Here is a 67,659-nt window from a genome sequence, read left to right as displayed (position 1 = left end):
TAGCCAAGTTAGGGGCCTCCCTAGTGGTACAAGGGTTTAAGTCTCAGCGCTATGAAGCTATCTGCAGCCACTGCAGCACAAGTTCGATCCCCAGCCAGGGAGCTGACACACAGGGCACAACAGACCTCTCCTGTCTCCCCGCTGCTCCCCTCAACAGTGTATTTCAGTATACCTGCCTTGTGCTGCAATGGCTGTGGATAGCTTTATAGTGCTGAGATTTTAACCCTGAGCCACCAGGGAGGTGCTATGTCCTTTTTTGACCTACATCACTTAGCATCATGTCCTCAAGGTTCATCTATGTTGTGACCTCTGTCACAATTTCCTTCCTTCTCAAGACTGAATAATACTCCATGGCTGGACACTTGGGCTGTTTTCCAATTTTTGGCTGTTGTGAATAATGATATTCCTTTGTGTAAACTATAGGGGGGTTGGAGAGCACCATGGTGCTTGAGAATGGACAGATAAGGTCAAAAGTGAGCAGTCTACCTCAAGGGTTTCCTATAGTGCTCAGGGGAGAAATCATGCTATTTTGTCTAACAAAAAGTCAATATTTTATAGCAAACTTGCATTCTCGATAAGTAAGGTAAAAACTACAATTCTATTTCACAGAAAGTCAAAGGAGTCCAACATTTTTTTTCTTTTAAATGTTTGCTAAAAGGGCTTCCCTGCTGGTCGAAGGGTCAAGTCTCAGTGTTATCACCACTATGGCTTGAGTACAATCCTCCGCCAGGGAGCAACCCACATGGCACAGCAGACCTCTCCTGTCTCACCCACTGCTCCCCTCAGCAGTGTTTTTCAGTGTATCCACCTGTTTTGCTCCCCACTCTGTCTTTGGTGAATCCTTTCACCTGCCGCCCCGCGCCCCCCCCCCCACATCTGGCCTATATGGGAGTTCTTGTGTGCATAAATAAACAAACCTTTAAAAAAATAAAAAAGAAATGAAATTGTGGGTAATACTTCAGGGAATCAGTCTGTAGGGTAAATGGTTTTCAGGCTTTTCTGTCCTGCCATTAGGATTGCCCTGCCTGATGGGGCACCTGCATTTTGTTACTGTGTTATGCTTTGTTGTTTACTTCTGTGGGCCATGGCTCAGCATTGAGATCTTCCCTGAGCCACACAGAGGCAGGAGAGAGGTAGGACAGAGAAGGGGATAGAGAACACCAGAAAAGCCCAGAGTAAAGACTTGCTGGGGGCTTGGGGGCCTGCTGGCCTCCTGGCCTCCACGGCATCCCTGCTTGCCATGTACCTGGTTGCTGCAGTACATGTAAAAGCTCAATAAAAGCCTGAGAAAGCCACTGAGGGCTCCAGGACTCTCCTTTACCCATCTGCATATGATCATGCAGAACCTGCTCTGTGTGCATCCTGCCTCTACACAGTCCTTAGCCACCTCATGTCTGATGTTCTTTCCACAACCTGGCAGAAGTATCCCAGACACCACCAAATATATAACAGCATTTTGCAGACAGCCCAGGAAATGTGTGGATGCCCCCTAAAATGCATCTAAGAATGCCGGCTAGGGTTCCCTTGAGATTCTTTCTTCCAGCCCATCTAAAGAGGGAGGCTTTGGGCTGGGAGTGGGAGGAGATATAGGAACAACTTAGTTCTCTGTGACTTAAGATGGAGAAGTTCTGTGCCTCCCTGGTGGCGCAAGGGGTTAAGTCTATGAAGCTATCTGCAGCCACTGAGGCCTGAGTTGGATCCCCAGCCAGGGAGCTGACCCACATGGTACAGCAGACCTCTCCTGTCTCACCTGCTGCTCCCCTCAGCAGTGTATTTCAGTCAGTCTGCCTGTTTTGCTCCCCACTCTGTCTCTGGTGAATCCTCTCACCTCATGTACCCCAGCACTGTATGCATAAACAAAATAAGTCTTAAAAAAATGGAGAAGTTCTATAAAAATGCTGCTGGCACATTTCACTTTTATTTCTGCTTTCTTGCATGCTCAGGGCTCATATTAGTTTATTTTTTGTTGTTTTAAAGAATTATTTATTTATGCATACAAGAACTGGGGTACAGGCCAGGGCTGCAAAGGGTAAGAGGATTCACCAGAGAGAGTGGGGAACAGAACAGGAAGATCAACTGAAATACACTGCTGAGGGGAGCAGCAGGCGAGACAGGAGAGATCTTCTGTGCCATGTGGGTAGCTCTCTGACAGGCTGGGGATCTAACCCCTTGCACCACCAGGGAGGCCCTCATATTAGTTTTACTTCCCAAGACTTTATCTGTTCTGAATCATGCTTCTCTGCAAGAATATATCAATTACACAGGTTTTCAGCTGGGGTTGGGGGCAGGAAGGCACCCTGCAGACAGTGGGCACTACCTAGAGGCATTCTGCTTGTCCCGCGTGAGAGGGCTCTACCTCTTCCAATGAGTCGAGACCAGGGATGTTGTTAAACAGCCTGCAATGCGGGGAAAGTCCCCATGACAAAGGACCATCTGGTCTCACATGACAGCAGGGTGGCTTGAGAACCCTAGTGGATGCTAGACAATGACACCAAAGACTCCTTTCGTCCAGGAACCCTCAGTCTCACATCTCATGATAAAGTGTTGCGTCGGCAACACCACACTGATAGAGAAATTGGAGTCGTGGAGCAGGTGGCATGATGCAGGGTGCTGCTGAAAAGCCAGATCCTGGCCTTTTTATTGATAGAATAATCATACAGCCTCAGTTGTGAGGGGAAGCAGTTAAAAAGGAAAAGGGGAAGAAGGCATTCCCCTCATACCTCGTGATGCCTAAGTCAGGAGTACAGTTTCATGCATCCGTCATCATTCCCCCGGGCGTTCAGGTCACACCACGTGGTGCATAGTCTTCCCAGCGTGATCCAGCTTTGTGCTCTTGATTGATTTGAAAGGCACCTTGCAGGGTTGGGCTCCTGTACCTAAATGACCTGGCTGTTCTGACCTGCTTAGGAATTAGAACTGTAGGTAACGAAATGGTGGCCAGACTGGCCGCTTACAATTAGCAGACCCAAAATAAAGATGCAATCTGAAGAAGCATTGTTAGGTGATATTTTTTTTTTTTTTTAAATGTTATTTTAAGAGTTTTAAGTTTTTTTTTTTTTTTTTTAATAGAGGCATGTTTTATTTATTTATTTATTTGTTTGTTCATTTGTTTTGTTTATACATGCACTGGGTACAGTCAGAAGCGCGGGAGGGTGAGAGAATTCACCAGAGCCAGAGCGGGGAGCAGAACAGGCAGAAGGACCGAAGTACACTGCTGAGGGGAGCAGCGGGTGGCAGGAGAGGTCTGCGCACCATGTGGGACCCTCCTCCGGTGGCCGGGGAGCAGCCGGGAATCGAACCAGCGCCGCAGAGGCTGTGGGCAGCTTCGCAACCCAGCGCTCTACCGCTGTGCCACCGGGGAGGCCCTGTTAGGTGATATTATTGATGGAGGACAAGAGTAAAAAAATACTGGAAAGGAGGTGCCACAAGACCAGAACCTGACTCACACAAGGAGGTGGGGGTAGAGGAGAAATAACCTGGCCATTAACCCAGAACCCTTCGGTACCAGTGTCTTGTCACAAGGCAGGAGACCCAAGCAGGATCAGATGCTCTGGGGAGTGGAGCAGAGGCCTGAGGGAAAGATATGGAGACTGGGCCCACCCAGGAATCTCTGGTCTCTTTCTGGTTTTGCCTGTTACCCAACATCAGCAACAAGCAGGCCACTCCACGGAGGAGTGACCCTCCCAAAGAGAAAAGGACTGTATCAGTGCAGTCTCTGCACAGGCTCGGGGCAGCACTCCCTCTGCCCACCTGTGACTATGCAGGTGCCTCTTTTCACCAACTCTCTCCCTCTGCAGGGCAGCAGCCTCCTGCCTGCCCATGACCTGCACCAGGCTGGGACTTCTCTTCACTGACCTCCCTCAGCCGAGGCCGCTCTCCTCAAGGCCGCCCGCCTGCAACCACGCAGGCCTCTCTCAGCAAACCTGTTCCTTTCGCGGCAGCTCTTCCTGCCCGCTTGTGTCTATCCAAAGGTCCTGTACTCTTCTGTCCTGTCTCTAATAAATCTGCCCTGTAAATATAACTAACGTCTCTGTCTCGTGGAGAAACTCGCCTGGGAAACTCGCTGTGTGCTGTTGAAACAGGAGCTCTGGTGACACCTTTCCCAGAGCCAATCCAAGGACCCCTCACTCCAAACCCACTGACCCCAAAACCCCATCATTACCATCCTGCAAGTGTCTTAGACTGTGAGTGCCCAAACCACACACCTGGGCTGCAGGTAGGGACCTCCTTAGACCAGAACGTCTCTATGCAGCGCTTGACTGTAATTTTCAGTATAGTTGCTGGGAAGGTTGGAGGGTAATGTTCAATGCTGAGGGGGTTTCTGGTTATGGCCTCAGTGTGTAAAGACAGGTGGAGAAGTTCACAGGGTTCCAGTTCCTTCTCCATGGTCTACCTCATTTGCTTTAGAGTTTAGACCCATGTAAACTCACCATACATAGGAATTTGGTTTTTTTCTCCTACTGATCTATCTAATGTTCATTTGTTTGCTGGACCTGCCAGAGAGCCCGGCGGGGTAGCAGGGTGGGGCATTCCCACACCCCAAGGCTCACATCCCCTAAAGAGGCCCTCTGTGCGCTTTCGGGCTCTCTCATCAGGTGGAAACCACCCGAGAGGCGAGATTGCTCCTTCCCCTTGGTGCCAAGAAGTACTTGCAAATGACTGGTTTCTCAGATGGGAATTAACAAGTTGTTGTTCCCCCTTCTCTTGCAACTTCCCCTTTATTTGACAAGCTGCCTTCTTTATGACTGGTCTCCCAGATAAGCATTATCAGGTTTGTCTTTCCCATATTTCCTGCAATTCCCCCTTGTTTGACAGGCTTGATTTCTTGCATTCCAAGGAAAAGGGAGTTAGAAAAAGAAGCTGGCGCCCACCGGTCTCCATGCCAACCCCGCCCCACTCCCCTTTGCAGACCCTCGCCCATCTCCTCCTTTTTTCCCCTTTGCATAAATACCCCTGCACTCTGCCCAAGAGCAGGTCAGTGGTCTTTCAGACACGACTCTTCTGCCCTGCTCATTTGTCGCTTATTAAACCGCTTTCCTTTCCGCAAACTCTGTTTCCTTTTATTGGCTGAAGGAAACCGAGGCCGCCTTCGGTAACACCAGCACCCCGCACAGTGCCAGGCCTGTCCCTGATGTTCACAGCTGTTTTGTAAAATGAGTTCCTGAGTCTTAAAATGCAGCATCACCTCTGCCAGCATTTATGGCAGAATATGTTAAAGTGGAAAAATAGTTTTCAAATAGGGTTGAACTTAGTACTTGTTCTTTTATATATATATAAAATTTTTTGGGCCTCCCTGGTGGCGCAAGGGGTTAATACTGTAGCACCGGTTTGATCCCCAGCCAGGAGAAACCCACATGGAGCAACAGACCTCTCCTGACTCGCCCACTGCTCCCCTCAGCAGTGTATTTCAGTCAGTCTGCCTGTTCTGCTCCCCACTCTGTCTCTGGTGAATTCTCTCATCTCCCCCATGTTTGGCCTGTATCCCAGTTCTTGTATAAATAAATAAATAAATAGTTTAAAAATTGTTTTGCGTAGAAGACTGGGGTGTAGGCCAGAGGGGTGTGTGTGTGTGTGTGTGTGTGTGTGTATGTGGTGAGTTTACATGGTTCTAAACTCTTGTATGCATAAATAAATAAATCTTTAGAAAAAAAGAAACAGTGATAGCACTGAGACCTAACCCCTAGGCCATGAGGGAGGCCCCAGCATTCGGTCTTTGTGGGCTTCTGGAGAATCCTATCAGGGTCCCCTCAGGCAGGGCCAAGGAGCTACTTTTTGCCGACAACCATCCCCACAGGCATCTTTAGAAAGGAAGAGATGAAAACCTGCACGGCCTTCCTTCAGCATCCACATGTCTTTAGGTCCCGACAACTGAGACCTAACAGCCCCTCCGGTCCAGAATAATTATACTTTTTTTTTTTAATTCCACAATTATTTTTTTTTAATTTAAATTTTATTTTTATATTCCCCATACAATTGCAACCCCCTTAGTTTGACCCCAAGCCCTCCTTTCCCCGCCCCCCCACTCCCCATAGAGTATCTCTGGTTCATAGTTGTTTGTTGATTTTGATATTTTCTTTCTTATAGTTATTCATTTTCCTGATCCCTTATTTAAGTTTTCTAGATTCCTGCTATGAGTGAGACCATCCAGTATTTTTCTTTTTCTTTCTGGCTTATTTCGCTGAGCATGATCCCTTCCAGCACCATCCATGTTGCTGCAAATTGCATGTGTTTATCTTTTTTGAATGCTGAGTAATAGAATAATTATACTTTTAATGTAAACAACTCACTGCTCCCACCGGTGTAAACTAAATGCAAATTTGAGATTACTGGAATAGCTCTCACCATAAAATTTGTTGGACGCCTGCCGGGTTCAAATCTTTACTTTGATTATCTGATAAACTCTGTGCGACTCTCATTGGGACTTTATTTTCAGTTAACACTTGTGTCTGGAGGACAGAGAAAACGATCTGGGAGAGTTTGGGAGAATCTTGGTGTGTTTATAAGTGGAAAAAAGTTCTGTTCATTGTCTTGTACCAGAACTCACTTCCTAGTTATGTGAGAACTGGGGTGTGTGTAATCACTGTGTGTACATAATGTGGTCTGGATTTTAAGATTTGACTCTTTTTCCAGGTGGCAAAAGCATGTCTTGTAATGAACATATAAAGCTTACGGGTAAACACATAGACTGAAAGTGAAACTAAAAATATTAAAGTGGGGGCCTTCCTGGTGGTGTAACAGGGTGGTCCCCAGGAAAAGGGGAAGTTCCAGGTTCCCTGCCCCACCCAAGGGAGGGTGGAGCTGAGCAGGGAGAGAAGAGGAAGTTGCAGAAGAGCCTAAGGAAGGAAGCAGGATGGAGCCAGAAGGAGACCTGGAGGAGGCGCATGGAGCCTAGAGACACGTGAAGAAACTGCGTTTGTCTTTTGGTCGTGGACTGGGTGACACAGATGTGGGTGAGACCCGTGGGGAGGTGACCATGGCAGCTTTTGTCTTGGTGTTGATTTTGCTCTTTTCCTTCCGGGCTTGTCTGGTTGTTTCTGACCCTTTTCTGTGGGTCCCCACTGGAAGATGCTTTAGACTTGTGGCAGGCTTTGGGGCCTTGCTCTGGGCCAATCCCATTTGGATGGACTTTTACCCACGAGGGGATGGGTAACTGTGGGTGCTTCACTTAGAAACTAGACTCTTTGCCTTTCCTGTATTGTTTCCTAGTTGTATTAAAGTTCCTTCCCATTAAAGTCTCATATGTTTTGTGTTGATGTGGCGGATGGCAGAACCCATGTAGAATAGGCAGGTTTGCGGGGTTTGGGCTGCCCCTCTCCCTGTCCTATAACAGTGGCACAAGGGATTAAGCAACCTATGATGCTGACCACAGCCACTGCAGCATAAGTTCAATCCCTGGACAGGGAGCTACCCACATGGCGCAGCAGACCTCTCCTGTCTCACCTGCTGCTCCCCTCAGCAGTGTGTTTCAGTCAGTCTGCCTGTTCTGTTCCCCACTCTGTCTCTGGTAAGTCCTCTCACCCCCCACACCTCTAGCCTGTACCCCAGTTCTTGTGTGTATAAATAAATAAATCTTTAAAAAAAAGTTTAAAAAAAAATATTAAGATGCTTGCAAGGCACCATGAACGAAAGTGGCTGCAACCACATCCTGAGTGTTAAAGACTGATAAAAACAGATGGTTCCCAGTCCAAGCCTGATAAGGATGTATTAAAGGATCTGATACCTGAAGCAAACTCAGAGCAGTTCCAAAATGGCTCTGAGTGAGGGACGTGCGGAAGGCTGCTCTTCAGGAATCTAGCTCTTGCCTCTTTAAACTCAGACTGCTCTCCAGCCAGAACCTCCCCTCTCTTCTTGGTTCAGCGCACCGCAAACCGAGCCTCACTCCCTGGTTCCGCCTCTTCCTCTCTCTCCGACAGCGGCACACACTGCCTCTCAGCTCAACACCCTGCGTGACCATCTGGACTGTGGGCCCTCGAGCCTAGAGCCTTCCATGGCCGGAGGACCCCCACCCTGGGGACGGCCCCACCAAGACACATCGTGGCTACTGTCCACAGTCAAAGGTATTTTGGGGGCCTCCCGGTGGCGCAGCGGTTGAGCGCTGGGTTGCGAAGCTGCCCGCGGCCTCTGCGGCGCCGGTTCGATCCCCGGCTGCTCCCCGGCCACCGGAGGAGGGTCCCACATGGCGCGCAGACCTCTCCTGCCGCCCGCTGCTCCCCTCAGCAGTGTACTTCTGCTCCCCGCTCTGGCTCTGGTGAATTCTCTCACCCTCCCGTGCTTCTGACTGTACCCAGTGCATGTATAAACAAACAAACAAACAAACAAATAAATAATACATGCCTCTTAAAAAAACAAAACCAAAACCAAAAACCAAAAACAAAGGTATTTTGGGAACTTGGGGTTGGCCTGCCTGTATGAATGTCAGTGTGTGTGTGACAAATATAGGAATAAAATTTTCTTTGAGACCCAACTTCCCACCAAAGCCCATCAATCACGCTGGCAACACCTCGGGTAAGACTCGTAGTCAGGCCAAAAGCAGAAAAGCAGATTCATTATACTTCAACCTTGTCTTCCTGGAAGAAAAGAAACTTTGGAAGAGAGTTACGATGTAGAGTCTTTTCTCTGAGTTTTAGAAATAACTTGTGTGTTTGAGGAAGCCATGTCTGACTTTTCTGGAATATTGATGAAAAAGTGCCAACATTTTGTTTGGATTAGTTTTAGATGGCATATCTATTTACTTTAAAATATTTAGAGCCGGGCCTCCCCTGGTGGCGCAGCGGTTGAGCGCTGGGCTGTGAAGCTGCCCGCATCCTCTGCAGCGCCGGGTGGCGAGGGTCCCACATGGCGCACAGACCTCATTTGCCGCGCCCGCTGTTCCCCTCAGCAGTGTATTTTATCAGTCTGTCTGTTCTGTTCCCCGCTCTGGCTCTGGTGAATTCTCTCACCCTCCCGAGCTTCTGACTGTACCCAGTGCTTGTATAAATAAATAAATAAATCTTAAAAAAAAAATAATTTAGTCTCCTTGGTGGCACTATGAAGCTATCCACAGCCACTGCAGCACGAGTTCCATCCCCGGCCAGTGAGCTACCCACATGGCACAGCAGACATCTCCTGTCTGCTGCTCCCCTCAGCAGTGTATTTCAGTGATATGCCTGTTCTGCTCCCCACTCTGCCTCTGGTGAATCCTCTCACCTCTGTACCTCTGCACCTCTGGCCTATATGCCAGTTCTTACATGCATAGATAAATAAATCTTTAAAAATAAATAAATAAAGTCTTTAGCTTATATTTATATATACATTTCATTTTTTATTTTATTTTATTTATATAATTTTTACATCATTTTCCCTTTTTGCACAATGCATTCATTTTCATCTTGGTTATATTCCCCATACAATTCCTACCCCCCTTATTTTGACCCTAATTCCTCCTCCACTCCCCACCCCCCCATTGAGTGTCTCTGGTTTATAGTAGCTTGTTGATTTTGATTTTTACTTTATTATAATTAGTCTTTTTCCTGGTCCCTTATTTAGGTTTTCTAGATTCCTGCTATGAGTGAGACCATCCAGTATTTCTTTCTGGCTTATTTTGGTGAGCATGATCGCTTCCAGCTCCATCCATGTTGCTACAAATTGCATGAGTTTATCTTTTTTATTTACTGAGTAATATTCCATTGTGTATATGTACCACATCTTCTTGATCCAGTCATCTATTTTTGGGCATTTGGGTTGTTTCCATAGCTTAGCTATTGTAAACAGTGCTGCTATAAACATAGGGGTGTAGGTGCCCTTTTATTTTATTTATTTATTTATTTTTTTAAAACCTTTTTTTTTAATATACTTTTTTTTTTAAATAGAGGCATGTTTTATTTATTTATTTGTTTGTTTGCTTGTTTTGTTTATACATGCACTGGGTACAGTCAGAAGCGCGGGAGGGTGAGAGAATTCACCAGAGCCAGAGCGGGGAGCAGAGCAGGCCGAAGGACCGAAGTACACTGCTGAGGGGAGCAGCGGTCGGCAGGAGAGGTCTGCGCGCCACGTGGGACCCTCCTCCGGTGGCTGGGGAGCAGCCGGGGATCGAACTGGTGCCGCAGAGGCTGTGGGCAGCTTCGCAACCCAGTGCTCAACCGCTGCGCCACCGGGGAGGCCCTATGTAGGTGCCCTTTTAAATTAATGTTTCTGTGTCTCTTGGGTAAATACCTAGGAGTGGAATTGCTGCATCATAGGGAAGCTCCATCTTTAGCAGGTTGAGGAATCTCCACACAGCTTTCCATACTGGTTGGACCAGTTTGCACTCCCACCAGCAGTGCAGGAGAATTCCTTTTTCTCCACATCCTCGCCATCGTTTGTTGTTGCTAGCTTTTTTAATATGTGCCATTCTCACTGGTGTAAGATGGTATCTCATGGTAGTTTTGATTTGCATTTCCCTGATTACAAGTGATGTTGAACACTTTCATATGCCTGTTGGCCATTAGCATTTCCTCTTTGGAGAAGTTCCTATTTAGCCCTTCTGCCCATTTTTTGATTGGATTATTTACTTTGTTTTTGTTGAGCCTCATCAGCTCTTTGTAGATTTTTGTGATCAGTTCTTTATCATTAATATTGTGTGCAGAAATGTTCTCCCAGTTGGTGGGGTTTCTCTTTGTTTTGGTTATTGTCTCTTTTGCTGTGCAGAAGCTCTTTAATTTGATGTAGTCCCAGCTGTTTATCTTTGCCTTCACTATCACTGCTTTGGGTGATGAGTCTTTAAAGATGTTGCTGAGGTGTATGTCATGTAGTGTTTGGCCTATATTTCCTTCTATGTGCTTTATGGTTTCAGGTCTTATGTCTAGTTCTTTAATCCATTTTCATTTGGTTTTTGTGCATGGTGTGAGGTAGTAGTGAAACTCCATTCTTTCACATGTAGCAACCCAGTTTTCCCAGCACCATTTATTGAACAAACTTTCTTTGCTCCATTGCATAGTCTTTGCTCCTTTGTCAAAGATTAGTTGTCCGTAAATCTGTGGTTTTATTTGTGGATTTTCTATTCATTTGCATTGGTCTGTGTGTCTGTTCTGGTTCCAATACCATGCCATTTGGATTATTATGGCTTTGTAGCATAGTTTGAAATCTGGGTGTGTGATGCCTCCATTCCCTTCTTTTTTTTTTCAGGAGATCTTTGGCTAATTGGGGTTTTTGGTGGCTCCATATGAATTTCATCAATATTTGTTCTATTTCTTTGAATAATGTCATTGAAATTTTTATTGGAATAGCAATGAATCTGTAAATTGCTTTTGCTGTGATGGCCATTTTGATTATGTTGTTTCTTCCAATCCATGAGCAGGGGATGTCTTTCCATTTCTTTGTGTCTTCTTCTATTGCTTTTAACAGTGTTTTATAGTTTTCTTTGTACAGGTCCTTTACCTCTTTCTTTAGGCTTATTCCCAAGTATTGATTTTTTTTCTTTCAATAATAAAAGGGATGGTTTTCTTGATTTCTTCTTCTTCAGATTGATTGTTTATGTATAGGAAGACAACTGATTTTTGTGTGTTGATTTTGTATCCTGCTACTTTACTAAGCTGATTGATTAGTTTGATTAGTTTCTCTGTGGAGTTTTTGGGGTTCTCTGTGTATATTATCATATCATCTGCAAGTAGTGATAGTTTGACTTCTTCCTTGCCTATTTGGATTCCTTGTATGTCTTTCTCTTGTCTTATTTCTCTGGCTAGGACTTCCAGTATTGTATTGAAAAGCACTGGTGAGAGTGGACATCCTTGTCTTGTTCCAGAACTTAATGGAAATGCTTTCAGCTTTTCACCATTGAGAATGATATTGGCTACGGGCTTGTCATACATGGCCTTTATGATTTTGAGGTATGTTCCTTGTATCCTGAGAATTTCAAGGGCCTTTATCATAAATGGGTGTTGTACTTTGTCGAAAGCTTCCTCAGCATCTATTAATATTATCATATGGATTTTATATTTCTTTTTGGTGATGTGTTGGATGACATTGATTGATATTTGGATGTTGAAACATCCTGTGTCCCTGGAATAAAACCTACTTGGTTGTGGTGAATTATATTATGGACTTATGGATACATTGTTGGATTCTGATAGCTAAACTTTTATTGAGGATTTTTGCATCAGTGCTCATTAGAGAGAGAGGCCTGTAGTTTTCTTTTTTTGTGTTGTCTTTGTTCGGTTTTAGTATTAGTGTAATGTTGGCTTCATAGAACGTGTTTGGTATTATCCCTTCCTTCTCAATTTTTTGAAAGAGTTTATGAAGGATAGGCAGTAATTCGTTTCTGAATGTTTGGTAGAATTCATATGTAAATCCTTCTGGTCCTGGGCTTTTGTTTTTGGGGTGTGTTTTGATTACCATTTCAATTTCACTGCTTGTAATTGGTCTGTTTAGGTGTTTTATTTCTTCTTTATCTAGTTGTGGTTGATAGTAGAGTTGTAGGAATTTGTCCATCTCTTCTAGATTGCAGAGCTTGTTTGCATATAACTGTTCATAGTAGTTTCTGATTATTCTTTTGATTTCTGCTGTGTCTGTTGTGATTTCTCCTCTTTCATTTGTGATCCTATTTATTTGTGCTTTCTCCTTGGAGTATCATCCCCTTGATCATAATGTAGTGATTCTCTGGGTCTCCTTTTACCTTTTTGAGTTTGAAATCTGTTTTATCTGATACAAGTATAGCTGTTCCTGCCTTCTTTTTTGGTCCATTTGTTTGTAGGATTGTTTTTACCTTTTACTTTCAGTCTATTTTTATCTTTTGCATTTAAATGTGTTTCCTGGAGACAGCAAAAGGTTGGGTTTTGTTTCTTAATCCAGTCTGTGACTCTGTCTTTTTATTGAAGAGTTTAGTCCATTTACATTTAGTGTTAATATTGATATGTTAGCGTCTGTATTTGCCATTTTGTCTTTCCTCTGATTTTATTTATTTATTCTTTTAAATAACTGTTTTTTCCCCTTGTTTAATTGTTATTCATCCCTCTGTTGGTTCTGGCTTTAGGACTTCTTGTAGTATTTTTTGGAGTGGGGGTTTAGTCGTAATGAAATTCTGGAGTGTCTGTTTGTCTGGGAAGGTCCTTATTCTTTCTTCATAGATGAAGGAAAGCTTGTGGGATAGAGTATTCTTGGTTGGCATTTGTTAACTTGGAGTTTGTTGACTATGTCCCGCCACTCTCTCCTTGCTTGTAGTGTTTCTTCAGAGAAGTCTGATGTCAGCCTGATTGGTTTTCCTTTGAATGTTATCTGTTTCTTCCCTCCTGTCAGCTTCATTATTTTTTCCTTGTCTTGGATTCTTGGGAGCTTTACTATTATGTGTCTTGCTGTATTTTTCCTTTCATCATGGAAGTTTGGTGTTCTTTTTGCTTCTTGTATGTCTATTTTCAGCTCCTTCTTCACATTTGGGGAGTTCTCTTCAATTATTTCCTTGAATATTTTCTCTGTTCCTAGGTCTCTCTCCTCTCCTTCTGGGATTCCTATAACTCTTATTTTCATTTCCTCCTGGAGTCAGATAGTTCCTGAAGTCTTTCTTCATTCTTTTTCCTTCGTACTTCTCTTTCCTTTTCTGTTTTGGTTCCTTATTTCTGTGTGTTCAAGAGTACTTATTCGTTCCTCCATTTCATCTATTCTGCTTTCTCTGCTTTTCCTGGAGTTCTTTAGCTCTTCCATTAATCCTTTGCTCTCCCACATTCCTTTCACTTCCCTCTTTAGGGACTCAATTTCATTCTTCTGATCATTGATTATTTTTCCCTTATCATTGTTTTCCTTTATGACTTCTCTCAGTTTTTAAATCATGGCAATTTTAAATTCCCTATCTGGAAGGCTCAGAAGTTCTTCCAAGTCACTATTGCTGCAATCTGGTGGGTAATTTTCGTTTTGCTGTGTGTCTTTCCCCTGAGGACTTGCTTGGTTCATTGTAGCTTTTCTTCTCCCTGCTGCTAGTTTTCTAATTTGTCCTATGTGTTGGGACACTGTGTCACTGGTATTGGCTGGCATCTTTTTGGTGTGCTCTTTCTGGGATGTTGGAAACTGATGGTCCAATTGAGTCAAAACTGTTATACCAGAAGTCCAGTCGGGTAGTGGTACTATGAATATGTTAATGGTTGCTGTCATAGAAAATCTCCTTCTTCTGTATTTGTTTAATTCCAGAGGTGGGTTTTGCGGTCCCACAGTCTGCCCTGGTGCTGGCTGGATCGCCTGCTGGACTCCAAATCGCTGGATTCCCCCTCTGGGCTCTGACTGGCGGCCAGATGGGGCCTTGCTTGTGGGGGCTTTTCAGCTCAGCTCTGGCTCTGGGTCAGCCCTTTCCCAGCTCGACACAGTCTAGGTTGGTTCTGCATGCGAAGATCATTGGTCTAAAATGGACTATATTTATATTTTTATAGTAAAAGGATATTTATCATATACAGTATATGGCTGAGTCTTGCTTTTTTAATTCAATCTTACAATCTCTTCTTTCTAACTGGGTTATTTAGACCTTTACATTAGTATAACTGTCAGGGTACAATTTAGTAAGTTTAAAATCAAAGCCCCCTAGGAATCCTCCCAAAGGACACAAAAACATTAATTCAAAAGGACATCTGCATCCCTATGTTTAGGGTAGCACTGTTTACATAGGTAAGATATGAAAACAATAGAAATGCCCAAAAATAGATGACTGAATAAAGAATATGTGGTATATGTACACAATGGACACTACTCAGCAATCAAAAAGATAAACTCATGCCATTCACAGCAATATGGATGGAGCTAGAAGGGATAATGCTCAGTGAACTAAGTCAAAAGGAAAAAGAAAAATATCGGAGGATTTCACTTATAGGAGGAATATAGAGGAACCAAATAAGAGATCATGGGGGAAAAATAATAACAAAAATATTGGCAGGCAACTATAAATCAGAGACATTTTGCAGGGAAGAGGGACAGTGAGGGATCAGAAAAGGGGAGGGAAGAGCATAAGGGACTATGGCGATGGTATTGGGTGAATTGGTGGTGGGAATTCTATGGGGACTACATCTGAGAGGAGAAAGCAAACACTGTACAAAAATGAACAATGATGTAAATATATATAGATTAATTATATTTAACAAAAAAATTCGAAGCCCCCACTCCTGGCCTAGCAGGCATGTTTGGAAGGCTGGAATAGATAAGGGTCTGGATAAGGTTGCCCTGGGAATAAGTGATAAAACTGACCACTATTAACTTGAAAAACCAGCCCAGTTCTGGGAATGTAGAAGCAAATGCCAGAACATGTTTCTGTGTCAAAGGCCAGTACCTGAGACCAGACATCCCAGCAGATATTGGTGCAAATTGCACCCCAAGTTAGAAAGCTTGTGAAAACAGTACAAAAGAGAGCCTTAAATCCTCCTTAGGGCACAGACCTCTCCTGCCTCACCTGCTGCTTCTCTTAACAGTATATTAAAAAAAAATATTTATGCATACCAGAGCTGGGGTGCAGGCCAGAGGTGTGGGGGTGAGAGAGGTTCACCAGGGACAGAGTGGGGGATCAGAACAGCCAGATGTACTAAAATACACTGCTGAGCAGAGCAGTGGGCAAGACAGGAGAGGTCTGCTGTGCCATGTGAGTATCTCCCTGGCCGGGGATTGAACTCCAACTTGTGCTGCAGTGGCTGCGGATAGCTTCATAGTGCTGAGATTTAACCCCTGCACCACAAGGGAGGTCCCCCCTTAACAGTATATTTCAATAAATCCACCTGTTCTGTTCTCTAGTCTGGTGAAGTCTTCAATCTCTGAATCTCTGGCCTCACCCTGATCTCCCCACGACAATAACTATAAGTATGATTATGTTTAAGTCTATCATCCTACAGTTTGTTTTCTATTTTTTTATGTTAAATATCTCTATTCTCCCCTCGTTTGAAGTGAGTACTTTTTGTTGTTTCTTTTTATCTACATTGTAGCATTATCTCTATTTTGTTATAACAGTGGTTGGGTATATAGTATACATTTTTATCTTGTCATATACTTTCAAATGATACTTTACCACTTTACTTATAAGAACTTTAAAACAATATACTTCCATTTATTCTCTGCCAGTCAGTCTTGATGTTTTTGTTTTCATATGCACTTGAACTCTATACTACATTTTTTTAAAAAGATTTATTTATTTATTTATACAAGCACTGGGTACAGTCAGAAGTGCAGGAGGGTGAGAGAATTCACCAGAGCCAGAGTGGGGAGCAGAACAGACAGAGGGACCAAAGCACACTGCTGAAGGGAGCAGTGGGCGCGGCAGGAGAGGTCTGCACGCCATGTGGGACCCTCACCCAGAGGCTGGGGATTGAACTGGCGCTGCAGAGCCTGTGGGCAGCTTCGTGCCCAGCGCTCAACCGCTATGCTACCAGGGGAGGCCCTATACTACATTTTTATATTTTGTTACAATAGCCAGTTATTTTTTAAAGACATTATAGGCCCTCCCTGGTGGCACAAGGGGTTAAGACACAACCTATGAAGCTATCTGCAGCCACTGCAGCATGACTAAAATCCCTGGGCAGGGAGTTACCTAATGGCACAGCAGACCTCTCCTGTTTCCCTGCTGCTCCTCTTAGCAGTGTATTTCAGTCAGTCTGCCTGTTCTGTTTCCCACTCTGCCTCTGGTGAATCCTCTCACCTCCCACACCTCTGGCCTGTACCCCAGTTCTTGTATGCATAAATAAGTAAATCTTTAAAAAAAAAAAGTGACCAAGGTCAAGGTCAGTCCTGCAAAATAAACCAATGAAGCTTTATCTCTATGACCACACTGGTTTTGATCTTAACATAATCTATTGTATTATTCTGACTAAAATGCTTGCAATAAGCAACCGGAGAGAGACAGAAAATGGCTTCATAGCTGCCAAAGGCTGGTGGGAGGAGGGAATGGAGAATATTCGATAATGGGTATGATGTATCTTTCCCACATGATGATAGTGCTGTGATAAGAGTAGAAAAATTGGAAAGGGGGCAACACAGAAGCCTGGCTCACGCAAAGCCAGGAGGTGGCAGTAGAAGTGATTAACATAGTCCTTAAACCAGCAATAGAAAGTAAAATCTTTATGTGCTGAGGCACAGACAGGTGTCAAACTGCTGTCAAGGGATGCAGACCTGAAGTGAGGATGAGGAGATTGAGAGCCATTGCAGAATCTCTGGTCCTTTTCACATTTGACATAGTTATTCAAAACCAACAAAACTGAATCACTCCACAAAGGAGTGATCCCCTCCCAAAGAGCAGACTGTATCAGTGTAATCTCTGTCCTGGCTTGGGGCTGCAGTCCTCTATTGATCTGTGACTATGCAGGACTCCTTGCTGCCAACCCTGTCCCTCTGCAGGGCAGCAGCCTCCTGCCTGCCCATGACCTGCACCCTGCTGGGACTTCTCTTCACTGACCTCCCTCAGCAGGGGGAGCTCTCCTCAAGGCCACCTGCCTGCAACCATGCAGGCCTCTCTCAGCAAACCTGTTCCTTTCGGGGCAGCTCCTTCTGCCCCCTTGTGTCTATGCAAGGGTCCTTTATTCTTCTCTCTCTTTTATAATAAACCTGTCCTTTTGGATCCAACTAATGTCTCTTTCTTGTGGAGAAACTCACTGGGAAACTCACCAGTGCCACTGAAAGGGCAACTCTGTGAAATTTTTCCCAGAGTGATAGCTCTGCCCACCTGTGACTACGCTGAAGCATGGTGACCTGGGATAAGCAGCCTGAGGACCTTAGTAACAACCTTTTGCTCAATTCCTGGTATGCAACTCAGTCCCTGATACGAATCTTAGATCATGTGCTGCCATGAGGCAAGATGGACCTGGGAGGTCCCATGACTGCTGACCCTTGGTATGCAACTATACAACTTACCTCTCAATATGTAGCCATGTCATAATTGACCATGTACAGCTGCCAATGCAAACCCACCTGGAACTTTGTAGAAACTGAAGGGGGATCAGGTAGGACTCATTTAAAACTTTGTCTGTCTCCCACTATTCTCCCAGAGCTGTACATTTCCTCATTTCCCCTTCCCTTGTAAAAAACTTTTATTAACCTTTTGCGTGTGCCTGCAGTAGAGCATTGATAAGTCCTTTTTTTTTTTTTTTTTAGAGGCATGTTTTATTTCTTTCTTTCTTTATTTGTTTGTTTGTTTTCTTTATACAAGCACTGGGTACAGTCAGAAGCGCGGGAGGGTGAGAGAATTCACCAGAGCCAGAGCGGGGAGCAGAGCAGGCAGAAGAACCGAAGTACACTGCTGAGGGGAGCAGCGGGCGGCAGGAGAGGTCTGCGCGCCATGTGGGACCCTCCTCCGGTGGCCGGGGAGCAGCCGGGGATCGAACCGGCGCGGCAGAGGCCGCGGGCAGCTTCGCAACCCAGCGCCCAACCGCTGCGCCACCGGGGAGGCCCCTGATAAGTCCTTTTAAGCGCGCGGGTGAGGACCCACAGTCAGGCACCCCGTTTTGTATCGGGGCTGCTCTATAACACAAGGACCCGGCACTAACTCCAGAAAACTCAGCACTAAGAGGAGGAAAGGGCCCCGCCCCGCCCCGCCCCCGCCGCGGCTCCAGCTGGAAGCAGCTGGAAGAAGATTTGGCCCCCAGGCTGACAGCGCGGAGGAGCGCGGCGGCGACAGAGCCAGGTGGGCGCGCGGCTGGGCAGGGCGCGGGGCGGGAGTTGGGGCGCGGGAGGGGCGTTCCCCAAGCCCCAGACTGTCTCCTTGGAGACCCGGAGCTGAGACCCCGGCGCGGGAGCGCCTCGGTGCACGCGCGCCCCGAGAGGCGGGGCCACCTCCATGTTTACACAAATGCCGGCTCCGGCCATGGCCGCTGGTCAGTGGCGCAGAAGGAAAGGGACGCGGGCCCTGGGGCGGGCGGCGCCCAGCGCGCCTCGCCCTGGCGGGGATCCTCGCCCCCAGGGCCTTTGTCCTCCTGGCTCGCTGCGGGCGGAGAAGGGATGGGGGTGGGGGGTGTCTGCGCACCTCTGGTGTCCTGGTAAAATCGCCACGCTCAGGTTGCAAATCCAAGCTACCAACTCCTTCAGTAACTCAACTCAAATCTACAGAATTGTTTTCTGAGCGTCTTCCCGGCTGGTAGAACCGGTGCCCGGCAGTCCTGGGCCCCAGCTTCGCACAGAGAAGAACTTACCATGGGGCGGGGCAGCGGTCCTGGTGGGAAGGAGACCAGTGGGGAGATGGGAGGAGGGAAAACTGATTTTCAAAGGCTCTGGGCCCCCAAGGGGTCAGGATGGCTTCAGGCTGAGGCTGGAGCGGAAGGGGCAGGTGGAGGGTGAGCCATTTAGGTCAAAAGGGCTTTGCGCTCATCCTAAAGGCTCCGGACATTTGAGGGGGGAGAAAGACCCAGCTGTGCTCCCTCCCTCCAGCACGCGGAGATGTGGGCCATGGAGACGGGTTCTTGAAAGGTTCCGAGCGGTAAGAAAAGGAGAGTCAGGCTAAATTTCTCAAAGGAAGGGAAAATTTATTGCGGTCCCGGGCGGACCCAAGGTGGGGGTCCGTGAAGCTGCGCCCTTTGTGGGGAGACATGTCCCTTTTATAGGGTGAGGAGAGGTTAGGCAGGAAAACTGGGTGGGCAGCAGACAAGCAGGTTTAGGTGGAACAAAGTTGTTTTTTCGTGGAGCCGAGTTTTCTCCTGCTTATGGCTTTGTTAGGGGGAAAAGGCTGTCCTAAAGCTAATTCCATACAGGCTTTGTGGACTCCACCCCCACCCCAGGCCAAAGTCAAAGACACTGGTGAAAGTTTCGGCGTGGTAAAGAAAAGGAGAGCCAGGCCACATTTCTCAAAGGGAGGGAAAGTTTATTGCGCCCCGGGCGGACCTCACGCACCCAAGGTGGGGGACAGTGAAGCCGCGCACGTTGTTAGGGAGAAGCAGGGTTTTATAGGGTAAGGAGGGGTCAGGTGGGAAGTTGGGCTCCTATGGCGGAAAAAAGTTTGTTGGTGGGGGGAGTTTCGTGGGGCAGGTAGAGGTTCTTTGTCTGAGAAGAGACTCTAGGGAGAGGGGGGAGGCTCATTGTCTGAGTCCTCCAGGCAGGTATCCACATTCCTGCCCCCCAGGTGGGCTTCCTGGTTGGCTCCTGCATTCTGGCCTCCTGCATGGACCTTTCATACCAGCCTTTTGTTGATAGGAAAAGGGGTGATGGTTCTTTCTTTGGCTACTTCCTGCTGAAAAGGGGCGAAGATCAAGGGGGTGGCTCAGGCCTGGTTATGAGGGTTTTCTGCAGGGATGCGAGAATATGGGTGGAGAAGGAGTTGGTTAAAGGTGGTAGGAGACATTTCCCCAATGCGAGCCTGTGTGAATTTTAGGAGGCAAGGAGGAAAAAAGAAAAAAATAAGGTTATTATTAATATTGGCCCTAAGAGTGGGAGGAGCCATGACACTATAGGATTTTTAAACCTTGTCAGCGGAGAATTGGAGTCCCCGGTTTTACTAGTAATAACATTCTTCCCTGAGAAACAGGCAGGTACCCCCTTTATTAGCTGTTAACAAGTCCAGAGCCCACCGGTTTTGGAGAGTGACCTGTGCCAGGGAGGTGAGCTGTCTTTGTAATGATGCTAAAGACACATAGGTTTTTCTAAGGAGGTATTCTTTCATAAAATTCCTGGGCAGAAATCAGGCTGTATTCCAGGGCCCCACCTGCCATACTTGCAGCTGCTATCGATGATGCCAGGCTGATTCCAACCATGATTGGAAGAAAGACTGCCCGCTTAGTCTGATGTGGTGAGAATAACCAACCTAGCTCAGACCATCTGTACAGAGCTAACTGTGGGACCAAGTACAGAAATGAAAGCTGACAAGGGCATCAGTTTGATAGCAAGGAGGTATTAGTCCTGAGAGAGTCATTTAGGAAGGCTATAGCATTTTGGATTATGTGAATCCAGGTTGAGGGTGTCTCGGTCTTTCCTGATGATGTTAGCTAATTTTATAGGATTTGTTCTGAATGGAGGATGTCCTGGGAGACTAGGACTGTGGCATTTTGTGTCGGGACATATTCCCTTGAGATGGACAGTGTTGCCACTGGGTAGGAATGCCAGCCAGTGCACACTGCGGCTTGGACTCCCTGTACCCAACGGTGGTCCCAAGGATCTGAAATAGCATAGCTAACTTGATTCATATTGAAACCCGTATTATGACGGACCAGAGAGAACATTTGCCCTTGGTCTGGAAGATGCACTGTGCATGACTGGTAAGGGCACCCCCCATATTCTCTATAGGTATTTTTGCAGTGATCTAAGGTTTGATGGTAAAGAAACAAAACAAGGTGTTCATAGGGTTATTAATCGATGAAAGAGTTAGGGTGAGAGTGATGGGTGCTGTGCATCCGGCCTGTGGGCACTCCGCAGTACCCACCTAGTGGATGGTCTCAGTGGATCCTGAGACAAAGGTCTCCCTAACTTTGAATTTCCATACACATGACACTGAGCTAGGGGAGATTTTGACAAGAAATGCACATCCTAGAGGACCCAGGTTAAAACATACATACTGTTTGTCTTCAGGGGCACATTTGACCCGTGATAGATGGTGCCAGGAGGGGTGTCCCAGAAGTGTTACCGCTGTAGGCATGGTGAGAATGATCGTGTGTGGGCCGGTCCACCGAGGCTGCAGTAGCTTTGGCTGAAGCGATTTGAGCAGGCCTTGGTCTCCTGGATGCAGTGGTGGGGAAGGTTGGTTGAGGAGGTCGAGATCCGAGGCAGGACTGGGTAAGTACTGGTCTGCGTGTTCCTGGAGCAGTTACCTGAGTAGGGAGAGGTCAGTCCTGTCTGGGTAGGTGTCCAAGCAGTTGGTGAGCTGCAAAAGAAGAAGGTGGGCGAACTCCCCCTTGAGGTGACACGTGAGCACATGTTTGAGGACGGGAACATATTTGTCAGACTTTTGCACTCAAGGAGGGGTGGAAGAAGAGCAGACTCAGGAATTGGCATTCATTAGGCTCCTAAGTCGGAGTGATGGAGGGGACTGATAGAGAATAGGGGAAAGGTCTGCAGCAGAGTCAGTTGTGAGATTGAAAACCCTTGCATCCGCCTTGTTATTTTCTGTGGTAACGTAAGAATTGTCAGTTGGTGTCCTTTCAGTGGATAATGGCGACTTCAGTTGGAAGCTGCAAGGCTATTAAAAGCTTAAGGATAAGTTTAGCGCTCATGATGGGGGGCCCCTTGGTGGAAAGGAACCCCCTTTCCTGCCAAATTGCAGCATGACTGTGAGCAATAAGGAAGGCATATTTTGAATTTATATAGATGTTGACTTTTTTTATGTTTGCTGAGGGTAAGGGCCCTGGTAAAGTGCTATGAGTTTTGTCTTTTGGGAGGTGGTTCTTCCGGGCAGTTTTTCTGTGTTGATGAGCTGATCGATGGTAACAGTGGCCTAGGCAGCCCTCCGCTGACCGCACGCACCTTCGCAAGAGCTGTCAGTCTACAAACACAGGAGGCATCTGACAAAGGAGAGTCAGTCTGGAGGTTTGCATTTCTTCCAGGATTTAAGACACGAATGAATGGCAGAAGGTGGCCAGAGACAGGCAGGAGAGTGGCTGGGTTGAGAGAATTAGACTGAGTGAGACTCACCAGAGGGTTTTCAATAAAGAGCATGTAGAAATACTGTAAACGGGAAGGAGTAAGAGTGGAGAGCAAGCGGGGAGACAGGATGTCCTGAAGGCAGTGCGAGGAATGTACTTGGACAGGTCTTCCCAGAGTAAGTTTGAGGGGTTTCCGGGTGAGTTGGGCTGCCGCTGCCAGGGCTCTAAGGCAGGGTTGCCAGCCCCTGACAGTGGAATCCATCTGCTTGAAGAGATAAGCGACAGGACGCAGAGCTGGGCCCAGAGGCTGGGAAAGGACACCTGCCACCATACCCAGACGTTCGGCTGTGAACAGGAGCAAAGGCTTTTCTGGATCAGGAAGGGTAAGGACAGGTGCCTTCAGAAGGATATGTGTGAGTAAAAGGAAGGCCCTGCGGACTCCCCGGGGGATTGGAGACGTCCTTCAGGGAGACTCTTGCTGCATTTTATAGTGGCTTGGCTAAGGAAGCAAAATTAGGGATTCAGTGTCGGAAGAATCCAACCAAACCTAGGAAAGAAAGGATTTGTTTTGCTGATTTAGGGGAGGGAAGGTCCCGGATGGCCTGTGTGCGGTCCACCGTCAGCTGTTTGGAGGAAGGAGTTAGTCAAAGACCCAGATAGACGGCTGTGGGAACTGAAAGTTGAGCTTTGGATGGGGAGACAGTATCCTTTGGAGCACAGGAAGGTGAGGAGTTGTGCCATGTGTTGCCGAGACAGTGGCAGAGAAGGACGGCAGAGGAGGAGGTCAGCAACACACTGGAGGAGAGTGCTGGGTGGAGTATGACATGCCGAGAGATTACTGGCTAATGTCTGACCAAACAGATGAGGGCTGTCCTGGGAACCCTAAGGCAGGACTGTCCAGGCCAGTTGCTGGGAGGTGTGTGTCCGGATTTTCCCAAGGACAAGCGAATAGTAAGTAACATTGAGGATTTAGAGTGATGGTAAAAAAAATACCTTTGAGGTGAAGTACAGAGAAGTGTGTGGTAGAAGACGGTATATGAGACAGAAGGGTGTAGGGGTTTGGCACTATGGGATGGATAGGCACCACCACTTCGTTATTGAGGCGAAGGTCTTGAACTAGGGGATAAGAACCATCAGGGTTTTTAATGGAGAGAATGGGAGTATTACAGGGCGAGTTGATAGGAGCAAGGAGTCCCTTTCCCAGGAGTCGTTGGCTGATGGGTTTGAGACCCTGACGGTGAGTGAGGGAAATTGGAAACTAGGGGTGAGAGGGAAAAGAAGAGGGATCCTTGAGGAGAATGAGGACTGGGGTACGATGGGTGGCAACAATCAGGATAGAGATATTCCAGAACATGGGGTTGACAGTGGAGGGAGACAGCAGGGAGTCCTGAGAAGGATTAGGAGATGTTTGGAGTCGTGGGAGGATGAGAGCAGCGCTAGGGTGTTGGAACCATGAGAGAGTAGCCCTGAGTTTGGTCAGGAGGTCGCGACCCAGGAGTGGTGTAGGGCAAGAAGGCATGACTAGGAAAGAGCGGACCAGTGGTCCTGGGCTGAGAGGGAAGGCTGTCAGCACCCGTAACCAAGACCTGAGAGGGATAAACTTGGCCGGAATAAGAGGGGAGGACAGAGAAGGTAGCCCCTGTGTCAACCAGAAAGGAGATGGACTTACCTGCTACCTTGACTGTTACCCTGGGCTCCTTGAAGTTTATTGGAGTCGATGAGTCGGGCCTCTTCAGTCCTCAGCCGCCAAACCCAAGACCGCCAGTGGCAAGAGTTGCAGGGACTGGAAGGACTGGCCCACCACAGCCAGGTGTGGAGGGACAGTCACTTTTCCAGTGACCCTGGATGTTTCAGATGAGGCACGGTCCCTGGAGGGTGGGGGTTGGGGCATTGTCTGGACCAGTGGCCTTCTTGGCCACATTTGAAGCAGGCTTCAGCGATGGTCGGTTGGTTGCGGCCCATGGGGCCCATTGTCGTCCTCTGTCGGGCAGCAGGCGCTGCGGTCGTTGGAGGAGCAGGGCCTGGTGGTCTCACGGCAGCTACTGGGGCCTGAGCTTGAAGCTCAGCCTTCTGGCGACTGCGGAGTTCCCTCTCTGCCCTGTCCCATTTTTTTCGGTTGTTAAATACTGTAAAGGCCATGTTCAGCAGATCCCGGATAGGAGTTTGAGGACTGTCCTCAGCCTTTGGAAGTCAGGAGGGTTTTTTGAGGAAGACTGGGTAATTTTTCTGAGCTTATGAAAGTTTATAGGTTTAGGCGCTGCCGGTTGGAGACCAGCTAGGGGACAGGTCAGAGGTCAGGGTGGAAGAGAAGATAACATGTAATTATGACATGTATGGTCATAGGCTTGGATAAGATAATGAAATTTAGGTGTAGGTAGTGGGATAGTTTGTGAAAGAGCCAAGATGCTTTTCAAGTTGGGAGAGATCAGACAGAGAGGAACATGGACTCTAACTCCTCCTTCAGTCCCACCCACTTCCCTGCGGGGAGGGAGAAGAGGATCAGCAGGGAGAGGGTGTGGCCGCTAGGAGGTGAAAAGAAAGGGGAGGGAGGGGCTGGATTGGGGAGCTGGAGGAGGTGAAGACTGAGAATTTAGAGGATTAGAGAATGCAGAAGAGGGGTCCAGAGAGGGCGAAGAGTGAAAAGAGTCTCGAGTCTCGAGACTTAGAAAGTACGGCAGGTTTTCAGGAGGGAGGGAAGGGGCGGGGCGCAAGAGAAAGACAGCCTGGCCCTAAGGATCTCTGACCATGTTCCATTGCGGTGACAGAATTGTTTAGGTCTGTAAGGACGGAGAAGTCAAAAGTGCCATGTTTGGGAGCCATTGTCCAATTGATACTGAGGCCATCCAGTGTTGCAGTGAAAGACCAGACGGTTAGGGCGTTATGTGGCCTTAGTCCCAACGGACCGAGGTTTGAGAGAAGGCATCCCAGTGGAGTGGCCGGAATTTGGCTTGGAATTTGCAGACCCCATTACTAAGTCGGCACCTTTTCCCAACGGACAGGGGGCACAGAGTCAGAAACGCAGCGTCCCACGAGCCTGACCTGGCCTACAGGGGGCACAGCCCCGGATCGCGGCGTCCCCCGGTCCGGTTCTGGCCAACAGGCAGGGGCAAACAAGCGAGGGGGACGTCTCCACAGCTCGGTTGTTGCCTAGACAGGGCACCTAGTCTGGACAGGCATCCCCAAATCCAGGCCTAGGTGTAACAGGGGGTCGGCTGACGTGGGCCCATGGTTTACAGGACAGCCGACCAAAACAGGAGGTTAGGAAAGGAGCCGAATAGCCAGAGGCGAGGGCCTCCCAGGAAGGAGGGTCAGGCAGGTGACTCACCCCAAGGATCAAGGCCGGTGGTGGGTGTGAGGTGTCTGCAATGGAGAGGAGAGGTCCCAGGGACGAGAAGGCGGCCAGGGGACACGGCCTTCCCGGGTTGCGGCACCAAGATGAAAGGTTGGGCGCGGTAAAGAAAAGGAGAGCCAGGCTACATTTCTCAAAGGGAGGGAAAGTTTATTGCGCCCTGGGCGGACCTCACGCGCCCAAGGCGGGGGTCAGTGGAGTCGCGCACGTTGTCAGGGGGAAGCAGGGTTTTATAGGGTGAGGAGAGGTCAGGTGGGAAGTTGGGCTCGTAAGGCGGGAAAAGTTTGTAGGGCGCAAAAAGGTTCATATGGCAGGTAGAGGTTCTTTGTCTGAGAAGAGACTCCTAGGGGGAGGGGGGAGGCTCACTGCCTGAATCCTCCAGGCAGGTATCCGAATTCCTGCCCCCCAGGTGGGCTTCCGGGTAGGCTTTTGCATTCCGGCCTGCTGCATGGACCTTTCAGTTGTTTTTTCGTGGAGCCAAGTTTTCTCCTGCTTATGGCTTTGTTAGGGGGAAAAGGATGTCCTGAAGCTAATTCCATACAGGCTTTGTGGACTCCACCCCCACCCCAGGCCAAAGCCAAAGACACTGGGAACTCCAAATCCCATCACCACCAAAGGGAAGGTGGCTGGGACCTGAGGGTGGGGTTAAGCAGCCAGGTGTGATATAAAGGCAGACACGTGGGCTTTGGGGGATCCCCATTTTGGCTCTCCACCAGCTCGCAGCGTCCAGACAGCTCTGAGAGTGCCTTTGGGTTTCCAGTTCGTCGGATCGGGTAGGACGCATTAAAGACTTTATTTCCCTATTTTCTTCCTGAGTTGTACATTTTCCTTATTTCCTTTTCCCTTGTAAATAAACCTTTTATTAACCTTGTGTGTGTGTCTGCAGTGGAGTATTCATAAGTCCCTTGTAAGCGCGTGGGTGAGGACCCACAGCCAGCAACCGTTCAATATCGGGGCTGCCCTATAACAGCTTCAGTTTGGGTTCAGTGTGGTTTTGATGGAATCATTGGTACTGATGTCAGGGCCATCTTGTCTTTTTCTATGTGGGCTTCCATATTCCTGGCCCCTGCATCCACCTTTCATGCTAGCCTTTTGTTGATAAAAAGGGCGATGGTTCTTTCTTTGGCTACTTCCTGCTGGAAGGGGGCAAAGACCCGGGTGGGGGCTCAGGCCTGGTTATGAAGGTCTTCTGCAGGGACGTGAGGATATGGGTGGAGAAGGAGTTGGTTAGAGGTGGTACGGGACATTTCTTGGATCCTGTGTTGGATGGAACAGAGTAAGCGTAGGGCAAAAAGAAAAAAATAAGGAGATTAGGATCAGAGGCCCTACAAGTAGTCATGTTATAGGGCAGCCCCAATATTCAGTCGTACTGTTAGGGGGGAAAGGATGTCCTAAGCTAATTCCATACAGGCTTTGTGGACTCCACCCCGACTCCAGACCAAAGCCATCAGGACATTGGGAAAGACAAATCCCGTTACCACCAAAGGGAAGGTGGCTGGGACCTGAGGGTGGGGTTAAGCAGCCAGGTTTGGTATAAAATCAGACACATGGGGCTTTGGGGGGGGGTGTGTTCCCTTTTTGGCTCTCTGCCAGCTCACAGCGCTTGGCCAGCACTCAGGGTGCCTTTGGGTTTCCAGGTCTGTGCATCGGGTAGGATGCATTAAAGACTTTATTTCCCTCTTTTCTCCCTGAGTTGTACATTTCCTCATTTCCCCTTCCCTTGTAAATAAACCTTTTATTAACCTTTCGTGTGTGCCTACAGTAAAGTATTAATAAGTCCCTTTTAAGCGCGCGGGTGAGGACCCACAACCAGGCAACCCGTTTTATATCGGGGCTGCTCTGTAACAATACTTTGCCGGAGGCTGTGCTGATCTGGAATTTCCAGGCATAGACAGAGAATGGGAAGTGGCTTTAAGAGATGGGATTAGGAACAGAGGAGGGAGAGTCAGAGGGCCTCTGCTCTGTAGGCTGAGTAGAACCTGGACCAGGGGTGCAGTGCTCGCATACATACTGCTTGTCCACAGGGACCTTGTTGCTCATCTGTCAATAACAGGAATGGCTTTCCTGGTTCTGGGAGAGCGAAGGCTCATCTCAGAGATTTTTGCCAGGATAAAGCGGAGAAAACAGGGTGTAGAAACAAAGAAAAGCATCATCATTATCACTGGGCCTATTAGGGGTAGGATCCATGGCAGTAAGGGACAGCTGGCCCAAGTCTAGTAATCGTGGCCCCCAGCTTTGGCTGATGAAGAGTCGGTCAGAGGGGGCTTTGCTGGTCAGATGAGCAAGTCCATGAATGTGTTGTAGGAGGTGGAGACACCTGAGTACACATGATTTCTCACCAAAATCTCTCAGACCTTCAACACTTTCTTTTGCTTTCTTCCTTTATCTTAAGGCCCTTCAGAATATCCATCTTCAATACATTTCTTTTTTCAAACACATACCTCACCTTACTTGCATTTGCCAGACTTAGCAAAACCTTAGTTTTATAAGGGAATTTAACACCATCTAAACAATGATGAAAAAAAAACACAAATTTAAGATAGATACCCATTGTAGCTTTTCGTTCCTGTCCCCAGTGATTTAATTGGGAGAGAACGGTGTCCAAAGCCTGCATCCGTTAGGCGATATTCATGTTTCCAATTTGGCTAGGGTCACCCTGTAGGGTTTGCGTTAGGGGAGGAGGTGGGGTGGGTGGCCGTCTGGAGAGGATTTTTAAAAGGGGAAATTCCAGCTGGGCTGACACTGTGTAAGAATCCCAAGCTGCAAAAGTTTCTAGGTGACGCTGGACACCTAGGCGTGCTCACTGCGGAACTGAGATTGATCATAGCCTAGGGCTTCCTGGAGTAGGAAGATGTGCGGATTTTCCAGCTGAGCAGGTCGTGGTGGAGTAGGGCTGGTCTGTGAATAACCTCTGTCCACTTCGGAGAGACCCGTTTGGATTCTATCATGCTGGTCCCCGAGTCTTTCTTAAGGGGAGCTAGAGAGCCTCTCTATCTGCTCCTTACAACACGTTTTACCACCTGCGGTGTAAGAACCAGCAGCTCTGGAGAGTCAGGACTAGCAGGAGACAGCTGAGACTCAGATCCAGATGGAGGAAGTAGATGTGTTACAGGGCAGGGAGAGGGGCACTCCAGACCCCCCAAACCTGCCTGCTCCAAATAGGTTCTGCCATTTGCCGCAGTAACAAAACATATGAGACTTTAATGGGAAGGAACTTTAATACAACTAGGAAACAATACAGAAAAGGCAAAGAATCTAGTTTCTAAATTAAGCACCCAATGTTACCTGTCCCCTCATGGGTAAAACTCCATTTAAATGGGATTGGCCCAGAGCAAGGCCCCAAAGCCTGCCCCAAGTCTAAAGTATCTTCCCGTGGGGACCCACAGAAAAAGGTCAGAAACAACCAGACAAGCCCGGAAGGGAAAGAGCAAAATTAAAATTAAGATAAAAGTTGTCATTGTCACCTCCCCACGGGTCTCACCCACATTTGTGTCACCCAGTTCACAACCAAAGGGCAAGTGCAGTTTCTTTATATGTCTTCCCGGCCAACGAAAAAGTCCTGGTACCCTCGAGAAGAGGAAAGCCCAGGTGGAGTCTGATGAGACCTTTGTTCCTGACGCCTACATAGACCGGCTGCCAACAGTTCGCTCTCATCCTATATGGAGTATTCCAACAAGCCAGCTAACATTGCTGTTTAGTTATTCTGCCCTGTGATTTTATGCAAAAATAGGTAAAATGCTTTAAAAGTAGATCTAGTTTGCAAATTTTTGCTATGCTGTTAAAAAGTTTGGGATCAAGGTTGAGAAAATTTGTGTTTTACAGAAGTTGAACCATTTTAAGATTTTTTTTCCCTGTGATTTTGATATATTTGCTGTCTTGTTTTAGCTAATGCTTCAGATTTTTTTTCTTTTGGCTTGGATAATGGGCTATTCTCCAGTAATGGAAAACTGCCCTACTGGACATTCATGGACAATGCTGCTGACTAATTGTTGCTGCTCTTACACACATTGTAACCCTGAAAAAAGACTGTCTCCTAAGACTCTACCCTGAGATCTGTGCCACCATAGATATGGTGGAATAAAAATTAAAAGTGGGGATTGTAACAGGGTGGTTCCTGACTTCATTTTGCTTTCTTTCTCAGTCTTCTCTGTAGCTTTTTTTTCTCCCTGATTAGCTCTACCCTCCCTTGGGTGGGGCAGCGAGCCTGGAACCTCCCCATTTTCTGGGGACCACCCTGTTACAGTTGGGGCTCACTCAAGTGGGATTCCTGGGAGGCCCCACCCCCAAGGTGGGGGTCCGTGAAGCCACGCCCTTGTGGGGAGAGAGGTCCCTTTTATAGGGTGAGGAGAGGTTAGGCAGGAAAACTGGGTAGGCAGCTGGCGAAGCAGGTTTAGGCGGAACAAAGTTGTTTTTCATGGAGCCGTGTTGTTTTTCTCCTGTTTACGGCTTCAGTACGGGTTTGATGGTATCGGTGGTCCTGGTGTCCGGGCCATCTTGTTTTTTTCTACGTGGGCTTCCTCATTTCTGGGCCCTGCATCCACCTTTCAGTTCTGTTCACTGTTCTGAGGTTCCCCAGCTAGGAGATTGGACTGCAGGGGGTGGGGGTGGGCCAGGTGTAGGGTGAAGAGGTATTCAGGGGGCAGAAGACAGGCCCTGGGGGGGAGGGTTAAGGGTGAGGGGAGGTGGAAGGAGAGAGGCCTCATTTCCAAGAAATGCCTTGAACTATGGGCTGCGGACTGTGGGGGCTGTGAGAGCTGGGGGAAGGGATTGTGTTTTCAGATTAAACTTTGATCCCTTTGAACTTGCAACCTTCCAGAGGACACAGGTTTACTCTTACACGCCTGGTTTTGCTCCTGTTTCCCTGCTGGCTCTATTCTTTCTCGGACCCTTCTCTGTTCTCTGTCTTTTCACTCTGTGCTCTGCAAGGACTGGTGAACTCCCTCTCCTGCACAATTTACTTGAGTAGTTCTAGTTGGGATAAATGAGTAAAGATCCCAAATTTGTCTCTGGGTCCTATTCAAGTCTCATATATTTTTCATCAGTTGACCATGGTCTGGTGCATAATTGAAAACGTTGTGGGGAATCTCATAAAATGTCAGTGTGGGAGCAGAAGGGAAAGTTGCCCTTCCCCTCTGGGTTCTTCTTGGGCTAGACAAGCTACCAAATTATTATCAGACAAACTAGTAGGGGATAAGAACACATTTAATTACATACACAGGGGGACTCTACCAGCATGTAGATTCTTAAGTCAGTGGGGCAAAACAGGGTATTTGATCTTGAACTAAAGAATGGGATAGAGGCCTGGGCTTTCAAGGTGAGAGGACAGGGAATAGAAAAAAAAATTGAAATGGAGGCCACAGAAGACCAGAAACCTGGCTCACACAAGGAGGTGGGGGTAGAAGGGATTAGATAACCATGGACCCAGCCAGCTATGGAAACCAAATCCTTAGGCTGCTGATGCCTAGATGACAAAGCATAAGACCCAAGCAGGTATCAGACAGCTGTAGGGAGTGTCTAGAGCACAGGGCCAAGGGTAAAGATATGGAGATGAGGCCCAACAGACCCCAAAGGTAAAGATATGGAGATTAAGCCCATTGTGGACTATCCTGTCCCTTTCAGATTCTGCATAGTTATCCAAAATCAGCAACTAAGCACAGGCTCACAAGGAGTGGCCCCTCCCAAACAGAAGAGAACTATATGAGTCCACTCTCTGCCCTGGCTCTGGGTAGCACTCCCTCTGCCCGCCTGTGACTATGCAGGTGCTTCTTTTCACCAGCCCTCTCCTTCCCTAGGGCAGCAGCCTCCCTGCCTGCCTGTGACCTGCAGCAGACCAGGACTTCTTTTCACTCATCTCCCTTAGCAGAGGCAGCTCTCCTCAAGGCTGCCCACCTGCAACCATGCAGACCTCTCAGCAAACCTGTCCCTTTTGGGGTAGCTCTTCCTGTCTGCTTGTGTCTATGCAAGTGTCTTTTGCTCCTCTGTCCCGTGCCCTAATAAACCTGCCCTTTAAATATAACTAACATCTGTCTCGTGGGGAAACTTGCCTGGGAAATTTGCCGTTGCTGCTGAAAGGGGAGCTGAGGTGACACCTTTCCCAGAGTGAACCCAAGGACCCCACTCTAAATCCACTGACTCCAAAAACGACAACATATGGCGCCTGACGTGGGGCTCTTCATGTCATCTGGCTCCCAACATAAAGACAGGATGACGCCTGTTGTACAGAGGGCTTCTCCAACAGAAAGGTTATTTCTGATAAAAACCCCAATTGTGGGTAATACCCTCAACTTCCATTCTTTTAGAGTAAAGGGAATTAAAAAAAATTCTTGTAAGCCTGAGGCCAAGCCCTCTGATTGACCTTCTCGTGAACTAATCCACCCTTTCCTCAGGAAGGATGGGGAGGAGATCCACTTCCCCTCTTTCAGTTCTTCCACATTCTGTTCTTCATACGCAGAACTGAGATTGTGTCATGGACACCAGAGCCAGAAACTTTCACTCCTGATTTCTTTCTGCTCCTCTTCCCTGACACTGTGCAGCGGCTCAGGTGGGAGGATTGTTCCTTATGGGAAAGGATGGAACCCGAGCACTCCCAGGCGGTGGTGTGCTGTGTGTGCCAGCAACCCAGGCCCACTGCTTTCTCCCAGTAGGTTTGATCTGCTGCCATGAACACACTTAGCTATTTGTTTTAGTTGGACTTATTTTGGGTGGAGAGAAACTGGAAATGGACTTTCATCCAACTGGAAATATTCATGAGCTTCAAGATAAAAGGGGGGCCTGCCTGGTGGAGCAAGGGGTTAAGACACACACAACCTATGAAGCTGTCCATAGCCACTGCAGCACAAGTTCGATCCCTGGCCAGGGAGCTACCCATATGGTGCAGCAGACCTCTCCTGACTCACTCCCTGCTCCCCTCAGCAGTGTATTTCAGTAGGTCTGACTGTTCTGGTTCCCAGTCTGTCTCTGCTGAATCCTCTCAATCCCCACACCTCTGGCCTGTATCCGAGTTCTTGTATGCATAAATAAATCTTTAAAAAAAAAAGAAAGATAGGGCCTCTCTGGTGGCACAAGGGGTTAAGCACAGCACTATGAAGCTATCCACAGCCTCTGCAGCACGAGTTTGAACCCCCGGCTGGACAGGGAGCTACCCACATGGTGCAGCGGACCTCTCCTGCCTCGCCCGTTGCTACCCTCAGCAGTGTATTTCAGCCAGTCTGCCTGTTCTGGTTCCGACTCTGTCTCTGCTGAATCATCTCACCTCCCACACCTCTGTTCTATACCCCAATTCTTATATACATACATAAATAAATCTTTTAAAAAACAAAGATTAAAAAATACAATTTCAGAATTGCCATGTACTTGGTCAGTAACATTCTGGAGATGTACTGATGTTGTTGTAGAGCAACCCCGATACAAAACGGGGTGCCTGACTGTGGGTCCTCACCCTCAACGCTTAAAAGGACTTATCAATGCTCTACTGCAGGCACACGTGAAAGGTTAATAAAAGGTTTATTTACAAGGGAAGGGGAAATGAGGAAATGTACAGCTCAGGGAGAAAAGTGGGAGACAAAGTTTTAAATGAGTCCTACCCAATCCGCCGATCAGGAATCCCAAAATGGCGCTCTCAGAGTTGGCCGCCAGCCAGGAGCAGTGAAGCCAGGAGGGGAGCGATCGCCAGCCAGAGACCCTAAGGCCCACGTGTTTGGTTTTTATATCCAACCTGGCTGCCCAACTCCACCCTCAGGTCCCAGCCACACTCCCTTTGGTGGTGATGGGATTTGTCTTTCCCAATGTCTTGATGGCTTTAGTCTGGAGTGGGGGTGGGGTCCACAAAGCCTGTATGGGATTAACTCAGGACATCATTTCCCCCTAACAATTTGACCTTTCTCTTTATTGTTGGTTCCAGAACCTCCACCATGGATGCTCTTACTGAAGCCAATGGCACCTTTGCCCTCCGCCTTCTAAAGCTACTGTGCCAAGACCAGCCTTCTCAGAATGTGTTTTTTTCTCCTTTGAGCATCTCCTCTGCCCTGTCCATGGTCTTCCTGGGGGCAAAGGGAAAAACTGCAGCCCAGATGGCCCAGGTAAACTCACCTGTCACTCAAGAGGAAGGACTGGCTGTTTGGCTACTAAGTCCTGTATCTCAGCTTTATGCCATCTGATCTAAGGCTGTCAATGAAGGGGGGAGTACCTGGTGAGTGCAGCCACCCATAGTTGCTCATTCAGGGAAGTGGAGCTGCCTGGGGAGCAAGATACAAGGGTAACAGGAATCTCCTTCACTGAAGCATTTTGGGTGAAGTCTCTGCAATGTATAACCTAACTGAGAACTACCAAAATTTGGTCCTAGTGTTACAGAGCAACCCCAATATGAAACCAGTTGCATGACTGTGGGTCCTCACCAGTGGTCTTAAAAGGGACTTATTAATCCTAGACTGCAGGCACACAGAAAAGGTTAATAAAAGGTTTATTTACATGAGAATGGGAAATGAAGAAATGAGTAACTCAGGGAGAAAAAGAGGGAGATAAATTCCTAAATGAGTCCTACTCTTTCCTCTGACCTGGAATCCGAATGATCTGCTGAGAGCTGGCTAAAAGCCCAGCGCCGTGGGGTCAAGAGGGCGACCCGGGCCACAAGGCTGGTTATATACCCAAACAAAAAACATGGCTGCTTAACTCCACCTTCAGGTCCTCGCAACCCTCCCTTTGGTGATCATGGGATTTGTAGTTCCCAGTGTGTTGATGGCTGTGGTCTGGAGTGAGGGTTGAGTCCACAAAGCCTGTATGGAGTTTGCTCAGGACATCCTTTCCCCCTAACACTATTGCATGAGCTTTATTAGAAAATGACACAGAACTTATATAAAATCAAAACAGCTAGAGTCCCTCGTGTTGGGGAATGAATGACTTTGTGAGTATAATTATTCATTGGTGAGGAAGAGCAGGTCCATATCTATTTCAAGTTATTGATAAACCAACAGGTCTTCCTGGTTCCTGTTAGCTGGAAATAAAATCTCAATGATAGTTACAGAGTTTATTAGGTAATTAAAGTGAGGATTCCAGCCCTGGGGAGCAGTGAGCTTGAAAAGACTGACTCTAGCTTCAGGCAGTGAATCCTGGTACCAATACAGGGTGGAACCTGTTTTCACTTAGTTCTGTATAGATGGTTTTGCTTTTTTGTTTACTGGACCAGAGATGGAGGCAGGTCCTCATCAAATTTTATATTTTGTTCACTCAGTTAAGGGCATAAGCAGAATCACTCAGAAGTGAACCCAAAAGCTTGTATTTACTTGAACAGACTGCATGGGTACTGTGGGGCTTAGTTTACAAACCTCTAGTAAACATGTGAGAACAGTGAACAGGGCCTCCCTGTTAAGTCTCAGCACTATCACCTCTATGGCATGAGTTTGGGCTGAGTTCAATCCCTGGACAGGGCGCTACAGAGCTCTGGTACAGCAGACCTCTCCTGTCTCACCTGCTGCTCCCCTCAGCAGTGTGTTTCAGTCAGTTTGCCTGTTCAGTACCCCAGTCTGTCTCTGGTGAATCCTCTCACCCCTGCACCTCTTGTCTGCACCCCAGTTCTTGTATACATAAATAAATAAATCTTTAGAAAAAGAAAATGAGAAAAAGAAGATGCTGTGGAACATTTGAGGTAAAAATCTGCCGTGAAGAGCATTATTCCCCACTTACATTATTTTCTCAACAGGCGCTTTGTTTCAACACAGAGAAAGACATTCACCGGGGCTTCCAGTCGCTTCTCACTGAAGTGAACAGACCCGGCACCCAGTACTTGCTGAGAACAGCCAACCGGCTCTTTGGAGAAAAGTCTTGTGAATTCCTCTCCGTAAGTCACAGCAGTGGGATCCTAAGAGGCATGCAGAACATACATTCCCAGAGAAACTGGGGCACTGACACTTAGAATGAACGTTACTGGTATTTGTAATCGTAATTCTTAACTATGCCTTGAAGGATTTAACATGTGACTCTAAAATTCCTGTCTCCAGTTCTGGGAATTCCCGGCTAAGTACTTACTGTTTCTAAACTCCTCACGGCAGTAGCCCATGGGCTAAGAGGCGAGCGTGTGATAAGACGTACACTCAGGACATTCAGGATTTTTTGAACCTTGTTGGCATTTTACCTGGACATGCAGCCTCACTGAACTCCCTCCCGCCCCAAGGCCTTTCGGGAATCCTGTCTCCAGTTCTACCTGGCGGAGCTGGAGCAGCTGCCCTTCGTCGAAGCTGCCGAGCAGTCCCGGGAGAGAATCAACAACTGGGTCTCAGAAAAGACTGAAGGTCTGAAAGCCACGTCCCCCTCCGTCATCCTCCGGGTCCTCACATCTGCTGCTCCCCTTCCCTTCTCTCCTGTCCTGCTCCTTTCTCCTCCCCTGCCTTCTCACCTCCCTTGAGCTCCTCCTCCTCCCGTCCCGCTCCCCTGTTCCCTGCTGCTCTAGAGAGTCAGGCTGGACCTCAAGGCGTATTTATTTATTTATTTTTAGAGATTATTTATGCATACAAGGACAGGGGTACAGGCTAGAGGTGCAGAGGTGGGGGTTGAGAGAATTTACCAGAGACAGAGCAGGGAGCAGAACAGGCAGATCGACTGAAATACACTGTTGAGGGGAGCTGCGGGGAGACAAGAGAGGTCTGCTGGGCCATGTGGGTAGCTCCCTGGCCAGGAATCGAACTCATGCTTCAGTAGCTGTGGATAACTTCATAGGTTGTATCTTAACCTCTTGCATCATCAGGGAGGCCCACCTCAAGGCATATTTAAACCTTATCAGAGTGCTTCTCTGTGGCCTAGGGAGTAAGCCTTATTGCCTTCATGCTAGGACTAAATTTGATCCCCAGCCAGGGAGCTTCTCACATGGTGCAGTAGACCTCTCCCATCTGGCCTACTGCTCCCCTCAGCAGTGTATTTCAGTACATCTGTCTGTTCTGCTCCCCACTCTGTCTCTGGTGAATCCTCTCGCCCCACCCCACAACTCTGGCCAGTTCTTCTAAGCAAAATAAATAAATCTTTAAACATAAATAAATAAACCTTAACAGACTCTTAGAGATTTTGATCAGATGCTCAGGCTTCCAGCAACAGAGACTTAAGTTTGTCCTCCCCCCTCCAGGACCCGGATGATGGCTATAGATGTCAAAGCAAGTGCCTAGGCCAGCTTTTCAGCTTAATGACTTACTGACATCTGCTTCCCTGTGGTCATGTTATGTAAATTCATGGTCTCACTGGATGTCACTGCATGGGCCTCCTCTCCATACCCAGCCTTGGCAGGGCCCAGTGGTCTAGGGTGGGGGACTATGGGTGCTTTGGTGGTGGGGGTGGTGTGATCACATACAGGAGGTGTGTAACTCTAAAACAATGTTACCTCAAGGAAATAAGTGACGAACAACATTAAATACAATAAACGTTAGATTTCCAAACAAAAAAAAAAAAGATTGAAAAAAAAAAAAAAAAAAAGATTGCCTTTCCTTAAAGACTTAGTAGTTATTTTCCCATTTCTTCTTGGAATGGTCACCACTTAGCCATCAAGATGCAGTGATGAAAAGGTGCAACCTGACATGCAAAGGAAAGGAATATCTTTGCCCCTCTAGCCTTCTGCAGGAACATCTGGTGTTTTGTTTAGAGGATCAAATAAAATCTCTTCCAGAAACTACCAGATGTTCCTCAATGCCCCATGTTCTCCATGGTCAGCTTTTTTCCTTTGGAAACATGCCTCCTCCGTGTGCACATGTGACTGGAACATCAGCCCTGGAGGTTACCTTGGAGCATTAGGTCACAGCCCCATTTAACCCTGTGAAATAACAAGCCTCTTCTGTCTCTCTCTTTCCTGCCTGACTTGTTCTCTGACCCAGTGCAATGGTTTTCCTTGAGTAGACTAGGAACCTCTCCCCAACATCACCTTTGAGGTTAGTCTCCAGCTACCAGTAAACATGGGTAGCACTTGTATATGTTGTTTCTGATTTCCGTACTTAACAATCCAAACACCGCAAACTTAAAAACTGTGTTTGGTTCTTGACTGATAATCTTGAATCAGCCAATAAGCCTTATCATGCTCTTATAAAAATCAACGGAATGTACTATGGTTTTCTTGGAAGGTAAAATTCAAGACCTGTTGCAGAGTAACTCCATCAGTGCCCAGACGAAGCTGGTTCTTGTCAACGCCATTTACTTCAAAGGAAGGTGGAATCAAGAGTTTGACAAAAAGAACACGATGGAAATGCCTTTTAAAATAAATGAGGTGAGGGGGAGTTCTTGAAAATTTAATTAATTAAATGAAAAAAAGAAATTAAATGGAGAAATCTTTATTTATAAAAGCATAAACAATAGATTTAAAAGTAATTGGAAACTTGAATGGAAAAATAAAAATTTGGGGCCTCCCTAATGGCACAAGGGGTTAAGATGCAGCATGATGAAGCTGTCCGCAGCACAAGTTTGATCCCTGGCGCAGCAGACCTCTCATGTCTTGCCTTCTGCTCCCCTCAGCCGTGTATTTCAGTCAGTCTGCCTGTTCTGTTCCCTGCTCTGTCTCTGGTGAATCCACTCCCCCTTCCCCCGCTGCTCTGGCCTACATCCCAGCTCTTGTATGCATAAATAAATCTTAAAAAAAAAAATAAAAATTTGCTATCCAGAATATTTTGCATTTTATGACTGCTCTTACAACCTCTGTTAATCTTCCAGACCTCATGGCAGCTACCAAGTTCTGAAAACTGAGGATTTTCCTTTAAGCCCACGTTGCTTAGCTAGAAAGCAAACACAGGTGTACAGGAGATACGTGTGTGTTTTGGGTGGAGTAGCGGGAGAGGATACAAAAAAGTATGTCTTTAATCAGGTATTTTTAAAATTAAAATAAGTATAGACTTGAACTGCTGTGAATTAACTCACTGTTGTGCATTTAGGATTTATAGTTTTTCTGTATTAAAACTGCCAATCTCCTTAGTGTCAACGCTGAGGTATAACTTTGCATTCAAATAGTCCGCTAGATCTCCCTACCCCTAAAAAATCCCATTTAATGCAGTTAGGAAACATACAGGTGAAAAAGCTTTTTTTGGATAAGGTATACTTTAAATAAGTTAAAAAAATTAATCTTCTAGTTGCAAAGGAGGGTGGGGGAGAACTTTTTCTATCACTGATTTTAGAAACTAAAGTTGTTTTTTTTTTTTTTTTTTTAAAGATTTATTTATTTATTTATACAAGCACTGGGTACAGTCAGAAGCGCGGGAGGGTGAGAGAATTCACCAGAGCCAGAGCGGAGAGCAGAACAGGCAGACTGACGAAGTACACTGCTGAGGGGAGCAGCGGGCGTGGCAGGAGAGGTCTGCATGCCATATGGGGCCCTCGCCGGTGGTCAGGGATCGAACTGGCGCTGCAGAGGCTGCGGGCAGATTTGCAACCCAGCGCTCAACCCTTGTGCCACCGGGGAGGCCCAAAAACTATTTAAAGTTTTAATACAGGGGCTGTATCAACTTTTAAAAAGCAAATGTAATATTTAATGCTTCAATTAATTTCTGACGAGCTATACCTCTTCTGTATTTTTTTTAAAAAGTTTCCTTGGATGAGAGTGTAAGAATTGGAACAATTGTGTTAAAATGCATGAAGATATGTGTGATTCTTCTATACTTGCAACCAGGGTGTTTTATTTTATTTTTTTTTTTAAGATTTGTTTTATTTATGCATATAAGAGCTGGGGTTGCAGGCCAGAAGTGGAGGGGGGTGAGAGGTTCACCAGAGACAGAGCAGGGAACAGAACAGGCAGATTGACTGAAGTATACTGCTGAGGGGACCAGTGGACAAGACAGGAGAGGTCTGCTGCGCCATGTGGTTAGCTCCCTGGCCTGGGATTGAACTCCTGCTGCAGAGGCTGCGGATAGCTTCATAGAGCTGTGCTCAACCCCTTGCACCACCAAGGAGGCCCGCCCGAACCAGGGCATTTTAAATGAGGAAACTCTGGCTTTTTCTTCTGGAAAAAGCCATTTATTTTGCTGATGCCTGGTACTGATGCTGGAGAACAGCTGGGGGACAATCGGGAGGTGTGGGCTAGAGCCTGGTACATTCTCCACTGGAGCCCACTGGAGCTCACTTAGGAATGAGAGCCTCTTTCAGCAGCCTAGCTTGCATTCCACGCTCATCTGTTTTTCCCATCAGAAGGAGCAAAGGCCCGTGCAGATGATGTTTCAGGAGTCCAGCTTTAACCTCACCTACGTTGTGGAGGTGCGTGCCCAGGTGCTGGAGCTGCCCTACGCTGACCGGGAGCTGAGCTTGCTCATTGTGCTGCCCGACGGCATGGACCTGGACTCGGTGAGACGAACGCAGATGCCCCCCTGTGTACTCCCTTGGAGGGCACAGCACACCCTCCACCTGTGTGTACCTGTCCATGAGTGATGTGGGCAGTCAAGCAGCAGAGACAGTGACTCGTGACCAGTGTCCCTTCCTGTCCTTATCCAACAGTCTGTGGCATTTCTCATCCTAACAATTGTTGCTGCCCAGAGGACTGGATTCTTTCTCTTTACTATGCTTTTTTTAAATTTATGCATGCAAGAACTGGGTGTAGGCCAGAGGTGTGGGGGTGAGAGGATTAATCACAGACAGAGTGGGGAACAGAACAGGCAGACTGACTGAAATACACTGCTGTTGGGCCTCCCCGGTGGCGCAGCGGTTGAGCGCTGGGTTGCGAAGCTGCCAGCAGCCTCTGCAGCGCCGGTTCGATCCCCGGCTGCTCCCCAGCCACCGGAGGAGGGTCCCGCATGGCGCGCAGACCTTTCCTGCCGCCCGCTGCTCCCCTCAGCAGTGTACTTCGGTCCTTCTGCCTGCTCTGCTCCCCGCTCTGGCTCTGGTGAATTCTCTCACCCTCCCGCGCTTCTGACTGTACCCAGTGCATGTATAAACAAAAAAAAAAAAACAAACAAATGAATAAATAAATAAATAAATAAATAAATAAATAAAAACATGCCTCTAAAAAAAAAAAAAAATGAAATACACTGCTGAGGGGAGCAGCGGGGAGACAGGAGAGGTCTGCTGCGCCATGTGGGTTGCTCCCTGGCAGGCATGGGATCGAACTCGTGCTGTAGTGGCTGCCAAGAGCTTCCTAGGTTGCATCTTAACCCCTGTACCACCAGGGAGGACCCTTGCCTGTGTATATTTTTTGATTATTTATATACCACCAATGAGTGAAACCAACCAATTTCACTTTTTGACTTATTTCACTTAACATAATCACCTTATGGTGAGGTCCAGCCATTTTGTTCCAAATAGCTCTAGTTCATCTTTTATCACAGCTGTATAATATTCCATCGAGTGTATATTCCATAATTTTTAAAAATGTATATATTTAGGGTCTCCCTGGTGGCCAGGGGGTTAAGTCTCAGGGCTATCACCACAACTGCCTGAGTTCAATCCCTGGCCTGGGAGTTAACCCATATATGACTCAGCAGACCTTCCCTATCTCATCTGCTGCTCCCCTTAGCAGTGTATTTCAGTAGATCCACCCCTTCTGCTCCCCACTCTGTCTCTGGTGAATCCTTTCACTCCACTATACCTCTGGCCTATATCCCAGTTCTTCCATGCAAAATAAATAAAACTTTTTAAAAAATTTTTTTTTTTTTTTTTTTTTATAGAGGCATGTTTTTATTTATTTATTTATTTGTTCGTTTGTTTCGTTTATACATGCACTGGGTACAGTCAGAAGCGCGGGAGGGTGAGAGAATTCACCAGAGCCAGAGCAGGGAGCAGAGCAGGCAGAAGGACCGAAGTACACTGCTGAGGGGAGCAGCGGGCGGCAGGAGAGGTCTGCGCACCATGTGGGACCCTCCTCCGGTGGCTGGGGAGCAGCCGGGAATCGAACCGGCGCTGCAGAGGCTGCGGGCAGTTTCGCAACCCAGCGCTCAACCGCTGCGCCACCGGGGAGGCCCCTAAAAAATTTTTAAGATGTATATATTTAAAGAAATATATACAGTACTTATAAATACATGTAATATTATTGAGTATCAAAGAACCATTGTTTCTATTTAGAACCTGAAGCAGTGAACAAGAAAATGAAACTCTGACACAACAAAGGGAAGGGGAGGAGCCAGCACTAGAAGGCGGAGCCAGAAGTCACCCAGGGCAGAATAGATTCTACGTTGGGGGACAGCTCCCACCTCTGCTGTATCTGAGGTTGCTCTCCACAAGGCACACAGTGGCCCATCTGGGCAGAAAGCCCTTCGGGGTTGGGCTATCCTGAGAGCCCTTTTACAGCCATTCTTCCTGCTGCCAGTGTCCGGTCTTCAAAACAGCGCAGTAAAGAGAAAGAATCCAGTCTTTTGGGCGTTGGCAAGTGTTAAAATGAGAAATGTCGTAGAAGCGGTTGGGTAAGGAGAGGACAGGACACTGGACTACCTCTGTGTGTCAGGTTGCTGGAGGTTGCCCCAGCTGGGCACAAAGCCCCTGTAGGTAATGGCACAAGTAGGGAGCTCAGAGATTCCTGGCGTGTCAGGTGCCCCTGGTCCTGGGTGACCGTCAGCAGCCACCCACGAGAGGAGGAGGGATGCCTGTGTGACCTCACTGATTCTGACCTTTCAGGTGGAAAAAAATCTCACTTTTGAGAAATTCATGACCTGGACCAAGCCACACCGTATGACGCGTACCGACATTGAAGTTTTCCTTCCAAAATTTAAACTGGAAGAGGATTACGACATGGAATCTGTGCTTCAGCATCTGGGAGTAGTGGACGCCTTTCAGCAGAGCCAGGCCGACTTTTCGGCGATATCAACCGAGACAGACCTGTGTCTGTCCAAGTTTGTGCACAAGAGTTTTGTGGAGGTGAACGAGGAAGGCACGGAGGCCGCAGCTGCCTCAGCCATGGTGGTGGTGGAATGCTGCATGGAGGATGAGCCGCGGTTCTGCGCCGACCACCCCTTTCTTTTCTTCATCAGGCACAACAAAGCCAACAGCATTCTCTTCTGTGGCCGGTTTTGCTCTCCATAGGGTTGCACCTCTGTGACCCCCCGCTGGGGTACAGGCCAGACGTGTGGGGGGTGGGGTGAGAGGATCCACCAGAGACAGAGCGGGGAACAGGACAGGTGGTTGACTGAAATACATGCTGAGGGGAGCAGCAGGTGAGACAGGCCCTCTCCTTGCGTGGGCAGTGTATTTCAATCTGCCTGCTGCTCCCCACTCTACCTCTGGTGAATCCTCTTACCCCTGCCACCCCCCCCCCACACTTCTGGCCTAAACCCCAGCTCTTGAATGCATGAATATATATTTAAAAAAACTAAATAGTAAATGCTGCTATTTTCTATTTACACTTTTCCCAGTGCTTAGGTTTTAGAGAAAATTTTTTTCTAATGTAATTTTTTTTTCCTCTTTTTTGATACCAATCACCAATACATGCCAAACCCAGCATAAAGCACTGGGGACACAGCGGGTCATGATCCTTCGTCTCCTGGTCTTTAATACGGACGCCTGAACTATGGTAATTTCACGACAACCTTCATGGTCTAGGTAGGAAAGGCGTCCTTATAAGAAGAGACATGTGCACAGAGAAAACCAGTTGAGGACACAGGAAGAAGGTGGCCACCTGCATGCCAAGGAACAAGGTATCAGGAGAAACCCTTCCTGCCAACACCTTGACTCGGACTCCAGGACTGCGAGACTGACAGCACTTTTCTGTTTAAGCCCCACGCCCCAGGTTACTTATTTGTTGCAACAGCCTGTACATAAAATCACCCTCCTGTCCATCCTTTGCCATTTTTCCAGAACAGTCTTCACCCCTACGTGACCTGTTTGGAGTTCCCAGAGTATGCAAGCTCTGTCTACCTCTGTTTCTTTGCACTTTCTACCAAGACGCCCCTTATTCTCACTCCTCCCCAGGATGCCACCCCACTTTGCTGGCTGACTAGCCTTCATGAATTCTTGTAAATTAAATACAACCCATGTGCTTACTTTTACAAAGCAGAGCATTTTATGTAGGAATTAAAATGAGCCATTCAGGGGGTCTTGTGGTGGCGCAAGGGGTTAAGCACAGCACTATGAAGATATCCACAGCCTCTGCAGCACGAATTTGATCCCCGGTGTAGGATAAGGAAAAATGTCAGGCTTTTCTGCCCTCCCGCCATCAGGATAGATGATGGATCCTTGCGGTCCTGAATGCATGCCTGATGGCGGGCACCTGGAATAGGGTGTGGGCATAGGTAGATGGGATTCACCTGGGCTGAGACTGTGCTTTTTAAGAGCGGCGTCATGGGGACGCCAGCAGAAGCCGAGAAAGAAGCAGAGAAACAGAAGTCGAGAGCAGCAGAAGCTGAGAGAAGGCTGGAGAGCCCAGAGTGAAGACCTGCTGGGGACTGGGAGGCCTGTCAGCCTCCCGGCCCCCCAGCGCCCCTGCCTGCCGTGTACCTGGTAAATCCTAATAAAAGACCTGCCAAAACCACTGAGGACTCTGACTCCTCCTTTACCCGGTCTGCTGGATCAGAAAACCTGCACTGTGTTCAGTTCTGACATTACACCCGGCCAGCCAGGGAGCTACCCACATGGCACAGCAGACCTCTCCTATCTCATCTGCTGATCCCCTCAGCAGTGTATTTCAGTAGATCCTTCTGTTCTGCTCCCTACTCTGTCTCTGGTGAATCCTCTCACCCCAGCACCTCTGGCCCATGCCCCATTTCCTATATGTATAAATAAATAAATCTTTAAAAAAAAAATGAGGGCCTCCCTGGTGGTGCAAGGTGTTAAGATACAATCTATGATGCTATCTGCAGCCACTGCAGCACCAGTGGGATACCTGGTGAGGGAGCTACCCACATGGCACTGCAGACCTCTCCTGACTCACTCACTGTTACTCTCAACAGGGTATTTCAGCAAATCTGCCTGTTCTGTCCCCACTCAGTCTCTGGTAAATCCTCTCACACATACCCCCACACCTCTGGCCTGTACCCCCAGTTCTTGTATGCATAAATAAATATTTATGGTAAAATAAAATGAGTCATTCACACCTCTGTTCTGCATAACACTTGAAACCCCTTGAAGGCAGCAGCCTTACTAGCACCTGGGCCCCAGCACCTGGGCCAGGGCCATTCTTTATAGAGCCTGGGCCTGGGTCATTCTTTATAGAGCCGGGTGTAAAACACAAGTGGGGTCCCTGCTGGTATTTGCATGGGATCCTCTGGCTGTGGGGTCTCAGGCTGGTGAAGCTGGCCCTACAGAGACCAGCCAAATACACTGGGTTACATAAGATTAGAGGCAGCATTCCAACTTTCTAATCCCTGACCAAAAAAGGCAAAGAAAAGGCCTCTTTTCCTCTCCTGCAGGATGTGAGCAGGAGGGGAGAGTGGGAACAATTCACTTTCGGTTTCACTTGAAACACCAACATGCAGTTAAAAATAAGACCAACAGCTAAAAGGAAAAGGCAACGTTGAGGCCATTAGCCACCCAGGGCGAGAATCAAGAGTTCACCAGGAAGTGAGTGAGGGAGAATCAGGGGGACTCCAAAGGCTGGGAGGGGGGCTCTTAAAACCCTGGCCTCTGGGCAGGACAGGATGAGGTCACTGGTCTGCAGGGTCTTAATCAGATCCTGTGGGGCCTGGTGTCCCGCGGTCACTCGGCCCTCTGTCCCTTATCAGCTCTGGCTGGCCAGGCCACTGATGATTCACAATCAGGATGAGGGAATCATCTCTCTCCCACTGTACATTTGAAAAAGGAAATTCCCCAGACCTTTGGACCTCTCCCAGAGAAGTGGAATTGCAGAGCTTTGGACAAGAGCTGCTAGCTTGGGCCACTTCTCTGCACCCCAGCACAAGAGAGGCGCACCTAAACTTTACAGTGAGCTCTTCGGACCCAGACTCGCCAGGGGAGAGTCCAGGGAGAGCCCACACCGACCCCAGATGGCCCAAACTACAGTCCCCGCAGACTCCAAACAGTTCCACGAGTTTGTAGTCGACTTGGTCTTACTCCAAGCAATTTCGCATTAGGATCCCCCCACTTTTAATTCAATCTTACAAGTCTTCAATGTGCACACGAGTGAGGCAGCTGGCAGGTGGGTACAGTGCAGGGTAAGTGAAAAAGTATCAGGCTTTTCTGCCTTCCCACCATTAGGATTGATGGTCTTGAATGCACACCTGAGGGCGGCCACCTGGAGAAGGGTGTGGGCACATGTAGATGGGATTCACCTGGGCTAAGACTGGGCTTTTAAGGGCGGCGTCACGGGGACGCCACCAGAGCAGAGAGCAGAAGAGAATGAAAGGGCAAAAGGAGCAGAAGAGAAGAAATCGTCACGAGAGAAGGCCGGAGAGTCCAGATAGTGAAGACTTGCTGGAGGCCTGCCAGCCTCCCGGCCCCCCAGCACCCCTGCCTGCTGTGTACCTGGCAAATCCCAATAAAAGCCTGCAAAAGGCACCGAGGGCGCCAGGACTTCTTACCCCGTCTGCTTGGATGATAGAGATCCTGCTCTGTGCCCTCCTGCCGCACAGGCAGGCAGTTAGGGCCAGGGGGCCCCAAAGCCCATTTATCAAACTGAATGAGGAATAGTTGGTTAAAGTCAGGGGGCCCCAACCCAGTATAACCTGAATGTTCAAAAAAATCCAAAATAAGGGGCCTCCCTGGTGGTGCAAGGGGTTAGGTCGAGCACTATGGAGCTGTCCACAGCCACTGCAGCACGAGTTTGAGCCCTGGCCAGGGAGCTACCCACATGGTGCAGCAGACCTCTCCTGTCTCGCCCGCTGCTCCCCTCAGCAGTGTGTTTCAGTAGATCTGCCTGTTCTGCTCCCCTCTTCTCTTCAGCCCTCTCCTCTGCCTCCTTGGCCCACTTGCTCCCTGGGGCTGGGGGTTGGGGTATGGGGTGAGGGGCTTAGCTGTTTGTGTCTGGGGGAAGCCCGCCCCTGCCAGGTCTGAGGTCAAACAGGAATTGAGCACCAAGGCTGCAGCCCCTCCTCCCCCATCCAGCATTTCTGGAAAACAGCTGTGGAGTCATTAGGCCCTGTCACAGCCCCTTAGTTTCTTCCCACCAGGTGCCAGCAGTTGGCACCTTCTTTCACTAACAAAATGGCCAAATCCCATTCTCTCATCTGTAAATTCCTGCCCCTTTTGTTAAGCAAAAGCGGCCTCCCTGGTGGTGCAGGTGTTAAACACAGAACTATCAGGCTATCTCTAGCCACTACAGCACAAGTTCAATCCCTGGCTGGACAGGGAGCTACCCACATGGCGCAGGAGACCTCTCCTGTCTCACCTGCCGCTCCCCTCAGCAGTGTGTTTCAGTAGATCGGCCTATTCTGCTCCCCACTGTCTTTGGTGAATTCTCTCACCTCCCCGCACCTCCGGATTATACCCCAGTTCTAAATAAATAAATCTTTTTTTAAAAAAAAAAAAAAAAAGTGGTCAAGACCCAGTCAGGATCCCATCAGGAGCCCCTGCCCCCAAAGCTAAACGACTATTTCTTCTATCAGCAGCCTTAAGCCCTCAGGTGCCCGCCTCTGAATGTGCCCACACTCACTCTTGAGTGTGTCCCACCACCTACGAGAAAGCTTCAGTTCTAACTCCCCTATACTGACTCTGCATGAATTCTGCCCCGCCTAGGGGAAACTTGGAGGCCCCTCATCTCCCCTGAGCCTCATCAGTTCTGCTCTGGAGACTGACACTCAGCCTCAGTTTGGATAAGTTTCCCAGTTTATCATTCCTTGGCTTGTCTGAGGCCACTGGGTTTCCCCCCCTCCCTCCCTTATCCTCTAGGCGTCTGGATCCAGGCGACTGAGCCAAGCCAGGAGTCTCCAAAAGCCAGACCCACAGTCAAGTATATTATTACCATATTACTGTCTTCATTCCTTCCCATTTATCTGGTTAGATCAGAATGGTCTGGAGTAAATATTTTAAAATAGGGCCACCCTGGTGCCAAGGGGTTAGTCTCAGTGCTATCACCTCCATGAACTGAGATTGATTCAGGTCAGGGAGCTACCCACATGGCGCAGCAGACCTCTCCTGTCTCCCCCGCTGCTCCCCTCAGCAGTGTGTTTCAGTCTGCCTGTTCTGTTCCCCACTCTGTCTCTGGTGAATCCTCTCACCCCCCGCATCTCTGGTCTGTACCCCAGTTCTTGTACACATAAAATAAATAAAAGCTTAAAATATTTAAAAATAAATAAAAGTCTAGAGAATTTGCATATGGCTAATACTTGTCAGAGGGCAGTGGGGATGCAGCAACAGCAGGGTCTAGAGGCCTGTGGCCGGGAGGTGCCATCTTCTCTGGACACTGAGCCACAGCAGCTAAACTGAATATGGGTCAGGTTTGCTCCCAAACGCTTCATGTACTTGAACGCATGTCAACAAGTGCAGGCAAATGTCAAGTGTGAGACATCAACTCAGCTAATGTGACATGGCACAAAGGACACGTGGACACCAGGGCTAAGAAGAAGCAGGTTTAATGCACCGGTGCTGATTCAGTCTGTAGAAGTCAAGGGCTTCTATACACCTTCAGTTTCTACAAGGTTGCGGGTGGGGTTGCACTGGCAGCTGTACATGGTCAGTAGGACATGGCTGCATACTGAGAGGTGAGTCATATAGTTGCATACCAAGGGTGAGTAAAGGGTCAGCAGTCATGGTAACCCCAGGTCCATCCTGCCCCTCATGGGGGCAGATGTTCTAAGATTCGTATCAGGGACTAAGTTGCATACCAGGAGCTGAGCAAAAGTTTGTTCCTAAGGTCCCCAGATGGCTTATCCCAGGTCACCATGTTTCAGAAAAGTTTCCTTTCTGAATTTCCACATACTTAGTCCTCACAGCAAAGGGTGAGGGGGTGGGGTCGTGTGGGTCTGCTACTCCTAGGCAGCCTATTTGGCCACCATTTTGTCACCTAAACAAGGTCAAAGTGGTCCGGCCAGTTAGGAACTGGAGCCCAACCCTTAAGCCCTTCAAATCAAACAAGAGCAGAAAGCTGGATCACCCTGGGAAGGTTATGCATCACAAGGTATGTCCAGAACGCCTGGGGGGGTGGGGGCGCTGAGGACAGATGCATAACATGTGCCTCAGGAGGTATGTCCAGAATGCCCCTGGGGCTGAGGAACGATGCATAACACATACTCCTGACTTATACATCATGAGGTATGACCGGGAATGCCCGGGGGCCGAGGACTGAAGTATGACAAGGGACCCCAGAAGCTGATCAGTGGAGCGCCTGGTTGATAACATTAGAACCATGGCAGGGGATTAGGGTGTATCATCAAGTAGATTAGAAGTGCCTGGAGGACAGACTCACAATCCCTAATGTTCTACACCCTTTCCCTTTCTTTAATCTCCTTAATCTCCTTACAACCAATTATGTGTGTGAATAAAAGGGCCAGGATTTTGCTCTTCAGCAGCATCCTGCATTGTGCAGCCTGCTCCACGACCCCTGTTTGTCAGTGTGGTGTTGTCCTGACGCAACAGGGTAGTAAATTGGGCATCCTATTTCACAGATAAGGAAACTGAGGCTCTGAGAGGTTAAGTAACTTGTTCATTTACTTTGTAGAGGCAGGTGGGGGAAATGAAGCCAAGTGGGACCATAATCAGGTAACTGACTTGAGGGACAAGTCAAAACTGTGCCTGGGATGGGGACACGCAGTGCTCCAAATGTCCTTTTACTAATTAGCCACAACATACACGAGTACATGAGTAAAAGGCCACAGGGACACTTGTGCACTGGTGAGCAACCACCCCAGACTGGCGAGGTTCATGTTTTGTTTTGTTTTTTAAAGATTTATTTATTTATGCATACAAGAGATGGGGTACAGGGCCAGAGGTGCAGGGATTGAGAGGATTCACCAGAGACAGAGTGGGGAGCAGACCAGGCAGATCTACTGAAATACACGGCTGAGGGGAGCAGCGGGTAAGATAGGAGAGATCTGCTCCACCATGTGGGTAGCTCCCTGGCTGGGGATAGAACTCCTGCTGCAGTGGCTGTGGATAGCTTCACAGTGCTGAGACTGAACCCCTTGTGCCACCAGGGAGGCACCCCCTAAGCACTTTCTTACAACAACACGATATCATATGGGTAATGAAACCTGGGAGGAAAGCAAAGCCATAGGTGACATGACACAGCCACATGACATACATATGACATGTCACATGACCCACATACAAGTCATATGGCCCATACATGACATGCTATATGACATACGACACAGCCATAGAGGCTGGTGGCGGGAAGCAAAAGAGAGCCCGAGTTATTCCACAGTCCTTCCACACACACGTCCAGAGCCCGTGTTCTCACTGCCGTTTTTGTTCATTGCTAATTGCTCATGCACAGAGCAGCTTCAATTTCCTGAACAGGGCACTGCTGCTGGGTGTCTTTCTAATTCTATTACGTGATGTTTCCCTGAATCTGTGAGCCGCTTAGACAGAGCCAACCCATCTCTCTGTTGAGCTGCATGGAAAGATTTCCTGGATGAGCACCCGCTGTTCTCTGGGGAACTGCAGAGCAGCATGGAAGGAGCTCTCTTGTTCTTGTTTGAGGGGTGATTTCTGTGAACAGAGATGGACATTCCCCATGTTTTCCTGTGGCTTCTCACTGACGCACATCACAGACCACTGACTGTGATGCACCCACTTAGCACCCACTTAGAAGGCCTGACAGTCCCTTTGGAAAATCTTAGGGTTTCCTCTCAGTAGGTCATGTGTAATAAGCTCGTGACTGATAAGACACAATAGTTATGAACTTAGCAACACTCAGAAGTCGGACGAAGACCCTGAGAAGGCTTTCCTCACACCAGCCAGCCCTCCAGCAGGGCCTCCAATGGTCCAGAGTTAGTGGGTACCGTAAGTGAAAGGGCTAGGTGCTACAAAGCTGCGCCTGGAAGTGGGGGGTGTCAGATGCAAACAGGGTGCCCAGGACACCCACCTTTCTGCTCAGATTACTACAAATTCACAGCCTCCTTTACATTTGATAGAATAATTTGCTAGAATGACTCAGGACTGAGAAAAGTCCTTTACTTGAAGTTACTGGTTCTTCATAAAGGAAATAACTGCATAGAACAAGGTGTGTGTGGGGGGGGCCACAGAGTTTCCAGTGTTCTCTGGCCACCCCTAGCACCCCCATACACTCACCACCCTGGAAGCTGTGGGAACCCCACCACTGAGGGCTTTTGACATAGGTGTGATCAATGATTCACCCTGAAAAGCCTTCTTCACAAAGCCAGTGTGGCTATAATTTCACCATGTAACATGTTCTATTTATTTATTTATTTAATTTTTAAAAAAGATTTATTTATTTATACAAGCACTGGGGTACAGGTAAGAGGTGTGGGAGGGTGAGAGAATCCACCAGAGACAGAGCAGGGAGCAGAACAGGCAGAAGGATAGAAATGCACTGCTGAGGGGAGCAGTGGGTGTGACAGGAGAGGTCTGCCGCACCATGTGGGAATCTTCCTGGCTGGCTGGGAATCGAACTGGCGATGCAGAGGCTGTGGACAGCCTCACAGCACTGAGCTCAACCTGTTGTGCCACTGGGGAGGCCCTGTTCTTCTTTTTTTTTAAAGATTTATTTATTTATGCATACAAGAGCTGGGGTACAGGCCAGAGGTGTGGGGGGTGAGAGGACCCAGCAGAGACAGAGTGGGGAACAGAACAGACAGACTGACTGAAATACACTGCTGAGAGGAGCAGCGGTTGAGTCAGGCGAGGTCTGCTGCACCATGTGGGTAGCTCCCTGGCCAGCCAAGGATGGAACTCGTGCTGCAGAGGCTGCGGACAGCAGACAGCTTCATGGTGTTGTGTTTACCCTTCCCTGCGCCACCAGGGAGGCCCATATTTAACCTGTTCTTATTTGACAAACATGTATCAATTTTGTGAATGAATATGGTTCTTCTGTTTCTTCCCAGCTTATTTTTTAAAGAATTGTGAGTTGCCTTTTGCAGAGGGAACAATCAGCTCAAACTCTCCAAGCTCCTTATGTTTGAGAATCATTTCAAAGGCCCTGGTAACACTCAGGAATTACTGTTAAATGTCAATAGCAAATTTGACTAATTTGACTTGTAGATATAAACATAACAGGGTTGAGAAGTTAAGCCTTACATTAGGATATATTTGTAAATGGCAGTTTAGTTTTTTACTATATTTTTATTATTTTTTATTACTTAATTCATCACCATACATACTCACAATTTTTGTCCCTATAAAGACACTTAAGATCTACTTTTTTTCTTTCTGTAACTTTTTTTTTGAGGTGACAATGGTTTATAACACTGTATGATTCATACAGTGAATTAGGTTCATGATAACCTGTTTAAGGGAAACAGGTTCCCACATACTTAGATGTATGTGATGACACCCCACCCACCCCTGATCACCCACAGTCCTTCGCCTTAGACCACAGGTGCCCAACTTGGCTTGTTCTCGCCCCCAGTGCCCCCTCCTTAGTTCTTTAGTCATATTTCCTTTTTTTTTTTTTTTTAAAGATTCATTTATTTATGCATACGAGAACTAGGGTACAGACCAGAGGTGGGGGCGGGGTGAGAGGCTTCACAGAGACAGAGTGGGGAGCAGAACAGGCAGACTGACTGAAATACACTGCTGAGGGGAGCAGCGGGGAGACAGGAAAGTTCTGTTGTGCTGTGTGGGTAGCTCCTTGCCCTGGAATTAAACTCAGGGCATAGAGGTGATAGTGCTGAGACTTGACCCCTAGGCCACCAGGGAGGTCCTTCTAATGTTTTAAAAGGACAGGTTTCTTAGGAAAAGGAGAAGGGAGTAAAGACACAGGTGGGTGTGCAAAGGGAAAAGTTTTGTGCAAAGTAACCCCTGCATAGTTACAGGGGTGGGGGTGGGGTGGGAATGCTCCTCAGCTCAATTCTGCCTCCTCTGTAGGGGAGGTGAGGCCCTGTCCTGAGCTTCCTCACCTGGCTGGGGTGCTAAGCACACTCTCCAAGCTGCCTGTACATCACGTGGTCTCTTGTCACAGGTTACTGCTTGGCGTGATGCTCTGTGCACCCACATCTAAAGCATCGCTTCCTGACCGCCTGTTGTTGGGGGCTAGAGAAAGTTTTAAAATAAAAAAGCCATCTGAGCTGTGGCAGAGCAAGTTTGACTTCTGTCTGAGACATCAGGACCCTGTCCTGGGAGTTGGGGGCAGGAGGGTCTCCTCTGTCTGCAGAGCCCCAGGGGGCATGTTTTATACTGAGTGTGCTTTGGTGGATGTGGACAACCCCGGCCATGCTCCTCCTCCAGTGGGTCATGAAGCTTTGCTGACTGCAAGATGCATGAAAACAGTTAAATGTGACCAATTCTCAAGGGCTATACATTTGTTACAAAAAAGAGGTTCTCCATGATGATGCAAGGGGTTAAGTGTCAGCGCTATGAAGCTATCCACAGCCACTGCAGCACGAGTTCCATCCCCGGCCAGGGAGCTACCCGCATGGTGCTGGAGAACTATCCTGTCTCACCTACTGCTACCTAAAGCAGTGTGTTTCAGTCAATCCACCTGTTCTGCTCCCCACTTTGTCTCTGATGAATGCTCTCATCCCCTGTACCTCTGGCCTGCACCCCAGCTCTTCTGTGCATAAATAAATGCATCCTTCAAAAAAAATAAAGAGAAAGACAAAACCAGCAAGCTGACCACAGACTGAGGCATCCAGCTGGGGAGGGGGAGGGTGACTGTGGTGCGGGGTCACGGGTCATAAGGTGGTGAAGCATGGTGACCTGGGATAAGCAGCCTGAGGACCTTCGTAACAACCTTTTGCTCAGTTCTTGGTATGCAACTCAGTCCCTGATAGGATTCTCAGAGCATAGACCGCCATGAGGCAGGATGGACTTGTGAGAGGGGTCCCATGACTGCTCACCCTTTACTCATCCATGGTATGCAACTATACAACTTGCCTCTCAGTATGTAGCCACATCCTACCTGACCATGTACAGCTGCCAATGCAAACCCACCCACAACCTTCTAGAAACTGACAGCGTCTATAAGCCCCTGACTTCCTACAGATGGGGCTCAGCCTTGGGATATGAATCCTCTGAGTCCGCACTGGTGCATTAAAAATGCTTCTTGTTAACCCTGGTGTCCATGTGTCCTTTGGGAGAAACCAATGACTGTACAAAAATTAACAAAGATGTAATAAAATAATAATACTAAATAAAAAAAGGAAAAAATTGGAAAAAGAGGACCAAAATGGATTCTCTCATTTTGGGTCCTCACCCAGTCTTTTTATTTTTTGTAGAAGAATTGGGGTATAGGCCAGAAGTATGGGGGGTAAGAGGATTCACCAGAGAGAGAGTGGGGAGCAGAACAGGCAGATTGATTGAAATCAATCAGTGGGGAGCAGTGGGGACACAGGAAAGGTCTGCTGGGCCATATGCATGTGGGCCAGCTGTCTGGCCTGGACTGAACTCAGGCTACTGTGGTGACAGTGCTGAGACCCAACCCCTAGGCCACCAGGAGGCCCCCCTAAGTAGGAATTCTTAAGGACCATCACCCATCTTTCTTGTGTATTCACCAGAACACAGCTGATCCCTAACTAGAGAGGAATTTTTCATATTCCTTTCTCCCTCTTCCACCCACATGAGGAATTTGATTTCAAACTGTTTTTACTCCACCTCTCATGAAAACAGAAAAGAGTTTATAGTTCATAACCACTTATTTACATCTGTAGTTCCCTGTCTCAACTCAAATACCTGTCCTGCAGGCAGTCTCAGCAGGATCCTGCGTAAACTGGATCTCTGGTTTTGTTTTCCTGTAACTCCCAGCCCTTCCACTTGCTAAGGAACAAAACACAATTCCAGAGATCTAATTGTTTTAACTCAATGATTCATGAAGCAGGCAGCATCCTGTGCAGATACTGTAAGAGCTGACACAAAATGGAGGGTATTTATAGGCAAAAGGAGAGTGGGACAAGGTCATTAGCAAAAAGGAAAGATGATTTCAGGTAAAGTTACCCCCTGCCCTGGGGGGCAGGGGAAGGCAGGGGGATTGACCCATGCAGGTGACCTCAGGGGTGCTGATCAGGAAACTCTAGATGTCTTAGACCCCACTTTTGGAAGAGGCTGAATCTGCTCTAGGAATATTAAGTCTGGGTGGGGGCTGGTGTGAGGGATTTCATTAGGGGATTCTCCCCTCCCCCATTTGTAACAAATTCATTCTCCTGTGTTCTAGCCACATGTTCATTTAAACTCCTGCCCACAGGATGCCCTAGTGTATAAGCATATATCAATGTGCATCTACAGTTGTGGCCAGTGTAGCAGGTTATGTAAGATGTCAGGCTGGAGGAGCTGGGGCTTTTGTGTAAATCTAAAAGTATTGTTACCTAAAAAGTCTATATTAAAAAGAAGATAAAGAGGGGTCACCCTGGTGGCTCAAAGGGTTAACTCTCAGCACTATAAAGCTATCAGCAGCCCTGCAGCATGAGTTCAATTCCCAGCCAGGGAGTTACCCGCGTGACACAATTCCCAGATCTCTCCTGTCTCACCTGCTGCTCCCCTCAGCGGTATTTCTGTCAATCTGCCTCTTTTGCTCCCCACTCTGTCCCTGGTGAATCCTCTCACACCCCCACACCTCTGGCCTGTACCCCAGTTCCTATATGCATAAAGAAATAAAAATAAATCTTTAAAAAAGAGAAAAAAAGAAAATTGCCAAATGCTGATGAAAGACAGTGAAGAAAATCTAAATAAACGGAGATATATTGATATATAGTACATTTATAATTGGAACACTTGACATAGACAAGAGCCCATTTTTCCCCAATTATTTATAGATTTAGCACAATTCCTATTAAGATGCCAGCAAGGTTAAGGTTTTTGTGTCATAGACACAGACAAGTTTTTTTTTTTTTTTAATTATATGGAAAAGCAAAGCACACAGCAAAGCAAAAACATGTTTGAAAAAGAAGCATAGAGCTGGTCTCCCTGGCGCCCAGCAGGCCAGCGTGGTGTCAGTGGAGGGATAGACACAGGCTCAAGGGATCAGAACTGAACTCTGAATAGACTCAATGGGCCCAGCAGATTTTTGACCAATGTGCAAAAGCCATCTCAGGGAAGAATGGTCTTTTCAACAAATGGCATTAGATCCATTGACATCCACTATTAAAAAAAGAACTTGGACAAACAGTCAACATCTTATATAAAAAGTAATTGTGGGAGTCTCCCTGGTGGCGCAGGGGTTAAAGACAGTGCTGTCAAGCTATTGCCAATCACCACAGCAGGAGCTGGATCCCTGACCAGGGAGGTGACCCACTTGGTGTGGCAGACCTCTCCTGTCTCGCCCGCTGGTCCCCTCAGCAGTGTATTTCAGTGGATCCACCTGTTCTGTTCCCCGCTCTGTCTCTGGTGAATCTTCTCATCTCCCTTGCACCTCTGGCCTGCACCCCAGCTTTTGTATGCGTAAATAAATAAATCTTGAAAACAACAACAACAAACAACAGAAAGTACTAACTGCGAATGATCATGGATCTAATGTAAAATGTAGAACCATGAAACTTAGAAAAAAGCAAAAGAATTATGAACACCTAGGACCAGATACGAGTTCTTAGATCTGATCCCAAAAGCACACACCAAAAAAGGGAAAAAACAGATACATTTACATTGCAAACCACTGATCAGTCTGATGTTAATCAGTTTGCTCTGTCAGCACTAGAAGCACTGAGAAGAATGTTTCCTGAGTCACCGCAGTGCTGATAACATCCCACATGATAACTCTCATGGTATATTTTGCCAATAAGAGTCCCACTTAGAACTTATTTTACACCTAATTCTGGTAAGCTCAAGAATATAATTGCCAGAAGCCCTCATCCCTGTTCCTGGGTCCACAGGAACCCCGGGCCTATCCCTGTAACACACGAGATGCAGACTTGGCTCCAGCCTTTCCTTTCAAAGAAGCCACTCGGGGCCTCCCAGGTGGCACAAGGGGTGAAGTCACAGCTCTATGAAGCTATAGGCAGCCTCTGCAGGACAAGAGGGGTCCCTGCAGGGAGCTGACACATATATGACCACAGCAGACCTCTCCTGTCTCACCTGCTGCTCCCCCAGCTGTGCATTTCAGTTGATCTGCCTGTTCTGCTCCCCACTCTGTCTCTGGTGAATCCTCTCACTCCCCGCACCTCTGACCTACACCCCGTTTTTGCATGAATAAATAAATAAATCTTAAAAAAAAAAAAAAGAAGCCACTCACTCCAGGTCAGGATAGAACTGGGAGTTCACGGAGAGGAGGCGTGAGGGAGCGGGTCAGGGAGAACAGGGGTACAGGAGATGGCAGTGGTGAGGAGAGACCTAAGAACCTGAAAGGGGTGAGAGCTTTTGTAGGGATTTGGGCGTTGGGCACTCCCATTGCCCATCTGGTACAGCATCTCCCTGTACAAACTGCCCTGTCCGTTTCCATTAAAACAGAATCATCACAGCACTAGGCAAACATCCCATTCTGTGAATACCTAGACTTGTGCACTGTAGAGATTTCTCTTCTGTGTCTTCAAAGCCAGGAACAGCCCAGTCCTCACATACCTATAAAATATTTTTTAAAAGATTATATCTTTATTTATGCATACAAGAGCTGGGGCACAGGCCAGAGGTCTGGGGGGTGAGAGGATCCACCAGAGACAGAGTGGGGAACAGAACAGGCAGACTGACCGAGGTACACTGCGGAGGGGAGCAGCAGGTGAGACAGGATAGATCTGCTGCACCATGTGGGTTGCTCCCTGGTGGACTGGGGATCAAACTTGTGCTGCAGAGGCTGCAGATAGCTTCATAGGTTGTGTCCCAACCCCTTGCGCCACCACCGAGGCCCCTAAAATAATTCTTGATTTGCAATTGATAGGTGGGGAATTAAACATTTCTTAAATGCTAAGTTTAAAAAAAAAGTGTTTTTTAAATATGTGAGTTACTGATGCCCAATGGTAATTAAAGAAAACCCAATTAAAGAAAACCCTCAACCCATAATATATTTGTCCCTGAAGAAGTGATGATTTCTACTTTTACTGTTGATTTCTCAGAACTTTCAGCAAAATTGTATTTGATAAAATTATATGATGCGAAAATAGATTTGTATGTACATGTGAAGAGACCATGTATTATTTTCTCGGGGAAAAGGAAGACATGTAGAAATATTTGCAGAACTAGAATTATAACCAAGAAAGTGATATAGAAACAGTGTCTAATGTGGGATGATTAGGTCTCACAAAGCTGTCAGTTTAGGGTTCTCCATCGTTTGTTCCCCAATGAAAGACTCAGAAGGTCCTACGTGGGGTCCTCCGTGTTTAGTAATGATAACACATTCCTTTGATGGGAGCAAATGCCTGAGAATCACTTTATAATTTCAAAGTAAATGTTTATAGAAAATGTTTTCTTCATTTTAGACTCTTCATTTTGACGGGGTTGAGAAGGTTCATTCCAGATTTCAGAGTCTGATCGCTGCTGTCAAAAAACGTGACGCCTCCTATGTGCTGAAACTGGCTAATAGGTTATTTGGAGAGAAAACTTATAATTTCCTCCCTGTAAGTACTTTCTGCCTCATGTTATAAAATTCATAAGACAATGCATGTTTTCCCCCAGCAAATGAAGTCTTAGAAGTCACTTCTAATTTTTATATATACTCAGAAAAAATAAAGAATGGAAATAGGTAACAGACGATGTTCTCTTTAAGGGCTGTGATTTCATGCTGTTCTTCCCGGTGAAGAGCGTAGTCCTGACTGGTTAAGGCAAGAGTGACTCCATCATTCACTTCCAAGTGCAGTCAGTGTTCATCATTTACGAGTGTTAGGAAAGATTGGGTATTTTATACAATGCTAAACTTACTGATCTTTACACTTAAAAATGGTTAAGTTGAATAATGTCATGTTATGTATTTTTTCCCATATTAAAAAAAATGGTTAGAATCTTTGCATTATAAGGAAATGCATGCCTTTGAGGTCAATTTCTATTGCTTTTAAAGATCATAGAAAATGTCTTCTCCCTCTTTTTTAATAGGAGTTCCTAGCGTCAAGTCAGGAACTATATGGCACTGAGCTGGCCAGTGTGGATTTCCAGGGCTCCTGTGAAGATGCCAGGAAGTTGACCAACGAGTGGGTCGAAGGACAAACGGAAGGTAAGAGGGTGGACAGAGTGTGGTCCTAGCACAGGGTCCTGCATCTGCATCTCCAGCTTCCCACCTGCATGGGATGCCCTCTCTACACCCTCTCCCTATCTCCTCACCCCTACTTCACCATTGGGGTACACCTCCTGTCCAGTGCTGAACAGCTTTCAACAGAAATTCTTGCAGTGGAATCTTAGAAATGATTTAACCAAAGCAGCTAAATATTCCCCCTCCCCACCAAGGTCCCTCAAATGTAACTTTACCTGTTTTTTCAAGATTTATTTATTTATACATAAAAGAACCGGGGTACAGGCCAGAGGTGCAGGGGGTGAGAGGACTCACCAGAGACAGAGTGGGGAACAGAACAGGCAGATTGACTGAAATACACTGCTGAGGGGAGCAGCAGGCCAGACAGGAGAGGTCTGCTGCGCCACGTGGGTAGCTCCCTGTCTGGCTGGGGTTCAAACTCAGGCTGCAGAGGCTGCGGATAGCTTCATAGTGTGGTGCTTAACCCCTTGAGCCACCAGGGAGGCCAGTAACTTTACATTTTAAAGTTAAGGCTAATATTGACTATAGATTACAAGGGATAAAAATTGGGGGTGTGGGAGGGGAATCCAGCCAGTCCAAATTATTTAATCCACCATTGGCAGGAAATACCCTGAGAGTGTGAATCGGGGCTCACACACTTCTGGGTCATGAACCTTTTCCTGCATCCTGGCTCAGGGTCTGGCATGGCGGTGGGATGTGCTGTTGAGCTGGGCATCTGTCTCTCCTCCCACCTCAACTCCAGGTCATGGAATGAGAGGAGGCATCTACAGACACCCGGCATGTGTGAGGGTTTGCTTAGTGGAGCCCGCAATTCAGTGGATATTTTGAGGGTTGCTGCCACCTAGCGGATTGGCAGGACTGACTTACTAGTGACTCAAAACATTATCATGCAAGACTGTACATTTTTTCCTGCAAAAAATGGCCATTCACAAACAAGACTCCTTGTGATCACACTCCAGAAAAGGCGCATTTTCCTGTTTTCTGCTCTTTAGCACATTAGACTCATTTTGAAGTAGAGGCCCTGGGGGTGGGTGGGTGGGTGTGTCATTCATCAGCCTGGTGAGTTGGTGCAGTTAGACACACCATGGGGGTTTCACTCGACACCATGTTCAAGGGAAATGAAATGGAAAAGGTGTGTTTGAGTGCATTTCTGTGCTGAGGTGTGGATTAATAACAACAAGAAAAAACTTTATCTTTTTTTTTTAAATAATAAATTTTATTTTTATATTCCCCATACAATTGCAGCTCCCCCATTCTGACCCCAATCCCTCCCCTCCCGCCCCCCGCACCCCAAAAAGTGTCTCTGGTTCATAGTTTTTTGTTGATTTTGATTTTCACTTTCTTATAGTTATTCATTTTCCTGGTCCCTTATTTAAGTTTTCTAGATTCCTGCTATGAGTGAGACCATCCGGGATTTTTCTTTTTCTTTCTGACTTATTTCGCTGAGCATGATCCCTTCCAGCGCCATCCATGTTGCTGCAAATTGCATGTGTTTATCTTTTTTGAATGCTGAGTAATATTCCATGCTGTATATGTACCACATCTTCTTGATCCAGTCACCTATTTTTGGGCATTTGGGTTGTTTCCAAAGCTTAGCTATTGTAAACAGTGCTGCTATAAACATAGGGGTGCAGGTACTCTTTGGAATTGATGTTTCTGTGTCCTTTGGGTAAATACCTAGGAGTGGAATTGCTGGATCATATGGAAGCTCTATGTTTAGTAGGTCCAGAAATCTTCACACAGCTCTCCATAGTGGTTGGACCAGTTTGCACTCCCACCAACAGTGCAGGAGAGTTCCTTTTTCTCCACACCCTCGCCAACATTTGTTGTTGCTAGTTTTTTTAATATGTGCCATTCTCACTGGTGTAAGATGGTATCTCATGGTAGTTTTGATTTGCATTTCCCTGATGACAAGTGATGTTGAACATTTTTTCATATGCCTGTTGGCCATTTGCATTTCCTCTTCAGAGAAATTTCTTTTTAGCTCTTCTGCCCATTTTTGGACTGGATTATTTTCTTTGTTGTTGTTGAGTCTCATCAGCTCTTTGCAGATTTTTGTGATCAGTCCTTTATCATTAGTGTTGGGTGCAAAAATGTTCTCCCAGTTGGTGGGGTTTCTCTTTGTTTTTGTTATTGTTTCTTTTGCTGTGCAGAAGCTCTTTAATTTGATGTAGTCCCAGCTGTTTATCTTTGCCTTCACTATCACTGCTTTGGGTGATGTGTCTGTAAAGATGTCTTTGATGTGCAAATCACGTAGTGTTTCGCCTATATTTCCTTCTATATATTTTATGGTTTCAGGTCTTATGTCTAGTTCTTTAATCCATTTTGAGTTGATTTTTGTGTATGGTGTGAGGTAGTGGTCAAGCTTCATTCTTTTGCATGTAGCGACCCAGTTTTCCCAGCACCATTTATTGAACAAACATTCTTTGCTCCAATGCATAGTCTTTGCTCATTTGTCAAAGATTAGTTGACCAAAAATCTGTGGGTTTATTTCTGGATTTTCTATTCGATTCCATTGGTCTGTATGTCTGTTCTTGTTCCAATACCATGCAGTTTTGATGATTATGGCTTTGTAGTATAGTTTGAAGCCTGGGAGTGTGATGCCTCCATTCCCTTCTTTTTTTTTTCAGGAGAGCTTTGGCTATTTGGGGTTTTTTGTGATTCCATATGAATTTCATCAATAATTGTTCTATTTCTTTGAAGAATGACATTGAAATTTTGATTGGAATAGCATTGAATCTGTATATTGCTTTTGGTAGGATGGCCATATTAATAATGTTTATTCTTCCAATCCATGAGCAGGGGATGTCTTTCCATTTCTTTGTGTCTTCTTCTATTTCTTTTAACAGTGTTTTATAGTTTTCTTTGTATAGGTCCTTTACCTCTTTTGTTAGATTTATTCCCAAATATTTGATTTTTTTTGTTTCAATAATAAAAGGGATGTTTTTTTTGATTTCTTCGTCTTCAGATTTATTGTTTGTGTATAGGAAGGCTACTGACTTTTGCGTGTTGATTTTGTATCCTGCCACTTTACTGAACTGATTCATTAGTTGAATTAGTTTTTCTGTGGAGTTTTTGGGGTTCTCTATGTATATTATCATATCATCTGCAAATAATGATAGTTTGACTTCTTTTCCTATTTGGATTCCTTGGATATCTTTCTCTTGTCTTATTGCTCTGGCTAGGACTTCCAGTATTATATTGAAAAGCAGTGGTGAGAGTGGACATCCTTTCCTTGTTCCAGATCTTAATGGAATTGCTTTCAGCTTTTCACCATTGAGAATGATACTGGCTGTTGGCTTGTCATATATGGCCTTTATGATGTTGAGGTATGTTCCTTGTATCCCAAGAATTTCAAGGGCTTTTATCATGAATGGGTGTTGCACTTTGTTGAAAGCTTTCTCAGCATCTATTGATATTATCATATGGTTTTTATATTTCTTTTTGTTGATGTGTTGGATAACGTTGATTGATTTTCGGATGTTAAACCATCCTTGTGTCACTGGAATGAATCCTACTTGGTCGTGGTGAATTATCTTATGGATACATTGTTGGATTCTGATAGCTAAAATTTTATTGAGGATTTTTGCATCAGTGTTCATTAGGGAGATTGGCCTGTAGTTTTCCTTTTTTGTGTTGTCCTTGTTTGTTTTTGGTATTAGTGTAATGTTGGCTTCATAGAACGTGTTTGGTATTGTCCCTTCCTTCTCAATTTTTTGGAAGAGTTTGTGAAGGATAGGCACTAATTCGTCTCTGAATGTTTGGTAGAATTCATTTGTAAATCCATCAGGTCCTGGGCTTTTGTTTTTGGGGAGGTTTTTGATTACCATTTCAATTTTGCTGCTTGTAATTGGTCTGTTTAGGTGTTCTATTTCTTCTTTATCTAGCTTTGTGTCATTGTAGAGTTGTAGGAATTTGTCCATCTCCTCTAGATTGTTGAACTTGTTTCCATATAACTGTTCATAGTAGTTACTGATTATTCTTTTGATTTCTGCTGTGTCCGTTGTGATTTCTCCTCTTTCATTGATGATCCTGTTTATTTGTGCTTTCTCCCTTTTTTCCTTAGTGAGCCTGGCTAGGGGTTTGTCTATTTTATTGATTTTTTCAAAGAACCAGCTCTTGGTTTCATTGATCTTTTGGATTGTTTTTTTAGTTTCAATTTCATTTATTTCTGCTTTGGTTTTTATTTTTCCTTTTCTTCTACTGGTTTTGGGTTTTTTTTGTTGTTTTTTTTCTAGATCTTTGAGCTTCGAGATTAAGTTGTTTCTTTGAGTTCTTTCTTGTTTCTTGATGTGAGCCTCTATTGCTATATATTTTCCTCTTATTACTGCTTTTGCTGCATCCCATACATTTAGGATATTGGTGTCTTCCTTGTCATTCAATTCAAAGAATTTTTTAATTTCTTCTTTGATCTCCTCGTTAGTCCAGTGGTCTTCCAGTAGTGTGGTTTTTAATCTCCATGAGGTAGGAAAGTTCCTTGCCTTTTTTTTATGGTTTATTTCTAGTTTGATGCCTTCATGGTCAGAAAAGATGGTTGGTATGATTTCAATCTTGGTGTATCTGTTGATGTTTGTCTTGTGCTCCAGTATGTGATCGATCCTGGAGAATGATCCGTGTGCGCTTGAGAAAAATGTGTACTCTGTTTTTTTTTGGGGTTTAGTGTTCTATAGATGTCTGTTAAGCCCAAATACTCTAGGTCTTTATTTAGAGCTTTAGTTTCTTTACTTATTTTTGTCTTGTTGATCTATCCATTGTTGATAGTGGTGTGTTGAAGTCTCCCACTACGTATGTGTTTTCTCTGATGTCTGTTTTCAGAGAGGACAACAGTTGTCTGATATATTTTGGTACTCCTTCGTTTGGTGAGTATATGTTAATGAGTATTATTTCTTCTTGAAGTATTGTCCCCTTGATCATAATGTAGTGACCATTGGGGTCTCTTTTTATCTTTTTGAGTTTGAAATCTGTTTTATCTGATATAAGTATAGCTGTTCTTGCTTTCTTTTTTGGTCCATTTGCTTGTAGGATTGTTTTCCATCCTTTAACTTTGAGTCTATTTTTATCTTTTGTAGCTAAATGTGTTTCCTGGAGACAGCAAAAGGTTGGGTTTTGTTTCTTTTTTTTTTTTATAGAGGCATGTTTTATTTATTTATTTGTTTGTTTGTTTCGTTTATACATGCACTGGGTACAGTCAGAAGCACAGGAGGGTGAGAGAATTCACTAGAGCCAGAGCGGGGAGCAGAGCAGGCAGAAGGACCGAAGTACACTGCTGAGGGGAGCAGCGGGCGGCAGGAGAGGTCTGCGCGCCATGTGGGACCCTCCTCTGGTGGCCGGGGAGCAGCCGGGGATCGAACCGGCGCCGCAGAGGCTGCGGGCAGCTTCGCAACCCAGCACTCAACCGCTGCGCCACCGGGGAGGCCCTGGGTTTTGTTTCTTAATCCAGGCTGCAACTCTGTGTCTTTTTATTGAAGAGTTTAGTCCATTTACATTTAGAGTTAATATTGATATGTTAGCATCTGTATTTGCCATTGTGTTTGTCTTTCCTTTGATTTTATTTATTTATTCTTTTAATAACTTTTTTTTTTTTTGGGGCCTTCTTTCGTTGTTATTCGTCCCTCTGAGGTTCTGGCTTTAGGACTCCTTGTAGTATTTTTTGGAGTGGGGGTTTAGTCGTAATGAAATACCGGAGTTTCTGTTTGTCTGGGAAGGTCCTTATTCTTTCTTCATATAGGAAGGAGAGCTTTGCGGGATAGAGTATTCTTGGTTGGCATCTGTTGTCTTGGAGTCTGTTGACTATGTCCCTCCACTCTCTCCTTGCCTGTAGTGTTTCTTCAGAGAAGTCTGATGTCAGTCTGATTGGTTTTCCTTTGAATGTTATGTTTCTTCTCTCTTGTCAGCTTCATTATTTTTTCCTTGTCCTGGATTCTTGGGAGCTTTACTATTATGTGTCTTGCTGTATTTTTCCTTTCATCGTGGAAGTTTGGTGTTCTTCTTGCTTCTTGTATATCAATTTTCAGCCTCTTCTTCACATTTGGGAAGTTCTCTTCAATTATCTCTTTGAATATTTTCTCTGTTCCTACATCTCTCTCCTCTCCTTCTGGTATTCCTATAACTCTTATGTTTCCTTTCCTCATGGAGTCAGATAGTTCCCGAAGTCTTTCTTCATTCTTTTTCCTTCGTACTTCTCTTTCCTTTTCTGTTTTGGTTCTTTTTATTTCTGTGTCTTCAAGAGTACTTATTCGTTCTTCCATTTCATCTATTCTGCTTTCATTGCTTTTTCCAGAGTTCTTTAGTTCCTCCATTAATTCTTTGATCTCTTGCGTTTCTTTTGCTTCCCTCTTTAGGGACTCAATTTCATTCTTCTGACCATTGTTTTCCCTCTTAGGGACTCAATTTCCTTCTTCTGATCATTGTTTTCCTTTATGACTTCTGTCATTTTTTTAATCATGGCAATTTTAAATTCTCTTTCTCGAAGGCTCAGAAGTTCTTCCAAGTTACTGTCGTTGCAATCTGGGGAGTGGTTTTGTTTTTGTGGTGTGCTTTTTTCCTGAGGAGTTTTTAGGTTGCGTGTGGTTCTTCTACTCCCTACTGTCTGTTTTCTAATTTGTCGTATACATTGGGACACTGTGTTGCTGGGACTGGCCGGCATCTTGAGTGAGCTTCTCCGCTCCCCTCTGGCTCCTCCAGGGGCCATCTGTCTGTTTCAAGCAGACTTTATTGAAGAAAGGTCCCTGTTCTAAAATGTCGATGTGGGGAGACACTCCACTGTGCGCTTGGTCTGCCCCGACAGTGGGTTCCCGCTCCCCCTGTGGGATTGGACTGCAGGCTAGAAGGGGCCTGGCGAGGGCGAGCTTCCCCGCTCACCTCTGGCTCCTGAGGGAACCTTCTGCAGGCTGTCTTTACTGAAGAAACGTCCCTGTTCTAAAATGGCGATGCGGGGCGCACTCCCTGCGCGTCCGGTCTCGGCACACTCTTCTGCCCGCCCGGTCTGCCCCGGCCATGGGTGCCCACCCCCCCTGTGGGCTCAGACTACCGGTCTGGTCGGAAGGGGCCTGGCGTGGGCTAACTTCCCAGCTGGCCCCTGGCACCTCCAGGAGCCTTCTGCTCATTTCAAGTCGCTAGGTGGCGCCAGAGATCTCTCCTAGAGCCTTGGGGAGCTGATTTTTCCACCCCGTGGGACAGGGAACAGAGCGGGAATGGTAGGGAAAACCTCAACAGCTTTGGGGTGCTGTGTCTGCCTTGTGCCACACCGTCGTGGAGAACCCACGCCCTGAATTTCGTGCCCCGGGTCTCAGTTCCAAAGCCCTCAGGTCCAGGACGCGGGCTGTAGCCCAGTTCAGTGTCCGCAAAAATGGAGTCTTTTGCACCCGGCTCCCGTGCCTGGGTGCCTGGTTCCTGATTACTTAGTGAGGGGTTTTCACCTCAGTGAGGGTCCCCGCGCGTCTCCCCCGGGCAGCCGCGATCCGCGTTTGCTTTTCAAGTGCACCTTGCCGCTTTCCCGCGCAAGCTTACCGGCAGGCCAGGGGCTGTGTGCGTGTCTCCAGAGTCTCTTTGTTCTCTAATGGAGCCGTTCACACCGCCACGGCGAATCCTGTAGGGTTCTCCACAGCTCCCGTTCATGGGGTGTGGTGGCTGCAATAGTTCCTTTCCACTCACAGTCCCGCTTGCTGCGTCGTTTGTTCTTGTGGGTCGTTTTAGTGTGTTGTTTCCCTCCTCTCTGCTGGTCGGAGAGTGCCGCCTCTGTGGGCGGGGGAGGGTAGCAGGGTTCTGCGCTTTCCTCCCCTCTAGTCCTCTTTTATGGCAACTTTCTTCTTCGGGTAGTTTGCTGGAGTCGTCCGTTTATCTTCCGTGTCCCAGTTCTCACTGGGACCTGCCGCTTTTCCTCCCTATTACCTTTTTTTCAATGGGAGATCTTACTCGCAGCGTCTCCTCGCCGCCGTGTTGCCCCGCCCGGCCCTCAATTTAGTCTTTAAATGTCCTTTGGGTAGATCCCTAGGAACATAATTGCTGGATCAAAGGATAGATCCAGTTTCAGTGTTTTAGGGTTCTCTACCCGCTACTCAGCTTTCCACAGAAGCTAGAGCAGTTTACTATTCCATCAGAAGTGCAACATATTTGTTGTTTCTGTTCTTTTTTTTTTAATGTGGAAAATTTTCACTGGAGTGAGGTAGTATCTTCTTGAGGTTTTGATTTGCATTTCCCTGATTATTAGTGATGTTCAATATTTTTTCACACATCTATGGCCATTTCCGTTTCTTCTTTGGAGAAGAAGTGTATAGGACACTCCCCTTTCACATTTATAAGGGTGGCAGCCACTGGACCTTCAGCACAGACCTCACACTCTGCAGGATCCATCCAGGCAAGAAATTGGTAGGACAAGAAGCAGGGGCGCTTCAGGGAGTCGGGTGAGAAGAAAGGCCAGCAGGAGGATCGGGGGCTCAGGGGCTGAGATCAGCAGCAGCCCCCACCCTGCATTCCCTGGTGGGGTGGAGTCAGGACCCACTGACCATGTCACTCTGGGGGTCCTCGGGTCCTTGGAACAGCTTCCAGGCCAGGCTGCTGTGCCAGGATGGTTGGCTGGGGAGGATGGTCAGCACCTGGCTGCTGGAGGGCCTGAGATCAGATTGCTTTTCCTTTCTCTCTGAACTCCCTCCACAGCTGTTTGTAAATGTCCAGGTAGCCAGGGCCTGAAGCCACTTCTCTCTGTGGTAGAGAAAGAGGAAGGAGGCCGGTGAGATCTAGTGCTTATGCATCAGTCACAGAAAGGATTCATTGCATTACTTGGACGCCAAGCAGCCAGCATCCCTTGTATCATCCTGACCTAAACTTGGGGAAAC

General features: G+C 47.0%; 1 protein-coding gene across 4 annotated transcripts; it reads left to right on the top strand.

The window, feature by feature from the left end:
* The first annotated feature begins 7,959 nt into the window (after positions 1–7,959).
* On the top strand, positions 7,960–44,721 carry LOC119251905 (serpin B9). Of its 4 annotated transcripts, none has more exons than XM_037519175.2 (7): positions 7,960–8,057; positions 33,710–33,887; positions 35,504–35,641; positions 35,975–36,092; positions 37,899–38,041; positions 39,946–40,098; positions 42,358–44,721. In XM_037519175.2, the coding sequence occupies exons 2-7, from the start codon at positions 33,720–33,722 to the stop codon at positions 42,760–42,762; spliced, it is 1,125 nt and encodes a 374-aa protein (XP_037375072.1). In that variant the 5' UTR covers positions 7,960–8,057; positions 33,710–33,719; the 3' UTR covers positions 42,763–44,721. The 4 variants fall into 4 exon arrangements, with proteins under 4 accessions (XP_037375072.1, XP_054554399.1, XP_037375074.1 ...); XM_054698424.1 differs by lacking the exon at positions 7,960–8,057 and adding an exon at positions 17,883–17,903; XM_037519177.2 differs by lacking the exon at positions 7,960–8,057 and adding an exon at positions 18,510–18,583.
* Positions 44,722–67,659: the final 22,938 nt, after the last annotated feature.

This window comes from Talpa occidentalis, unplaced genomic scaffold (genome assembly GCF_014898055.3).
Source record: "Talpa occidentalis isolate TD23 unplaced genomic scaffold, MPIMG_talOcc4v2.1 talOcc4.2, whole genome shotgun sequence".
NCBI lineage: Eukaryota > Metazoa > Chordata > Mammalia > Eulipotyphla > Talpidae > Talpa > Talpa occidentalis.
Note: the sequence above shows the minus strand (reverse complement) of the source record. Positions and strands in the feature narration are given on the sequence as shown.

Bases quoted from the DNA above. Each gene is read 5' to 3' on its own strand.
- LOC119251905 (XM_037519175.2), top strand. From the start codon at position 33,720: ATGGATGCTCTTACTGAAGCCAATGGCACCTTTGCCCTCCGCCTTCTA. The intron at 35,642-35,974 runs GTAAGTCACAGC...TCCCGCCCCAAG, and splicing joins AGTCTTGTGAATTCCTCTCC to GCCTTTCGGGAATCCTGTCT. The intron at 36,093-37,898 runs GTCTGAAAGCCA...TTTTCTTGGAAG, and splicing joins GGTCTCAGAAAAGACTGAAG to GTAAAATTCAAGACCTGTTG.